Source organism: Pinus tabuliformis, chromosome 6, assembly GCF_031772625.1.
Source record: "Pinus tabuliformis cultivar Carrire ecotype Pingquan chromosome 6, CPIR1, whole genome shotgun sequence".
In the NCBI taxonomy this organism is placed as follows: Eukaryota; Viridiplantae; Streptophyta; class Pinopsida; order Pinales; family Pinaceae; genus Pinus; species Pinus tabuliformis.
The window spans coordinates 1080119560-1080191648 of NC_142292.1; the positions used below are offsets into that span (position 1 = coordinate 1080119560).

General features: G+C 38.4%; 1 pseudogene; it reads left to right on the plus strand.

The window, feature by feature from the left end:
* Positions 1–16242: 16242 nt before the first annotated feature.
* Positions 16243–50173, plus strand: LOC149262658 (uncharacterized; annotated as a pseudogene).
* The last annotated feature ends 21916 nt before the right edge of the window (positions 50174–72089 follow it).

Below are 72089 nucleotides of genomic sequence, written 5' to 3' on the forward strand. Positions count from 1 at the left end.
TTGTATCTTTTGATTCTTGGGAGACCTTGGTTGGCCACAATTAATGCTTTCATTAATTATAGATCAAGAGGCATAACTATTTCAAAAGGAAACTAAAGTAAGAAAGTTACAATCTATCCTCTTGATAATTATTTAAATGAATTGGAACAAATGGCATGGTTTGAAGAGATATATTTTGAAGAAAAAACTATTGAAGCTCTTCTAACTATTGATCAAACTATAATTTGTTAAGAATAAAAGGATGAAAATCTACTTAATCACTTTATTTCCAATCCAAATGATATAAAATAATTTAGATATTTTCGACAAATATCCATTAAATATATTATGGAGCAATGTTTTCAGGAAACTTGTACAATGAATTCTTTACCATCTCTATTTCAAAAAATATTTTTGGTAAACTCAGTGTCATATTCTCCTAGTAAATTCATTTAAATCTACCCTAAAAAATGTCTAAACATGAACTCTATCTTAGAAAAATCTCATGAACAATAATTAATTCAAGAATTGCAAAACTATTCTAATGCATCTTCCTAGGACTATACAAATATGTAAGGTACCCATCCAAATACTTACACACAATATTTATATAGAGGAGAATATTAAACGTGTTAAAAAACCACAAAGAAGGATGAACCGAATGTTGAAATAGATAGTAAGAACAAAACTTCAAACACTATTAAAATAGACTTTATCAATCTTATCTCTAATGGTCAGTGGGTTTCTCCCTTATTGGTGGTACCTAAAAAGAATGATAAATCGTGAATATTTATAGACTATCTAAAATTAAATAAAGAAACTTTAAAGTATAACTTTACTTGTCATCGACCAAGTCCTTGACACATTAGCAGGAAAGAAGTTGCTTTCTTTCCTCAGTGGATTCAATGGTTATAATTAGATTAAAATTGTTTTACAAGAATAGGGCAATATAACTTTCACATGTCTTTTGGGAATATATATTTATAAAGTACTACCCTTTGGATTATGTAATGCAACTATTATATTCAAAAGGGTGGCCCTGGATATTTTTGTTGATCGCATGAATGTGTAGAGGTATACATGGATGAATTTTTTGTATATTCAGATTTTTTAAATAAGGTTTATTTAATTTTGAAAAAAATCTAATAAGATGCATAGAAACAAATTTAGCCCTTAGTAATGAAAGACTATTTATGTTGCTAACTAAGGGAATTGTATTAAGGAATCATGATCCAGACTTATGCAGGAACACAAAAAAATACAGAAATAACTATATACACAAAGATGCAACAGAAATAAAACTTCATTTCATTAATATCAAAGAACTGAAATATGCTTACATACAGAAATAAAAACAAAATAGCTTGGATGATGGTAGCTTATCTTTGAGAAGAGATGTGGCGGCTACATGCCTTTGAACTGTGTTACAATGAGGCTCCAAGGCCTATTTATTATTAAAAAAGAAGCGCCAAAACTGTGTGCCCCGTTTGGGTAAATTAGTACATCAACTTCTCTGGGTCATAACTTTGGCATACGATCTTCGTTTGGCTACCATAATACCCCGTTTCGAAGATCTTGAAGAGGAAGCCAAAACTAAGTTAAAAAAATTGGTTTTAGTCTTTTCCAGTCTCTCCATTTTCCCTAAAAAATTCTTTTCATCTCTCAAAACGGCTCCAGAAGTTTAGGACCCGAAAAATTGCCAAAAATAGTAAGTTGTGCTACAATTAAGGAAACTAAAAAGAAACAACGGTGGGGGTCCAAGTTTAATAGGAGGGTGGGCATTAGTATCCACCTGGATCATTCCTCCCCCCTTAGGAAGCAATTGTCCCCATTGTGTTGAGTGCCTCCATGAGATGGGGAAACTTCTGTTGAACTTGGTCCTTGGTGAGCCACTTGCCTTGGTGCAGGAGTTGGTCAACTTTGACAACCCAATACAGTTGGATATTTTGCTGGTGATTGTTCTTGATTTACATGTCTGTGATCTGATTAGTTGTGGCCTATTCTATGCAGTTTGGGTTTAACTTTTTTGGTGTGAGTTATTTTGCAATGTCTGATGTGTCTAGTAATGGTGGAAAGTATGGTCGAAGGAGGTACACATTGAACACTAGGTGTAGGCCAAGGAATGGTGGAATGATAAGCTTGAAATCATTGTCCCCTACAGACTTAGAGATGATGTAAGGCCCATATCAGAATGACTGAAGCTTGCGATGGGGCCTAGCGAGGCACTCCTTCTGCAAATGTAACCAAACTTTGTCACCCACCTGGGACTTGTGTGGCACCCGATGTTGATCATGACGTTGTTTGTACTTAGCATTGGCTTTATGCAATATGTCATGGACCTGTTGGCGGATGGGTTGAATGTGCTCAACGAAGTTTTTATTCCTGTCATCTTTGGACTGGACATCAGCCGAATCTGCATGTATAGCTGCAAATGGTATGACCACATCAATGGGACATAGTGGTTGGAATCCCAACCCCACCTAAAAGGGGTTGTGGCCAGTTGAGCTATGGAGAGCTCTGTTGTAGCTATGATGGACATAGGGGAGCCTTTCATCCCATGTGTGTGGATGCTTTGATTTGTAAATACACAAAATGTGTACAATCATCCTTGTTGACGACCTTTGTTTGGCCATCAATTTGTGGTTGGAAAGTCGTGGACTTAGTGAGATTAGTATCCAGCATCGACCAGAGACTTGACCAAAATGTACTTAGGAACCTGTTGTCTCGATCTGAGATAATGGACTATGGGATCCAAAAATGTACCCACACATGTTTAAAGAAGATCTTATTTGTGGCTTATGTTGTGATACTCTTCTTGCGGGCCACCAGAATGACCATCTTAGAGAATTTGTCGACAACCACCAAAACACAGACGTTTCCATGTGTAGTAGAAGGAAGGCTCGACATGTAACCCATGGAGATGGATTCCCAAGGTTGACTAGGAGTAGTCGGAGGAGTATATAGGCCTTGCTTCTTAATGGTCGGTTTGGCAATGGCATAGGTAGTGTAGGATCTGATGTACTTCCCAACATCTTGTTGAAGGTTCGACCAATAAAAATACTTCTGCAGCACTGCCACTATTTTCTCTACCCTGAAATGTCCATCGACCTGACTATAGTGCATCTCCTAAATCATCTTGTAACGCTCGCTTGAAGGAACAAAAATATGTCCCAAGTGGCATAACAGTGCATCTTGAAGGTGAAAATTTGGAACTTTCTTACATTCCAAGAGTTTTTGGTATGTGCTGCCGAATTCTGGATCACTCTTGTAAAGATGCATCCACCCTGCAATCTTGTGCCCATGAGAGTCGAGCACAGTGGTCAGCTCCATAACCGATGGTCAGTTGAGGCAGTCTACAACATTGTTGGTGTTTCCCTTCTTGTACTTAATGTTCAAATGGAACTCTTGCAGGTATGTGGACCATTTTTTATGGCGATCGTTCTGCATCTTCCCTTGCGTCTGGATGAACTATAGGGGTCGATGGTCTGTGTGGATGATCATTTCCTTCCCCATAATGTAATGATTCCATTGTCGAGAGGCATGCATAATAGAATACCTCTCTTTGTCATAGGTGGGATACTTTCAGACTATGTCTTAAAGTGTCTCACTATGATATGACAGTGGATGCCCATGTTGAGTAAGAACTACACCAATAGCATATTTTGAGGCATCTATCCCAATCTCAAATAGTTGTTGCAGGTTTGGTAATGTGAGCACTAGTGTAGAGCAGAGGCAATGCTTCAACTAGACAAATTCCTTTTATTGGGATTTAGACCAAAATTACTTTGCTTTCACACTGCCCTTGGTGACTGACTTAAAGTCCAAGTGATATGAGAGAACCCCAACACGAACCTGTGATAGAAATTGGCAAGACCCAGAAAGTTGCAGAGCTCCGTTAGAGTGGTTGGGGCTGGCCAATCCCGAATGACTTGTATCTTGGCTGGGTCTACATGCACACCCTTCTCATCGATGATGTACCCCGACTATTGAACCTATGTCATGCCAAAAGTGCATTTCTCCAAATTGGCACACAACTTGTGTTATTGCAGGGTTTGAAGGACCTATCAAATATGGTGGAGGTGCTCTTCCCAACTCTCGTTGAAGATCAAGATGTCAACTAAATACACCACCATGAATGCATTGGTGAAAGGTTTCAAGATGTCTTCCATCAATCTCATGAATGTTGTAGGGGCATTCGTCAACCCAAAAGGCATGACCAACCATTCGAAAAGTCCCTCCTTGAATTTGAAGGCAGTCTTCCACACATCGGAGGGTTCAGTAGGCACCTGGTGATAACCAGACTTCAAGTCAATCTTGCTGAAATATTTGGCCCCCTTGGGCTAGTCCAAAAGATCATCAGTCCATTGGATTAGGTACCTATTCTGGATAGTGATCTTGTTCAACACCCGATAGTCAATTCATAGTTGTCAGGTCCCATCCTTCTTCTATACCAATATAATCAGGCTCCCACAGGGTGTTGAAGTTGGCCTAATGTTCCCTTTCTGAAATAGCACCTGAATCTACCTCTTGATCTCATCCTTCTCCACAATAAAGTGTTAATATATCAGTCCATTGGATAGTGGGGCGCTCAGGGTCAGATCGATGGAGTGCTTGACTTGACAGTGCATACCACTATAGGTGAGGCGAAAATGTCCCTGTAATCCTCCACAACCTTATCCATCTGTTGTTTTTGTGTGGAGGAGCCTTGTTTGGAAGTCGTGGCCACAACCTTATTCTTTCCCTGAGGTTGAATCATAAGGAAAATAAATTTCCTAGTCTGGGAAATGATCTTATTTCATTTCTTTACAGTGATCAAAGATATGGCGGTAGGTGGGGCTACCTCTGGTATCCTGTACAACTTATCAGCCAAAGTAATAATCACATAGCAAGGTCTAGACTCATATACAGTATGTTGCTTCCACAAGTATGGTTTTCCTAATAGTACATCACCAACTTCAAGAGGTGCAACATCACAAAGTACCTCATCTGTGAAGGGCTTGATGTTGTAGGGGAGGTGTCACTACTGGCTGACACGGAGATCTCGTCCTTGGTAAAGCCACCCGATGGTGTACGGTTGCGGATGTGTTGTAGTCAATAGGCCCAGCTCCTTCATGACCTCTACTGAAATGAGGTTCTTTTGGCTCCTCCTGTTGATAATGAACTGCAACAGAGAACCCTTCACCCACATTTGTGAGTGGAAGAGACATTCCCCCTCCTCTGGATCTTCAAGCTCATTCTTCTAGATCTTAGTGCTGGCCACAGTGGCACTGGGATCCGCATCAATGATCTGCTTCCCTTTGTCATTCCCCTTGTTAGGTTCTGACTCAGATTCAGAACATGCATCTAATTCAAAATCCTTCAGCTCGACCACTAGTGACTGCTTGGCCTGACACTCATTTGTGTTGTGAGTGGAGCTCCTATGGAACTCACACCATTTTCATGTGTCCTTATTTGTCATTGTGGTGTTGTTCTTTTCTTGTGGCTTTGAAGGTTGTCCTAGGTTTCCTCGCCTTGGCTTTGTCCTTTTCTCTATGTTTTGGGAGCGCCTTTTCCTTGCTTTAGATTCACAGATCCAAAGTCTCGCTTATTTTTTTAAAAATTATGCCCAATCTTGATAGTGTATGGGTACGTCATGCTGAAAGAGGAGATGTCCAAGAACTCCATCTTGTCCTAGATATACTTGTGTAGACAGTCACGGTAATTGAGTACCAAATTTCGCTCATAACCCTTGATACCCAACTTCGTACGAAGGGTATGGAAAACATTTGTAAACTTCAACACATCTTGGTACCTTCCTTGCCATAGTGTGGTCCACTTTATGTATTTATCTTCATAGCTCTTGACAAGGTAATATTGTTCCTTGATGGCATCTCGAAAAGAATTCCAAGTGGGTGTGGCTGAAAACAGTGAGGATTCCCTCTCATCCTTTTGTTCACAGTATGTTTCCCACCAGTCCTTGATGTGTGGGGTGGCTTTGAGAAGTGAAAAAGTAATCTTTTCTCGATTGGAAAAGTCATGAAATGAAAAATATCCTTCCAACAGATTTAACCATTTATCTTTGGCGTCTGCATCTATCTGGCCCTCAAACATGGGAATATCAATGTTAACTTGTACCTTAAAAGGAGTGGCGCCTCCAGTGTGGATGCTAGATGAAGATGTGTCACCTGTGGGTAGTCGTCGAAAGATCTGGGCAAAGTTATCCATCATCGTGTTCCTTTGTCACTCGAGGGCTTCCTCGAGCAGTATTTTGAAAGGATATCTTGCCCCCTCATCTTTCTTTTCCTCCCCCATGGGAGGTCGTCGAGTTTTGTGAGGTTGGTCTTGCAAAGTTTCAACCAGATCGAGCCCTAACTCCTTATACCCTGAACCCCTTGGGGACATGCAAAAAAAAATAGAGAAAGAGAAGACTCTAATACCACTGATCCAGACTTATACAGGAATGCAACAAAATAATAAATACGCATATCACAGAGATGTAGCAGAAATAAAACTTCATTTCATTAATATCAAAGAACTAAAATATGATTGCATACAGAAATAAAAATAAACTAGCTCGGGTGATGGTAGCTTATCTCTGAGAAGATATGTGGCAGCTACATGCATCTGAACTGTGTTACAATGAGGCTCCAAGGCCTATTTATTACTGAGAAACAATGGAAAACCCTAAACATCCAAAAACTTAACCCTAGGAGATGAAGCGCCAAATGTGTGGGCCCCGTTTGGGTAAATTGGTAAATCAACTTGCCGGGGTTGTAACTTTGGCATATGATCTCTGTTTGATTTTCATAATACCTCGTTTCAAACATCTCGAAGAGGAGGCTGAAAAAAAACTAATAGACTAGTTTGGGACTTTTCTAGTCTCTCCGTTTGCCCTAAAAACATCTTTTAGTCCCTCAAAATGGCTTCAGAAGTTTAGGACCCAAAAAACTGCCAAAAATAGTAAGTTGTGCTACAATTAAGGAAACTGAAAAGAAACAACGGTGGGGGTCAAAGTGGAATAGGCGGGTGGCCACCAATATCCTCCTAGATCACATCATGTGTCAATTGTAAGGATACAGGTAAATCCAACAAAAGTAGAGCTTATTATTAAATTACCAATTCCATCAACCTGACGAGATGTTAGAATTTTTCTAAGCAATGAAATTATCATCAATTTATTGAAAGTTTTAGTAAAAATGCCTTACCATTGTTCAAATTACTTGTTAAAGATGTTGACTTTTGTTGGGATGTTAATTGTCAAAATTATTTACAAATTCTTAAGGAAAAATCTCAACAAAACTAGTATTAGGAGGTCTGGAATGGACCTTACTATTGTTGGAAATATTTTTTTCATTGGTATCAAAGGTAGGGGGAGACTAATTTTGAACAAGATAAAAATTGGAAAATAAATATTGTTGGAAATATTTTTTTGGACTTTTGATACCCCATTTGGATATCTATCTTTGAAGGTATTTTTACTCCAATTACCTAGCTCAAATGGGATCATAGTCCATATGGTTGGAAAGCGTATTATGAGACCTTTCAAAGGGCATATGTAACTACCTATAATTCCATAGGAATGACAACATATGAGATATTTTGTCAATATGAGCCAACCAAAGTACATGTAGGTTAACCTAACCAATTTTACAAGCCAACCCCACAAGTGAATGAGAACACACTATAAATAAAGGGAATATGAGATAATTTGAACACCATCCAAGCAAGAAAATATCTGAGGTCACATGACGTGTCGAGGAATAATTTTTAGGGTGATTCTTGGAAATTAAAGAAGTCAGCAAAAATGTGATTTATGAGGTGAACTAGTCAGCTTAGAATTTTCTCTATAGATTTTATTCTAGGATGATTTAGACTTTGAAACTTGGATGAGCTATAAATAATATCTTCATGTAACGTTTGTTAAAAATTCAAATCTTGTCTTTGATTTTGGGGATATGCCCTTAGGAAGCTAGGTATGCTACTAAAATCTTCTTCAAATGAGTCAAATTGTTATTTTCGCTATAACTTTTCTTATGGGATGTTTCAAGCTGTGAAACTTGGAGGATATGGGTATAACATATTCATGCACTAATTTTTAAAATGTTGGACCTTGGCTTGCTATAATTTTTGATATATTCCTTAAGGAATTTAGGCTTCAAAAATAGTCCTAAAATCTGCTTCAAACAGGTTAGCTTGGAGTTTTCGTTATGGTTGCTTTTTGTCTAGGAGGTTTCATACCATCAATTAGAGAATATATATAGAAGACATCCATGTACCTATGGCTAAAATTTCAGACCTTGGTTCACTATAGTCTCAGAGATATGCTCTAAGTAAGTTAGGCCTCCTACATGCTCTTGAAATTTGCTTCAAATAGGTCAGCTTGTTATTCTTTCTATATCATTCTTTTTATAATATTTTTTTTTGTGATATTTGGAGGAGATATAGGAGAGATCCCAAGGTACTTGTGATATAAATTTTAGATATTGTCTTACTATAATTTTGGATATATGATCTAAGGAAGTTAGTGTTCCTGAATGCTCCTAAAATATGCTTCAAATATGTTAGCTTGGAATTTTTTCTATAACTTCCTTTATGAGATGTTTTAGATGATGAAATATAGAGAAGAAAGAGAATACATATCAAGGTTATTGTGGCATAAATTCCAAATATCATTTCATTTTAATTTTGAAGATATCTGAGGAATTTAGTGTTCCTAAATGATCCTAAGACATGCTTCAAATAGGTTAGCTTGGAATTTTTTTTATAACTTTCTTTATGAGATGTTTCGAACTATGAAATCTGAAGAAGATAGGAAATAGCTATCTAGGTATCTGTGATAGAAATTTTAGAACCAAATTTGCAAAATTAAATACATAGCATGTTTTGCAAGTTCATTCTTGGGAAGACACCAAAAGCAACAAGTTTTGGAAGAAGTAGACCTAATGAAAGAAGCATCAAGTAGACCTAGTGAAGGCATAAGAAACTAATGGACTTGGTGAAGGTAGAAGTAGCAAGAAAACTTGGTGAAAGTAGAAGAAACTAATAGAAATTATGAAGAAACAAGTATATTTAGTGAAGTAGTTTGGTTCCTATCAATGTTTACAACAACGATGATTCTTGTTTCTTGTAGGTTGGTGCCTACAAATCTTCTAGAGGGGATTGGTGTCTCTTGTAGGTTTGTGCCTACAAATATTGTAGTAGTGGGTATTGGTATCTCCTATAGGTTGATACCTATAAAGTAGTAGAGGGGATTGGTGTCTCTTACAAGTTGGTGCCTACAAGATGTTTCATATAAAGAAGTTTCGTGGTTTTCTCTCATAATGGTCTCCAAGTATATATTTTGCTACTTGTTTAATTTATGATATTGATGTTTTATGATGTTAAAAAGTTCAAATAAGTAAAAAATTTCATTATGTTGATTCCCCTAACCTTGAGTATAATTTTGAATCCAACAATTGTTATCAGAGAAATTTCCTTCATAAGGAGTCTAACTATTGGAAGGTAAATCTTAGAGGGACAAATGGCTAGTGAGGATAGTTCTTTCTCAAGCAGATCCCCACTTTTTGATGGAACAAATTATGATTTTTGGAAGATAAGGATGAAGGCATATATAATTTCCTTTGGTGTCGATGTATGGATTTCTATGGTATATGGATATAAAGTTTCAGCAATTCCTGCAACAAATGCATATGAGAAATGTTGAAAATAGCAACAAGAAATGCTAAAAATAGCACAGCTATAAATAGCAGTTCAGCCAGTGTTGATCTTAGCAACAATAGATGGAAAAATGGAAGTGATAAAAATAGCATTCTATAAATAGCATTTCAGGATACCTTCCTATTTTAGTCAGTCCCTAAACTAAAATAGTGCAGTAAAGTTCGAATTTGATCTTAGCAGCAGTTTGTAAAATAATTAATTAATTCATCTTGAGTTAACTAGTTAAAGAAAATCAAACTTGAAGTCTATGTAGGGACATGCAACAGTTTCTCCATTAATTGAGGAATTTATCCATCAATTAAAGAGATAAGAGTGAGTTGTAATTTGAGTTGTAATTAGTTGACTTAGTTAACTGAGTCAAGTCCAGTTAGATTAATTCAAACAATTTGTTGAATTAATGTAAGTTCAGTTAGTTAAGGCTTGCATGCATGTAACTACTGCACTTCAAATAACTGAGTATTCTCTCATAAATAACTCATGCATGCCAGTTCAGACAGAGACCCAGTTGATATCAGACGGAGGGGCAGTGTACTATCAGTTGATAGAATATTCCACTGTGAATATTCCTTACATGCAGAAGGAATTCTTTCCTTGAGGATTTCATAGTTACTTCTTCAGGTTTATTGAGTGTGATGAGGCCAATTCACACATGTGACATCATTGGACCCCAAGAAAAATTGTGCAAGGAAATAGGAGGCTTGGAGGGCTTGAGGAGGACATATACTATGTCTATTCAGTCAGTGAGTTGTATTGTTTTATTGCAGAGAGAGCAGGATAGATTGAGAGCTGATTCTTTTTGTAACTTGAACAAGATTTCCACTTATATAATAATACAAAGTTGAGGTTTTAGGCCGAGGCTTTCCCTGTGATATTTCTTCTGTGTTATGTGTGATTGATTTCTCATTCTCAGTTATATGTGTTCTCTTGATCTTGCTCAATTCGATTAAGCTTCCGCAAAGTGTTGTAGAAGTAGATCTTGTATTAAGTTTTCGTATATTGCATAATCTGTTAATCTACAGTGGGAATTTATACATGGTATCAGAGCAAAGGTGATCAAGGCGAAGAACAATATACAATAAGGAGAAGTTCAAATTTTGGTTCCTGAATATAGATATCGAGTTCTTAACACATCTCTATTTCACCTATGGCATTCAGTGGTTTAAGACTCGAGTATGCCCTTGATGGCAGCTCGAATTATATAGCCTGGAAGGATCACATGGAGGCAATGTTAGAGGATAACGGTCTAAAGGACTTCATTGATCAAGAAGTCCCCAAGCCAACTGATGCTACTCAACTGGCAGAATGGAAGAAATGTGTGGCTAGAGAAAGGAGAATCCTCCTGGAGGGAGTTCGAGACCACATTGTCTCGAGCCTCCATGGGAAGGAGACACTGTTTTCGATGTGGAAAACATTGAAAGATTTATATCAGAACAACAACGATCAGAGGAAGCTGGCGCTGAAAGACAAGCTTCGTAAGATCAAGTGTGAAAAGGCTGACATGATCTCTACATATTTGAACAAGCTCACCACCTGCAGGGATGAGCTTGGAAGTGTAGGGATCACTACCATTGATGATGACATAGTGAGTCTTGCACTCCTCGGTCTCCCTAAGAGTTGGCATAGCTACCAAGACTCGGTTAATGGGAGAGAAAAACTACTAGATTGGTAACGACTTTGGTCGGACCTGATGCAGGAGGAAATAAGAAGAAGCACCAGAGATGGATCCTCATCGAAGCAAGATGATGAGGAAAATCTAGACTTAGCAAGTAAGGCGAGGAAAGGGAAAGGGAAGGTGTCCCATTCCAAATCCGATTCTTCACATGGTGGGAAAAATATTGACAAATCGAAAGTGCGATGCTTTCATTGTCATGAAGTGGGCCATTATGCTAAAAATTATCCATAGAAGAAATCTAAGAAGGGTTCCTCAAAGGGATCTGATGGTGAGGCACTGGCCTCACAGTTTGAGCTATATTTCTCTCTTATCACATGCATGGTTTCATCCATGGTGGGATGTGTGGGGTACCTGGACAGTGGAGCTTCATTCCACATGTCAGGTGACAAGAATATTTTCAATACCTTGGAGGAGGATCTCCAGATGCGGATCGAGATGGGCGATGATGGAAAGTACCATGTTTTAGGTGAAGGTACAGTTGTGTTTCAAAGGGAGCATGGAGCTCCCCTCACCCTGACTGATGTAAAGTATGTACCAGGTCTAAAGAAGAATCTTGTGTCTATTGCTATGCTAGAAGATAAAGGCTATGATGTAGTCTTTAGTCAAGGAAAGGTATTCCTGAGGCATATCAGTACTGGACAGACAAAGTGAATAGGGATTCGAGTCAAGAATCTCTACAAGCTGGAGGTAGACAATTGTGCTACTTTGAGTTCCAAAGCTGAGATGGTGCAGAGCCAAGATGTTGGCGAGCTATGGCATAGAAGACTAGGCCACTTGCACCATGGAGCCCTAAATATCATGCTGTAGATTTCTACCGGATTACCCAAGGGAAAACTTGAGCAGACGACTACATGCAAAGGTTTTACCTTGGGTAAGTATGCGAAATATTCCTTTCCGGATCGAGATAGTAGAGCTAGAGCAATCTTGGAGTGAGTTCACTCAGATGTTTGTGGACCTTTCTCTATAGCCTCCACAGCTAAACAAAGGTGCTATGTTATTTTTATTGATGATTTTTCTTGTAGATGCTGGATCTACTTTATGAAAAAGAAGGATCAGACCTTCTTGAGGTTTTGTGAGTTTAAAGCCTTGGCATAGAATGAATCAAGAAAGAAAATAAAAGCCTTGCACAGTGACAATGGTGGAGAGTATGTCTCCCAGCAGTTTAAAGACTTCTGTGATGTAGAAGGTATTAAACGGGAACTGATGACACCCCATAACCCACAATAGAATGGGGTGTCCGAAAAGAAGAACGGATCAATTGTGGGAGCAGATCGAGCGATGTTGCATGACCAAATCCTACCACTATATTTGTGGGTTGAGGCATGTAATACAACAATATACTTGCAAAACATAAGCTTGCATCGTATACTGGGGATGAAGACACCTATGGAGGCCTATTACGGGAAGCGACCTGATGTAAGTCACTTCCAAATCTTTGGATCATTAGTTTACTGTCATGTGACCAAAGATGCCAGGAAGAATCTAGACCCAACAGCTGAGTTGGGAATACTTGTGGGATACACGGATACACCCCACAACTATCGGGTGTACCTTCCTTCCACTCAGAGGACTGTGGTATGCAGGGATCTGAAGTTCGACGAGCAGAAAGCCATGTGCTTATCACTTGAGAGGGAGCTCGAGTTGCATGCAAATGAGGAACTTTCAGTTCCTAAGGATGAGGAGCCTTAGATTGATGCAAAGCAGCTGCATGCAGAGGATCTGGGAGTGGAGACATCCACTCATGTTGATACTTCTAGTGATGGGCAGAAACGCTCGAGGGAAGCTGATAGGTTGATGCTGGATGCGCGGGAGAATGTGGGACAACCATCTTCTCAGCACAAATAGAGGAGGTCACCCGAGCGGTACACTAGGTACATGGCCCTGGTTGGGGAGTGTGTAGATACCGAACCTTCTTCATTCGAGGAGGTAGTGCAGCAACCATTCTGGGTTGATGCAATGGTAGAGGAGTACGATTCTATCATTCATAAAAGTGTGTGGGATGTTGTCCCAAGACCTTACGGCAAGTCAGTGGTGAGTTCTAGATGGCTTTACAAGGTAAAGTAGGCAGCTGATGGCAGTGTTGAGAAACATAAGGCAAGGTTTGTTGCCCGAGGTTTCTCACAGGCCGAGGGGATCGACTACGATGAGACTTTTTCTCCTGTAGCAAGGTACTCTTCAATTAGATCGATGTTGGCACTATTAGCTCATATGGGGTGGAAGATCCACTAGATGGATGTGAAGACATCATTTCTCAATGGGAAGATTGAGGAGGAGGTGTACATTGAGCAGCCAGAAGGTTTCAAAACCTTTGATCATGAGTCGCATGTGTGCAGACTCAAGGGGGCTATATATGGGCTGAAGCAAGCACCCCATGCTTGGTACACTAGGAACGACAGCTATTTCACCAGTTTGGGCTTCTCCAGGAGTGAAGCAGATGTGAACCTTTACCACATCATGGTAGAAGGTAAACCATTGATCATTGTTCTCTATGTCGATGATCTAATTTTGACAGGTGATGATCAGCTGATACAGTCTTGCAAGGAGGACCTTGCAAGAGAGTTCGAGATGAAGGACATGGGCCTTATGCACTAGTTTCTATGCATGGAGGTGTGGCAGAAAGATGGGGAAGTATTTGTGTCTCAAGGCAAGTATGCCAATGAGATACTCAGGCGCTTTCACATGGAGAAGTGCAAGTCCATGCAGACTCCTCTAGCTGGGAAATGGTGGAAGGAGGATGCTACCTCAGGTGTGGTAGTAGCTACTACTATGTATTGGCAGCTGGTGGGTTCACTTATGTATCTAGTGAACATATGACCCAACTTATGCTTTGCGGTGAACCAGCTGAGTCGGGCTATGGTTCAGCCTACCAAGTTGTTTTGGAAGGAAGCGAAGCATGTGCTGAGATACCTCAGAGGCACATCTTAGTTCGGATTGTGGTATGGATGGACAGAGGGAGTGAAGCTTTAGGGCGTCACAAATGCGGATTGGGCGGGGATTCCATCAAACCGGAAGAGCACTTCTGGAGGAATCTTCAACCTTGGTTCAGTTGCAGTTTCCTGGTGCAACAAGAAACAAAGATCAGTTGTACTTAGCTCAGTAGAGTCTGAATACATGGCTTCTAGTCAGGATGCATGTGAGGCCATTTGGAAGTAGAATATTCTAGTGGGATTGTTTGGTCAAATGATTGATCCTACAGTGATCTACTGCGATAACCAGAGTTGTATCAAACTCACAGAGAATTCAGTTTTTCATGACAGTTCCAAGCACATGAATATCCGGTATCACCATCTTCGAGACTGTGTGGTCAAGAGGATCATGTTGTTGCTGTATGTTTCGACCGAGGAACATGATGCAGATATCTTGACTAAGGCATTGTCAAGATGCAAGTTCGAGTTCCACAGAGACAAGATTAGGGTTACTAATAACCCCTTTCTTGTTGAGAGGGAGTGTTGAAAATAGCAACAAGAAATGCTAAAAATAGAATTTCTAAAAATAAAATTGTTATAAATAGTAGTTCAGTCAGTGTTGATCTTAGCAACAATGGATGGAAAAATGGAAGTGTTAAAAATAGCATTCTATAAATAGCATTTCGGGATACCTTCATATTTTAGTCATTCCCTAAACTAAAATAGTGAAGTAAAATTCGAATTTGATCTTAGCAGTAGTTTGTAAAATAATTAATTAATTCAGCTTGAGTTAATTAGTTAAGCAAAATCAAACTTGAAGTCTATGTGGAGACATGCAACAGTTTCTCCATTAATTGAGGAATTTATCCATCAGTTAAAGAGATAAGAGTGATTTGTAATTTGAGTTGTAATTAGTTGACTTAGTTAACTGAGTCAAGTCTAGTTAGATTAATTCAAACAATTTGTTGAATTAATGTAGGTTCAGTTAGTCAATGCTTGCATGCATGTAACTACTGCACTTCAGATAACTGAGTATTCTTTCATAAATAACTCATGCTTGTCAGTTCAGACAGAGACCCAGTTGAGATCAGATGGAGGGGCAGTGTACTATCAATTGCTAGAATATTCCATTGTGAATATTCCTTACATGCAGAAGGAATTCTTTCCTTGAAGATTGCGCAGTTACTTCTTCAGGTTTACTGAGTGTGATGAGGCCAATTCACACAGGTGACATCATTGGACCCCAAGAAAAATTGCACAAGGAAATATGAGGCTTGGAGGGCTTGAGGAGGACATATGCTATGTCCATTCAGTCTGTGAGTTGTATTGTTTGATTGCAGAGAGAGCAGGATAGCTTGAGAGATGATTCTTTTTGTAACTTGAACAAGATTTCCACATGTATGATAATACAGAGTTGGGGTTTTAGGCTGAGGCTTTCCCCATGATATTTCTTTTGTGTTATGTGTGATTGATTTCTCATTCTCAATTACATGTGTTCTCTTGATCTTGCTCAATTCGATTAAGCTTTCGCGAAGTGTTGTAGAAGTAGATCTTGTATTGTGTTTTAGTATATTTCATAATCTGTTGATCTACAGTGGAAATTTCTACAGAAAAAGGATTTTGTAGATAATTCCAAAGTAACGAATTTCATTCTAATTGGTCTTGTTGATTCAATATTTCTCAAGGTAATGTAGTCAGAACCTACTAAATAAATTTGGAACAAGCTTCAAAGAAACTATGAAGGAAATGAAAAGGTAAAGAAGGCTAAACTTCGAACTCATAAAATGCAATTTGAAATTTTAAAGATGAATGAAGAATAAGACATTGCAAGTTTTTTCCTTTGAGTAGATGAAGTTGTGAACATTGTTAGAGGATTGGGTGAAAATACTGAAGAACCTGTAATTGGTCAAAAAGTGTTGATATCTTCCATTGAGTTGTAATCCAAAGGTTTTAACTATTGAAGAAATCGAAGAATTGGAAAATACAAAGATGGATGAACTACATGGAATCCTCAACGCAAATGAGATGAGAATAGGAAAGAAGGACTTGGGATTAAAGGAAGCATCCTTCAAAGACATAAAGAAGACAAAAGGACATGGGGGCCATAATCATTCAAGCTTTGAGTTATATGAAGAAGAAGCTCAATTTGTGAGAAACCTGAAAAGAGGATCTGGAAAATATAAAGGTACGCTACCATTCAAATATTTTTAGTGTGGTAGAATATTTTATTATTATTCTAAATGTCCATATGAAAAATTTTAATGTGGTGATGATGAAAGAGAACATAGAAATAAAGGAAATTTGGATGAAAATAAGAAGGGAAGATCTCTCAACAATAGATGTTTCTATTCCAAGGAAGATGGCAGCTCATCAGAAGATAGTGATGAACATGCATTTGATGACGATCATGAAGAATTGCTATCATGGCCTTGGAGAATCAAGTATTAGATTCAAAAGAAGAAGATGTTGATGGGGAGGTAGAACTTTTGGGAGAACTTATTAGTATCTTGAAAGAAATAAAATGACTCGGAAGAAAGAATAAAAAGTTGAAGGATCTATTACTGAAATACGAAAAGAAAGGTTATGATTTTGATGAAGTTTCAATCATCCTCCTAAAAACGAAATTGGAAAAAGCCAAGAAAATAGAGGATACACTAATAATTCAATTGAAAGGAAAGGAAAGAAATTGTGAGAAGCAGGAAGCATAGGTTGTATCCTTAAGAAGGGATCTAGAGAAGGAAATTTCTTATTTGAATATAACCTAATGTTTGTAAAAAGGACTGAATTATTAGATAACATTCTCAGTTGTTAAATATCTCCTCTTATTAAAATAGGTCTTGTATATCATAAAATTTGTAAGAGAGAATCAAGCTCAAAGTCAACAAAAGAGAAATGAGAAAAGGAACCTGAAAACTATGTTAATTTTCTCAAAAGATCTATCAAAGAAAACAAAAACAGAAAAGAAGGAGAGAAAAAGTGGATATATAATCCTTAAATGAAAGAAAGCAACACCTCACAAGGAAGTGAGGACTAGATGACACCCATGAATGTATCCATCAGAACAATTTTCCCAACAATGCCTTTTACGTCTAGGTATTGAAATATATTTTATGGTTATTGCTTCTCATGCAATAATTTTGGTCATAAGGAAATAGATTACAAATCATATGTAAGAAATGACTATATGAGGAATAATATTAGGGGATCATATAAGAACTCAAGGAATGTTTGTTTGAGAAACAATCCTAGAAGTTTTAATGAGAATGGTATTAGAAATTACAATTCATTTGCTCCCTTATTTGATCATGTTGAATGTTTCGAGTGCAATAATTTTGGACACAAAACTCAATATTGTAGAGGCAATACATTGAGGCCTCTAAACCAAAGAAAATAAGAAGATGATGTCATAAACGAAAATCAAATAATAAAGTTATGGATAAGGAAGCAAGAGAAGAAGGAAGAATGTGTTCTAGCTCTGTGTTCAAAACAAAGATAGAAAATGTTATATAGATAGTGGATGTTCAAGGCATATGACAAGAGATAAAAATAAATTTATATCTCTAAAAGAAGTCAAAGAAGGCAACATCAGCATGGGAATAATGGTATAGGAAGGAAAATTGGAAAAGGCACAATCAACATTGATGATGGAAGGACAAAAACTCAAAATTTTCTGTTAGTTGAAGGTCTAAAGCATAATATACTAAGTGTAAATGAAATCATTTAATCAAGGGTGTGATCTCATATTTCGTTCTAAGGGATGTGAAATAAGAAAAGCAGGTTCAAGAAGGCTGGGATAAAATGTAATTAGGTCTCCAAACAATGTATATGTCCTCAAGGAAATTAAAATAAAGAATAATTTCTCTATGGGAATAATATCCCTAGTAGCTCATAAGTAAAAGACAAATTTAAGGTAAGTGAGAGACTACAACACCTCATACTGCATTAAGGAAATGGGAACATTTTTAGAGTGAGTTACAGGAGAAGGATAATGAAATGGAAAGATTGCATGATGTGAATTAGTAGCTGAATTTGAATTGAAAGGTGAAATTCAATTGGCAAGAAAAGAAAAATGAGGAGAGTTGCAAATAAGGAGAAGCATTAATTTAGGGTCAGTATCGATTTCATGTTAAAAGAGTTAAGTTGTAGAAAAAAAGGAAGCATAAGCCCAAGGGGTGTAGTCCTTAAAAGAAAAGGTAAAAGGAAGTTTAAGCATAGGGGGAGTAGTCTAAAGAGCAGAGCTGCAGAAGAGAAAATGGTGCATGTAATGACATATAGACATAACCTTGATAAGGGGAGCCTACTTGTAGATAAAGCAAAGGTAAGAAATCAGAGCAAGTAATCATTTTGTTGATAACATCTGAGGAGAAGAAATTATAGCCATAACTAAGAATAACCCTTTACCAATGTCAAAGGAGGGGAATATGTAAACATAAGGAGAGGTAGTAGACAAGGGGAGTAGTTGTAATCACTAAGAGAAGTTACAAATGGAGGAAGATTTGAAATTAGTAAGAGAAGTTGCAAATAGAGGAAGAATTATAGACGCTAAGAAAAGTTTCATACAAAAGAAGAGTTACAGATAAGGAGAAGCATAATTTTAGGTGGGGTATCCCTTTACCCTTGATGTTAAAAGGGGAGAAGTTGCGGACATAAGGAAAATTGTAGACAAGGAGAGTTCTTAATATCAATACAAAACTACTTGTTGGCATTGTTTTTATTAATGGCAAAGGAACAAGAGAAATAACAAGGTATGCAAGAGTAGGAGCAAGAGAAGCTTGGGTATAGAAAAAAAAGGAGCAGAAATAGGTGATATGGAAAATATTATTTGTACATTATGTGTACATGGTTGTAACACCCTCCTCCCATGTCTACCCAAGTAACTGGCCAACCAAGGTAAACATGTGATGAGAGGCTAATATGATATTATTCAACCTCATAGGTGACCTTAAGGAAGTGGAATCGATGGAAACACATCAAGCATACCTCCCACATCAACAACAAAACTCTCAAGAGCCATCCCAATCACATAGGTAGCATGCCCCAAGGTCCCACTAATTTTTTAAGATATTAAACGTCTAGATGCTCCCATGCTATGGGCATGCTAGTGTCTAGAGAGATTTGGACGCTCCCACAAGCCTACATGTTTGCATCCAAGGACTAGTTCCAGCAGACCTATGCTAGAGTCCGCGGAATTTAAGGAACTTTTCAAGCCCAGAATTTTGGCCATTTCCCAAAACTTGTTGTAACTTTTGGAATCCATTAAAAACATGATGACAAGACTAATAAACCAAAAACTAACTCCAATACAAGGCCTGACAATCCCCAACTGGGATTGACATTCTGTCAAACACTTGGCATCAATGCAAACTACAGGTGTAAACAATAGATTTAAGCATATGGGTCTCATGCTATCTGAGAATCACTAAGAAGCATTGTTCCCTTATATCATTTAATACATTATCATGTATTAGGTAATAAATGCATTGTTTATTCGTTTACAAATAGAAACATGAGGAGAGCCATACATCACATCATCAATGTCAGAATACATGCTCATAACCAACAACATAATAATAGAAATACCATGAATACATCAGCCATATAATCCACATATAGACCAGTACATTTACACAAGAAAAACCAAGGGAATGAATTTCTCATTAATGAATGTAGAAACCAACGGGGGATGGGGCTACCACATTCCACCCGACCATAGATTGGCTGAGCCAAATCTCTCTTCATCCAATCACCCCCATGCCATATTCCAAGCTTGAATTTGAGACTCATAACCAACCAAAAAAAACCAAACAAGCATGGATTCTATTGGAACTCTCCACCTACACTATGAGGAATTTTAATGCCTCCTAGTCTCTCAGGCTTTACCATAATCCATAGTCTGATCCAGGGATTACTAGGCCCTACACCGAGACCCACTCTCCAGGACTTACTGGACATACCATCCCAGGACTACTAGGCCCAACGGAGAGAAATCCACATCTTGGCTTTACCGTATATCCCGCCATTCATCGCAAGGATTCCTAGGCCCACCAAGGCACACAATATTGGCTTTACCGTAAACCACAGTCTGGCTCAGGGTTTACTAGGCCAGTCGCTTTACTGTGATCCACAGTCTAGTTAATGGACTAGTAGGGCATGTATTTTTCATTTGGAGATCTACCTCACTCAGCTTCAAAGCCATTTGGCAATCTAGCTCAGCTGAAGTATGAGAACCCATCTCATCAAGGTTATCCGAAAATGGCAAGGCTAGGCTGAAAACACTGTCACACCTGGAAAAACCCATGCCATAAAAGAAAAAAAACCACACGCAGTACCATGCATTCCAAATCTAGCAAGGAAAACACACATGAAAATCGATACTTGCAAATAATAGTGTTGTAGCTGCTTGATCCTGCTCTTCCTTGCTTGCTTCTTCCTTCCTCTTTCCTTATTTTCCTTTCTTGATCCAATGAAAAACCTAAGAAAAAACTTGCCAACTAATCCTCAGAAGCCTTGTCATTAAACACATGATGACAAGACTAATAAACCAAAAACTAACTCCAAGACTAGGTCTGACCTTTCACCTTCCTTTTCTTCTAATTTCCATTATTTTCATAAATAAATGTGCCAAAATTTCCATTTTGTCTTTCCAAATCCTTTTCCATTACCTTTGCCAATTTTCTTAGCCATAATAAACCAAATTAACACCCACACTAGGATTTCTTGCACACCATTCAACTTGGAATACGTGTCCCATCAACCGTGGTCTTATATTTTTTTACATGAATTTTTAACCAGGGTTGTTACATAACCCTCCCCCTTGGGGGAACACCATCCTCGGTGTTCAATGCCACTTATAACTAACAAGACTGCTAAAAATGAAACATACTACCCATGGAGATTTATAACATAGCTCGTTGTAATATTTACAATGAGCATCTGCTAATACATGACAAACATATTGTTTACTGGAGCTTTATAACACAACTCCTTATGGTATTTACAATAATAACCACGTATACACACATACACATTTTCTTCACCCAAAAAAAATCATACTGTCTATGGAGGTTTATAAATCCAGCTCGATACAATATTTACAATAATACACATATACGCACATATTCGCATTTTCTCAACCAGCAAATAAAATGATATTATGCCTACATCCGCAAAAAGTGAATCCAGAGGATCACACCACCCTCAAAGTAATACTAGGATTCACCTCCTTCCCAATAAGTCCAGAATCCACTGCGAGGTCAAATATGCATCCAATGTCTAGCGCTATAATCCTGTGCCACTTCTCCTCTCATTGAACATTTATTGGCTCATTGTTCCAAGGCACACTTCCATTGTGCATCTAGTTGCATCTGGAAATGCTGATGACCCAAACAAATATATCCCCGCCCTTCCATTCTCTGCTACATAGTCCCTCATGCAATCCATCCACCCCCTTCCATTCTCTACTACATAGTCCCTCATGCAATCCATCCACCCCCTTCCATGCAGTCACTCACCTTCTAAGTTCCCCAACATCCCCTATCCTGGGCGATCCATCCCTTGGCAACACTTCGTCGCATCGGAAGGTCAAACAACCAAGTCATATACCTGCCTCAAAACCATCATACCGATCATAGCATTATCATGGAAATCAATGGACACTATTGGGTACCAGTGTCCCAGAATGGCCCTACTCCTGAATGACTTACCAACACATTGTTGCCTATTCCAATTCCTTTTACTGACGTTGCTAATTCTTGTAGTCAATTTCAACCACCCAATCGAGCATTTCATGCTTTCTTATACCAAGCACATAATTTCCATTAGATTCAAAACAAATTGAAATAACTTCAAATCATATCTCATTGGTGGTCCATCAATAAGGTACACTTGCAATTTTGTTCACTTCCTGTCACAACAAGTCAAACTAGCATCTTTTACCAAATTATCATGTATAAACATATCACATCAGGTTAGCTCAAAACACAACCATCATAGGAAAAAATCATAAATCACATATAACCATCATAAACCAGAATCATACATCAAATGTAATCATCATAAACCAGAATCATAAATCACATGCATAGTGAAACTTAAATAAAACACTAATACGTATCCTTTAATCAATCCTTAGCTTCTACCTGTGTCCTTATTTCGTATGCACACTTGATAGATTTCCACACCCGACAAACACCTAGTGTGTTCTCCTCAACCATGTGCACATACACATAATGTGCATCACACACATATAACCATACACGACATACAACACCATGTAATACATGCACCTACACGTGACATACAACTCATACACCTACACCAAGTGTACAACACAACACATACATACACCTACACCAAATGTACAATACAATACATATACATGCAGATAGTACAATACAACAAATCCACATGTCACGATACCACGACTACACAATGCACATACATAGTAATGCATGCCCACAACACATTATGTACGAAATTAACATAATACCATAGTACACTAGCACCATTTGTGTAACATGTACATATTACCACTTGTACAAAGCACCACCTGCACAATGTGTGCACAACATGACATGTACATGAAACCACATGCACAACGTGTACACAATCCCACATGTACATCGTACCACTTGTACAACGTGTACACAATGTCAGACGTACACAACACCACATGCACTTGTACACAACACCACATGTACACAGCACCATATGCACGATATATACACAGCACCACCTGCACATAGCACCATATGTACAACATGTACACAGCACCACATGCTCGTAACACCACTTGTATAATCATGCACAAAACACCATATGTACATAGCACCATATGTACAACATGCACACAAAACCATATGTACATAGCACTGCATATACAACATGTACATAGCACCCTGTGTACAGAACACTACATATTCAACATGTGCACAACACTATATGCACACAACACTGCATATCCAACATGTACATAGCACCATCTATGCCCAACACTACATAGGTGATATTCACACAACACTATTTGTACCACCCTGTACATAACATTGCATAACAACATGTACACACACTATATATACACAACACCACATATGCACAAAATCACAAATGAAACATGTACAACGTACACAATATATGCACAACAATAGTACCACACATCCAAAACCACATTGTCTCTACCAAGCAACCTTGCTTTCAGTGTCTCTCTACCATCCATGCTTATCTTAGCATGTCGTGGATCTCACTGCTTTCATTTCACTGATGTATCCTTCGGTATAGCCTATCCATAACATAGACATCATATAATAAGATAATATCAACTCATAACCACATGATACTAATATTTGTCATGACTACTCTTCCACTTAATTCCCATAAGACCAGGAACTTTGTCATGCCATTCACCTGCATAAGTGATCATTCCTCCACAAGAATGATCCCTGAAAACCTTGTCGGACAATGACATAGATACATAGATACATAGATACATAAACATAAACATTAGCATAAAACAATCATGATCATGTCAGAAAATGACATACATACACACATATATACATATAAACATTAGCATCAACAATCATGATCCTGTCAGACAACGATATGCATACATACACATATATAAATATAAACATTAGCATAAAATAAATCATGATCCATGACGACCCTGTCAGACATGACATACATACATATTGTTGTAGCGACTACAACCACCCTCCAAAATTTTTCCCTAGCTTCGTTTTGGAGCCTCCCTACTGACCATCCTCAGCAGCATGTCTTGCATTTTCATGCACATAGGTTTCAGCTATTTCATAGAGTCTTTCCAGCTTGTGCATGCAAGTTTGTTCCATCTCCTTCACAGGCTTCTTTCCAGACTTAGTGTCAGTTGCTGGCTGAGAATCTCCCTCTAGGAATTGTGCAATTCTGGAGGGGAACCAACCTTCCCTCCAGAAATTTTGCAAACACAGTTGGACACGCCAGCTGGGCTCCAAAATTTCGCAATTCTTCCTGACAGTCTTCCTCTCAAAAAGTGCGCAATTCATCCCAAGATAGCTGCTCAATGAAGAAATTACAGAATTTTGGGTAGTTTTCACCCGTTGCTCCCAGAAATTGTGTAATCCCTTTGGGACATCCAGTCCAGCAGCTAGTAGAGATTGCGTAAATTAGTCAGGTAGCCTGTTGGGCTCAGAAATTGCGCAATGCAATCAGATAGGCTTCCTTGAGAAAATTGTGCAATCTAACCCAAGAGAGCTACTCAGCCTCGAAATTGCACAATCTTGGGAGATAGTCACCTGTTCCTCCCAGAAATTGTGCAATCCCTTTGGGACATCCATCTTTGCTCAGCCCAGGAACATTGTACATTTTCATCCTAGGCTCGCGGACCGATGCATGTGCCTTTAGGTTGACTAATTCCCTTCGGGACTGATCAAAACTGATTTGCATGCATGGACTGCTTTTCCCAAGGCAGCATGCAAAGGCATCCCTAGATCTAGGGATCTACTTTTAGCAATTGGAGGTTACATGCAAGGATCATTTCAGAGACCTCCTGCCAAGTGTCTCTTTTCCTAGATTTGTGGCATGTGCATCATAACCTCGATCTTATCAAAACTCATAAACCGGACACTGCAGAGCTCATTGCTCACATCAAACTTGCAGCTCTGACATCCCACATTGCATCTAGGAGTCGTCAGCACATTCACCTCAGTTGTTTCAGGGTAATCCCTCTTTTCATGTCTTACACTATGTTTCTATCGCTTTTTTGTTTCACTTTGTGTGAGTGTTGATTTCAATGAGCACTTTCTGTCATTTTGATGTATGTTAGCTTGTAGAAGCACCATTTCAGTTTTCATTCGCATCTCACTGATGTCGCACGCATGACACTATGTTTTCACCTACGGTGGTCATTGCGATGACTCGCTTCACACACATGCATGTTTTCCCATTTCTGAATCTTGCATTCACTGTTTGCATGCATGATCATTCACTCTTCTTTACACTCAGTTTCACCATGCATTCAAACTTCTTAAGTTTCTAGTCACCCATCAGCAGATCTGGGGTGCCTTGGCTCGGACCGTGCCTTGCCTGGCTAGCACTATGCATTTTCGAAAGTGGAGGCTCTGCCTTCCCTCTAGAAATTGCATAATTCTGGCCTAGCACTGACCTCCAGGCTTGCATTGCATAATTCTTGGAGGCAGTGTCCCGCTGGCTGCAAAAGCTGCACAGTGTAGTTTGCTAGTTGCATGTCATTGTTGACTGAAATTGTGTATTGCGCAGTTTCAGACCTCAACAGGTTAGGCTGGACTGTCCATTGTGTAGTTCCAGTAGTCATTCAATTTCCCAACAACCTGAACTATGTCATCTGCAGTCTTCGCAGTCAGTCTCCCAGCCTCCCAGTGAAAATTACACAATCTTCACAAACAGTCACACAGGTATGTTGCATGTCACTCCTCCAGTTTAATTTGGTTTTCAACTAACACATTTCTTTCCATGAGTGTTACTATCTCTCCAGGCATCACCGGTGTCATCTACCTCCCAGCAGCACAGGTACAATGGCTTCTAGGAGAGCAGATTCAAACACACCGTTAAGAGCGCAACTGGGGATGCAGTCGATCAAGTATCTATGAACTTGCCTATCCACGAAGACATCAAGTTGTTCATGGAAAAGGATATCAAGGTGAATGGAAACAACATCACAGTGAGCAGCACCATCAGCAGCAACAGAAGGCAGCACACCTGCACGCAATGAAGGCAAGAGGAACGTTGTTTACAACACAAAGTCGGAGCAAAGCTGCGAATTCAAAGAAAATCCACTCGTGACGAAAGCAGATTTGGAGATTGAAGCTATGAGGTGACGGCACGACACGAAGATCACACGAAGTTAGAGAGAGAAATAGAGAAGGAGTTGCATGTGCTGAAGTGGCAACTCGAGGAAGAACGAGAGTTGCACAAACAAGAGAATGGGTTGCAACAGGAATAGGTACAGTAGGGGGTGCAACATGCACAGACAGATGAAACTGCACCTGTACAAGTTATTGATCCATCCTAGCAGCGGACACAAAGCAGACAAGGTGAGCAGTGTCATTGATCACATGCAAGGAATTCAGCAGCATGCATGTCATTGTGTGCATGCATGCAATCCCACCCATTTAGCAGACTCACCGAGGTGAAGACAAGAAGCAAGTTTGACTGGAGCTTAACATGTACTTCGACAAGTTGATGTGCATGGTCACCAGCACACACTTGGAGATCAACACAGACACTATGCATCAGTATGTTTCTAGTCCAGCCACACTCAAGACGATGATGCACATGCTATCAAATGAGTTGGATAGAGGGGCCATATCAGTGTACCTAGATGCAACGAAGGCAAGAGTTCACTTTTAGTAGGATGTCACAATTGAGCACATAGAGACCATCATGGACGACCAAGCTTGGAATCAATTTGCCACTGTTGATCATTGCAAGGATGTCAAAGAGTTGGTCTTACCACAACGATCTGAGTGTTAGTGATGTCTTGCATGGCTTGCTCAAGCCTATTTTGTCTCACATGGCTACATGTGCAAATTGTATGTAACATCTTGTCCAGTGGAAGTTCAAGTGTCGATAGTTGAATGTAACAATCATAGAGTAGTTGAAGATTCATGAGGGTAGGTGAATAGTCACAAAGGGGAATGTCAAGGGTCACCCCATCCTTTTCTATATATAATCCCTCATAAATTATTGTATAGGCTTTTTGTCAATGAAGCTTCAAATAGGAGTATCTTAGAGAAAGTTTGGACAATATTGTAACGAGACTTGGCTTCTCCACAATGCAGAGCTAGTATATCTCTTTGGAGGAGCAGGCGGCAGTGACTATAACGTTCGCTATCGGAACTAGTGGTTGGTCATGGTTGTATTGTATTAATGGAACTTTCACTTCTTAAGATAATAGAGCCAACATGTTTCATGCATATTTCGTATTTTATTTCATCTATCTTGTTTACTCTAAAAGATATATGTATATGTTTTCTTATGCATGCATGTATGGCTATTTTCTGTATAAGTATGTATGAATCTTACAGAAATGTGTTGTTGGTTTAACCATCACTTTGGATTGCTAGCTCACTTTCTTTCTAGTTTGTGATGCATCTTTGCTTATGTGTTCTCTTCTTAACTATGTTCTTTCACAGGTTTCCAAGGGGCTCACTCACCTCACCCCCCGTGTGTTATAACTGCTCATGAACCTTCCTTGACTTATTGCATATGTCACACCCTTGCTACTCACAGGGACATGTTACTTGCCTCCACGCATCATCGCAGTCAAGGCGATACCGTACAACCCACTGCTGGGACTCCTACACCAAACAGTCTGAGGTCTAGTTGGGACTTCTTACTGGGGAGATCCCCTGACATGTTGGCGGGTCCAGCACCATCAATATTTTGGCGCTGGAAGGATGGCGAGATGACAAGCTGAGTCCTCACAACTATTTTGAATCTCTGCATATCTATCATGACTAACTACAAATTTTCTCTTCCGGAGTGTATGTCTTATGGAAACGACTTTGAAATCTTGGAAGAGCTCTTGGATAACTTGTCACATAAAAAATATGATGGTGGAGGCCATGTAGCCTTGGTTAGGCATGCGGTCGGTGTTGTAGGCTCATGCGAAAGACATGGAATCTTTGAATAATACATTACTTGCGCGTTGTTCATCTACACGCTTCAAGGGCACCCATTTCACTCGTGTGCCATGCTACCTGAAAAATCTATTCATTCTCTTGCTCATATGGTTGCAGAGATAGACCATGCTTTCAATCACTTTAACTGTAAAGCACTCGATAAAGAAATTCTGAAATTACAAAAAGCACGCGATGAATATGTTGAACAGTTTCGCACATGCTTTTGTAATCTTGCATATTGATTTCTCGAAGATGAAATTGATTGGGAATTTCTTAAGGGAATATTTGGGTATCTTCTTCACATATCTGAAAATCTGAAATTCCTGAAGTCACTCAAATCCCGCTCATACTCCGGTGATGGAACTGCGCAATCACAAGCAGCCATAGTTGCTGTCACAAGTGACTATCTGCCTTCGCCTCATCAAACAGCTCTACCACCGCAGAGTGATGTGGGAGAACATGCACACATATCTATTTAACTATCACATCCTCCCACCCCACCTACTCCTGATATCTGCACAGATTTGGCTTGCAATCTTGCTGGTTGTCATGTGGATTCATTCTCTCAACCTTCGTCCCTACATTCTGTTGATCCTCCAGATTTTACTGTCTCGTGTTCTTCCATTCCGAACTCCTCACCTACTGTGAACGAGGATAAAGTTGTCAACGGAGTTGGTACTATGCAGCCAACTTTCACCATCATTCACGATGAGTGTGTGTGGGAATTTAAAGAAGAACCCGCAGTGAAGGATGACTCCCTCCCAACTGCGCCTCATCCACTACTGATTTCCCCTGTGAAAACTCATTTCTAGATGTTTCTACTTCCAATCATTCACAGGACACGTCGGATGTTAGTTTGTCATTACATTGTGGAGAAGACACATCTTCCTCTGAAAATCGGTCCAATCTGTCATCTGTCATTTCTGAAAACACCGAGGGTGAACATCCTTGCTTCTCATATACCCCTCTACCTGATTCATCAAATCATGAGGATGTCGACGAACATCCTAGATTTTCTGATCTTGGTTGTCATGATCTCTCTACTTCTTCATCTGATCAAGATGTTCATTCACTTGTTCTTAGTCTATCTAAGCCACTAGTCTACGTTTATCTATCCATCGACGAAGTCGAAACCTAGTAGATTGTCGAGGCACTTCAGCCCGGGCTGATGGTTATGTCAGGACCTCATTGTCCTGAGGTTGGTTTCGCTTCTGATCAGGAAATTGTTAAAACATGCAAGGCTCCTCATCACTCTCTGATTTGTATTCAAGATCAATCTAACACTCAGATTTCACTTCCTCCACTTGAACTACACAATCCCATTGCTCATGCATTGGAGGAATCTTACACAGCAAGCACACTTGCACAATGTAAGTGGTCTACCTTTCTCACGTTTTCTTGCATATCACAGTCAAGAGAATACATACACTCAATATTTGCACACTTCTAGCACAACACCATGGCAAGTCCATAGAGTGCATGTCATGCGCTTTCACTCATTTTTGTTTTGTGGGTGCTTGTAAGCTCGGAGTGTGTACGTCTTCATTGTTATATCTTTCATGCTTGATGCTTTGCGCAACTGTGATGTTCGTGAACCATGCCTTCACCAACATGGATCGACCAATGCATCGGTGGCTGCATTGGAAGTATCTCTTCACGTGAGATGACCCATGCACTATTAGCTTATGAGCAGGAGTAGTATTTGCTTTGAGTTGTTTGCCTGCATGCATGTTTGCTTCTTTCTTTGTGTGTTTGCTTGCTTTCTTGTGTGTTTTCTTACTCGCTTTTCATACACATTTTCTTTTTCTTCTTGCTTTGCATTTTGTTTTGTTTGCTTGTTTTTGTTCATAGGTTAGTTTCACATGGACTGTGTGCGACTCTTGAAACAAGCCTGGGTAAAGTACAAGAGGACTTGTACAACTATTAACATTTGGTTATCTATTGTCCACTCTCTCATGAAGAACTTGTTACTTTCAGTCCATGATACATCAATGGAAAATACGTATTGTTCGAAGTGAACCTTGGTGAAAACACAACACTTGTGTGCTAACTAGTGTCACCTAGTCTAGTCGGTTGTTTTTGGGTTAATCCTTGTAAGCTCAGTCAAGTAGAGTAAAGTGAGGGGGAAAACCTTAACAAGCACGTCATAGGTATATATAAACTACTTCTCTGAAGGAACAACCTCTTCTTCTCTCAATAATTGGAGATCCCTCTTCCGCCTCTGAAATGAATAAGTGTTATGCACAGTTATGAAAAAATGAAAAAAATGAAAATGTGAAAAAAGTTTGAAAAAAAATGAAAATGTGAAAAATGTTTGAAAAAAAATGAAAAATGAATAAGGCGAAAGAAGAGAAAGGCTTCCTGCACAGAGGGTTGATACAAGTAACTCCGTCGAGATACTGACCAGGCTCGCTGGCAAGCAGAGCGATGCTTGTCTTCGCGCATGATTCCGCCGAGGTACTGTCTAGGCCCGCTGGCAGTGAAGCAACACCAGAGATGAAACTAAAACTCACTCATATGACTTGTGCACCAATATACTCCTCATCTCCAACTGAAATCATTGTGTTGGATTGGCTTGGAATGTGTGTTGACCGACCAAGAGCCTGGTAGATGCTACATCTTACAATCAAGCAAGTGTGGAAACCAAGACGAACAGAGAACTTAACAATACTTCCGGAGGTGTTAGACTTGTTTTTCATGAACAAGGTCCATTCATAGAGTTGGAGTTCTACCAGTGTGTTGCCAAGTGTTGTAGCAGCTACAACCACCCTCCAAAATTTTTCCCTAGCTTCATTTTGGAGCCCCCCTACTGACCATCCTCAACAACATGTCTTGCACTGTCAAGCACATAGGCTTCAACTATTTCATAGAGTCTTGCCAGCCTGTGCATGCATGTTTGTTCCATCTCCTTCACAAGCTTCTTTCCAGACTTACTGTGAGTTGCTGGCGGAGAAACTCCTTCTGGGAATTGCGCAATTCTGGAGTGGAACCAACCTTCCCTCCAGAAATTTCACAAACCCAGCTGGACATGCCAGCTGGGCTCCAGAATTTCCCAATTATTCCTGACAATATTCCTCTAAAAAATTGCGCAATTCATCCCATGACAGCTACTCAGCCCAGAAATTGTGCAACTCTGGGCAGTAGTCACCCGCTGGTCCTAGAAATTGCGCAATCCCTTTGGTACATCCAACCCAATAGCTAGCATAAATTGCACAAATCAGTTAGGCATCCTATTGGGATTAGAAATTGTGCAATGCATTCAGACAAGATTCCTTGAGAAAATTGCGTAATCTGACCCAGGACAGCTGCTCAGCCCAGAAATTACGCAATCCTAGGAGACAGTCACCTGTTCCTCCCAGAAATTACGCAATCCCTCTAGGACAGCCAGCTCTACTCATCCTAGGAACAACACAGATTTTCATCCCACACTCGTAGACTGATGCATGTGCCTTTAGGTTGACCGGTTCCCTCCAGGACCGAGAAAAACGGATTTTCATGCATGGACTGCTTTTCCCAAGGCAACATGCAAAGGCATCCATATATTTAGGGATCTATTTTTAGCAGCTGGAGGTTACATGCAAGGATCATTTCAAAGACCTCCCATGAAGTGTTGCTTTTCCCAGCTTTATGACATGTGCATCATAACCTCGATCTTATCAAAACTCATCAACCAGACAGTGCAGAGCTCATTCCTCACATTGACCTTATAGCTCTGACATCCCACATTTCATCTAGGAGTCGTTGGCACATTCAACTCAGTTGTTTCAGGGTAAGCCCTCTTTTCATGTCTTGCGCTTCGTTTCTATCGCTTTTTGTGTTTCTCTTTGTGTGAGTGTTGTCTGCTTGATTTCAGTGAGCGCTTGCTATCGTTTTGATGTATCTTAGCATGTAGAAGCATTATTTCTGTTTTCGTTCGCATCTCACTATTGTTGCATGCATGACACTGTTTTTGCAACGACTCGCTTCACACACATGCATGTTTTCTCGTTTTCTAAATCCTACACTCATTGTTTGCATGCATGATCGTTCACTCTTGTTTACACTCAGTTTCACCATGCATTCATACTTCTCATGTTTTCAGTCGCCCGTCGGTGAGTCTAGGCTACCTTGGCTTGAATTGTGCCTTGCCAGGCTAGCACCGTACATTTCTGGAAGCGCAGGCTCTACCTTCCCTCCAGAAATTGTGTAATTCTGGCCTAGCACCAACCTCCAGGCTTGCATTGTGCAATTCTTGGAGGCAGTGTCCTGTTGGCCCTAGAAACTATGCAATGTAGTTTGTTGGTTGCAAGTCACTGCTGACTGACATTGCGTTTTGTGCAGTTTCATTCCTCAGCAGGTCATGCTGGACTGTCCATTATGCATTTCCAGCAATCATTTAGTCTCCTGATGACCCAAACTGTGTCATTTGCAGTCTTGGCAGTTAGTCTCCCAACCTCCCGGTGAAAATTGCGCAATATTCATAGACAGTCACACAAGTATGTTGCATGTCAGTCCTCTAGTTTTTTTTGGTTTTCAACTGACAGATTGCTTGCCATGAGTGTTTCTATGTCTCCAGGTATCACAGGTGTCGTCTGCCTCCCAACAACACAAGTACAATGGCTTCCAGGAGACCAGAGTAAAATACACCACTAAGAGCACAATTGGGATGCACTCAATAAAGTGTCTATGAACTTTCCTATCCACGAAGACATCAAGTTGTTCATGAACAAGGATATCAAGGTGAATGGAAACGACATCATAGGAAGAAGTACCATCAGTAGTAGCTGAAGGAAGCACACCTACACGCAACAAATGCAAGAGGAAGGTTGTTGACAACACAAAGTCAAAGAAAAGCTGCAAATTCAAAGAAAATCCACTCGTAGCGAAAGAAATTTTGGAGATTGAAGCTATGAGGCGACGGAACAACATGAAGATCGCGTGAAGGCAAAGCGAGGAATAGAGAAGGAATTGCATGTGCTGAAGCGGAAACTCAAGGAAGAACGAGAAATGCAAAAACAAGAGAATGAGTTGCAATAGGAACAGGTACAACAGGGGGCGCAACATGCACAGACAGATGAAACTGCACCCATACAAGTTATAGATCCATCCCAATAGCTGGCACGAAGTAGATAAGGTGAGCAGTGTTGTTGATCGCATGCAAGGAAATTCAGCAGCATGCATTTCATTGTGCGCACGCATGCAATCTCATCCATTTGGCACACTCACTGAGGTGAAGACAAGAAGCAAGGCCGACTGGAGCTAAACATGTACTTTGACAAGTTGATGTGCATGGTCACCAACACACACTTAGAGATCAGCATAGACATTATGCATCAGTATGTTGCTGGTCCAGCCACACTCAAGACGATGGTGTGCATGTTATCAAATGAGTTGGACAGAGGGGCCATATTAGTGTGCCCGGATGAAACGGAGGCAAGAGTTCTCTTTCAATAGGATGTCACCATTGATCACATGGACACCATCACAAACAACCAAGATTGGCATTAATTTGCCACCGTCCATCATCGCAAGGATGTCGAAGAGTTGGTCTTACCACAACAGTGTGAGTGTTAGTGATGTTTTGCATGGCTTGATAAAGCGTATTTTGTCTCACATGGGTACATGTGCAAATTGTATGTAACATCTTGTCAAGTGGAAGTTCAAGTGTTGATAGTTGAATGTAACAGTCATAGAGTAGTTGAAGAGTCATGAGGGTAGGTGAACAATCACAAAGGGGAATGTCAAGGGCCACCCCACCCTTTTCTATATATAGTCCCTCATAACTCATTGTATAGGCTTTTGTTCAGCCAAGCTTCGAATAGGAGTGTCTTAAAGAAATCTTGGATAGTATTGTAATGAGCCTTGGTTTCTCCACTGTGCATAGCTAATATATCTCTTTGGAGGAGCAGGTGGTAGTGACTATAACATTCTATTGTTAGAACTACTGGTTGGTCATGGTTGTATTATATGACTAGAACTTTCACTCTTAATATAACAGAGCCATCACGTTTCATGCATATCTCATATTGTATTTTAGCTATCTTGTTTAATCTAAACGATATATGTATATGTTTCCTTACACATGCATGTATGGATATTTTATGTATATGTATGTATGAATCTTACGGAAATGTGCTATTGGTGTAACCATCACTTTTGATTTCTAGCTCACTTGCTTTCCAGTTTGTGATGCATCTTTGCTCATGTGTTCCCTTCTTAACACCATGCTTTCACAGGTTTCCAAGGGGCACACTCACCTCACCCCTTGTGTGTTAGAACCGCTCATGCACCTTCCTTGACTTACTACATATGTCACACCCTTAATACCAACAGGGACATCTTACTTGCCTCCGCACACCATCGCAGTCAAGGTGATACCGTACGACCCACTATTGGGACTCCTACACCAAACGGTCTGAGGTCTAGTTGGTACTTCTTACTGGGGAGATCCCTTGACATGTTTGTGGGTCCAGGACCATCAACACATACATACATGTATACATATATTAACATCAACATAATCATGGTCATAACATAATTACTAGACAACATAAGGTCAAGGTTAAGAGAACTCCCTTTATGCGTGAAACAAATGCACACCATCGAGAACAATGATTCCCAACATAGCCAAGGCATATGATGCTTCAAATCCATTCACCTTACCTTTCTCGATTACGTTTCCCATGATTGTCCTGCCATCATCCATTTACACCAATGGACCCAACCAATCCAACTAGTTGTCATACTCTGACCTTCAACTTCACTTACTCTTGCACTTAGCTTCATTCGGGTCTTACATTACCTGCTAGGCTTCATTTAGCTCTCCTTGAGCTCCATTAACTTTCATCTTTCCCAACCAATTCCCAAGATTCTCAAACATAAAAGGCAAGAACAAACACAAACAAGAAGAAAACCATGAAAACCAATAATAATATGACACCACAAACAAAGTGGAAATGCCTTGAACCAGACATAACAAAAATGCAATAAAGCGCAACCAAATCACAAATACTGAAAGCACAAAACTAGCAATAGACACCATGACTCCATCCCCATGGTTTCCAAGGAAAGCTCAACCCAATCCATCTTTAGAATTTCATGGTAGTCTCTTTTCCATGCAATCCCCTACATCATATTGCCATAAACTCATAATTGTAAATGCATAAATAGACATTGCAATATACCAGTTATCTTAACTTGTTGTGTCAAACACGTTTCTTGCCACTGAACACATCCATGCCATCTATCAAGGGACTCCAATCCTTTGACGAATTTAGCCATAACTAGAACCAACTGTTATACCTATCAAATAAATATTTATGAATATAACACATATCCTTATAATGCCATACAAATTCAAGGTTAAGAAGACTTCATGTATGCAAAGAACTCATTTGTTTGGAACTAGGGTTTCCCAAACATAGAAAAAGGAATTCTTGCCCAAATCCTTTCTTTTACCTTTTTACTTTGTTGCAATAGAGTCTTACTATGAACTGTCACATCACCTAGTTGTTAGTTATATAACACATCAACTATTACCTTGTCAAGCTAATACCAAGCATGTTTCCCTACAACTGCTCACACATGTCAACCACATGTTCCAAATATCAAGACAATCATATCTATCAATTGGAAATCAACCTTTACCAAGACTAACAATCATGTCATAATCCATAGTCAACTCATAGTCATTAGACATAATGCTACAACTATCACCTACTTACACTCAAGTACACATCAACTATCTCAAGACATATGTGTTAGTACAATCATCTTAAAACAATATCATTTGAACACATACCCATATCATGAGATTAATCAAACATTCATCAACAAATAGACAACATAATAGGAACCAAATCTCGAACACCAAATAAATGACATAATCAAACATTAAAGCACAAAGTAGATGGCATAAGCAAGCTTATACCTTAATGTATCTCAGGGGAGGCTATCTTGTTTGCAAAATCAATCTAGTTAGAATGATATAACTTTACAACACATCAGCTCAAACACAAATAAGATCATGATATCCATAACAGTCACTAACTAAAATGTTCACATCATAAACAATTATCATTCATACATAATAATATCATATGCACTATCAGTCTATATTAGTATGACATAATGTCACAATGTATTAACTCATACCTGAATACCATAACCCTAACCATATGCATAGGCCAATCCAATTTAGCAGGATACATATAACATCAAGATATTAGTTGTAATAACCCTAATCATCAAGTTAACTATCATATAAGAACAAGAAGTTATATATCATTCTCATCAAAAACATATAACCTAATCATCAAGCTAACTAACATAAAACAACAACAACAACAATGCATATAATAACAAGTTATTATCATTCATGACTATTCTACACATGTGCATATGGCTACACTAATCAACTAGCATCTATCATGTATGTAACAATAACATCAATACAATGAAAGGCATACACATAACCATAATGCATATGACAACCCTTAACCTACATACTTGCATGCCCAACATACAAACATGTATGACGATATGATCTTGCCTTGAGGTCCAACGTTGTAACTTCACTTTGATGATCTACATCTCCTGATTTGCATCATTCAACACATTAGCATTATAACATACCAATATCATCATGATGACTTAATTTCATATAATGACCTTATGCATAACAACCTTCACCATGAAAATTCATGCATAACAACATATAGACACGGACATGCATAACAAATGCAAATACAACCATACACTTATGACGACACATCCCATAACAACACCATCAACCTTCACAGTGACATCAGTACCACCATGATCAACACCATGCAAGTGAAACAATCACATGGACTACAAGCATAAGGAACACATATACAACTGACATGAATGCATGACCAACACATTGCTCATCTAGTTCGAGGGGTAAACCATGCTCTGATACCACTCTGTAACACCCTCCTCCCACATCTACCTAAGTAACTATCCAACTGGGGTAAACATGTGACAAGAGGCTACTATGATATGATTCAAACTCCTAGGTGACCTTAAGGAAGTGGAATCGATGGAAACACATCAAACATACCTCCCACATCAACAACAACACTCCCAGGAGCCATCCCAACCACACAGGTATCATGCCCCTGGGTCCCACTAAGTTTTTAATCTATTAAACCTCTGCTCCCATGCTATGGGAATGCCAACGTCCAGAGAGCTTTGGACGCTCCCATAATCCTACATGCCTACGTCGAGGAACTATTTACAGGATACCTGTGCCAGAGTCTGTGGAATTTAAGCCACTTTTGAAGCCCAGAATTTTGGCCACTACCTAGAATTTGTTGTAACTTTCAGAATCCATTAAACACACGATGACAAGACTAATAAACGAAAAATTAACTCTGGGACTAGGCCTGACCACCCCCAACTAAGAATGACATTTGTCAAACACTTGGTATCAATGCAATCTACAGGTGTAAACAACATAGTTAAGCATAGGGGTCTCATGCTTATCTGAGAATCGCTAAGAAGCATTTTTCCCTTATATCATTTGCTACACCATCATCTATTAGATCATAGATACATTGTTTATTCATTTACAAATAGAAACATGAGGAGAGTCATACATCATCATTTTCAGAATACATGCTCATAACGAGTAACATAATAAAACAAATACCATGAATACATCAGCCATAGAATCCACATATAAACTAGTACATTTACACATGAAAAACCAAGGGAATAAATTTATCATTAATGAAGGTAGAAACCAACTGGGGATGGAACTACCACGTTCCACCCAACCATAGATTGGTTGAACCAAGTCTCTCTTCAGCCAATCACCCCCATGTCATATTCCAAGCATGAATGTGGGACTCATAACCAGCCAAAAAGAACTAAACAAGCATGGATGCTACCAGAGTTCTCCACCTACACCATGAGGAATTTTAGTGCGTCCTAGTCTCTTAGGCTTGACCATAATCCATAGTCTAATCTAATGATTACTAGGCCCTAGATTAAGACCCACTCTCCAGGATTTACTGTACATCCCATCCCAGGACTACTAGGCCCAACGAATAGCAATCCACCTCTTGCCTTCACTGTATATCACTCCATTCACTTGCAAGGATTCCTAGGCTCACCAAAGCACACAATCTTGTATTTACGGCAACCCACAGTATGGCTCAGGGGTTACTAGGCCAGTGGCTTTATCGTGATCCAAAATTCAGATCAGGGACCAGTAGGCCATGTGTTTTTCATTTTGGAGATCTACCTCCCTCAGCTTTGAATCCATCTGGAAATCCATCTCAAATGAAGTATGAGAACCCATCTCATCAAGGCTATCCGGAAATGGAAAGGATAGGTTGAAAACACTATCACACCTGGAAAAACCCATTCCATAACAACAAAAGAACCACATGCAATACCATGCATGCAAAATATATCAAGGAAACACACACATGCAAATCAATACCTGCAAAGAATATTTTTATCTTGATCTTGCTCTTCCTTTCTTGCTCCTTCCTTCCTCTTGCCTTCTTTGTCTTTCTTAATCCAATGCAAAAGCTGAGAAAAAGCTTTCTAGCTGATCTTCATAAGCCTTTTTATTAATGAGGCCTCTATTTTCTTCATTTTCCATTATTTTCCTTCAATTTCCTCCTCACATGCAACATGTGACCTTTCACCTTCCTTTTCTCCTAATTTCCATTATTTTCATAAATAAATGTGCCAAAATTTCCATTTTTCCTTTCCAAATCCTTTTCCATTGCCTTTGCCAATTTCCTTAGCCATAATAAATTGAATGAATACCCACACTAGGATGTCTTGCCCACCATTTAGCTTGGAATACATGTCCCATCAACCATGGTGTTATAATTTTTTACATGAATTTTTAACTAGGGTTGTTACAATGGCATTGTGTTGATCAACAAAGGTATGTAAAGGATCATACGTAATATTTTTTAGTTGGATAAGCTCATGATGAGAAATGTTAATGCATTACACTTGCAATAAATTGGTGTGATGTAAGGCAAAATAACAATAATAAGGTATGTTTGATGCTTGTAGTTTTTTGAGATGCATTATGCATCAAAGCTCTATGTGAAGAGGTACAATGCAAGGAATCCATGCTTGTCGTAATGCTTACTTAACATAAATTTGGTCTACTCTTGCGAGCAGCAAGACATTGGAGAGTGGATTTTTTAGGATTGCATATGTTCTATGTGTCTTTTATATGGCATTGGAGATATGTTTCGCAAGATGATTTGAAGGATAATGTGTCTTTTCATATGGAATTAGAGATTTGTTTTGTAGGCTTATTTGAAGGTTGATGTAATTACATATGCACAGTTGAATAGGTATTGTTGATGGCATCCTTGCTTTGATGCAGGGATTGTTATGCCTCAGAGAAAAGACTATTAAAGTTTTATTTCATATGGTTTTTATGTTGCAAAGGGTTTTGGTGAAAGGTTATTTATGCTCACATATGTTTATTGGTGTTGATTAGTGAGGTTGATTGTGTGCATATGGAATAGTGGCTAATGGCAAGCATGTATGCATATGATGATTGAGATGTTGTGATGCAAGAATATTGTTTTGATGGAAGACAAAGGCAGAGACATGAAGAATATTGTGGTGCAAGGTTATTTGAATATGAATGCAAGGCTATATTAATGCATGCTAATTGAATATGTTTAAATTTATCTTATTGACATGAAATTTGGATATGATGAAATTTCGTTTATGTATTTTAATATTCAAGAGTTCAAAAAATTTTGGAATTGAAGAGTTACCTTTGGAATACAAAGAGATGAGTTTTTTAATTTCAAATTCGTGTGTGTGGAATACTAACAACCATCAAAGTTCACTTCTAAATGTGTGTGAGTTTGGAGAGGTGAATGGTTACAGATTTAGAGAATGTGAGAGTTGATTGAGGTGCTCTTCATTAATTACCCGACACACATATAGAGCAAAGGTGAAGTATATTTGAGGAGAATAATAATTAGGAAAAAAGATGAAGGTATGTATATTTATAGACCAGGTAACCAACACATTGTTTTTATTTATGTATCAAGGGATTGTAGTCTCCCTTCAAGTTGTAGCTTGATAAATAAAAGGTTGGAGATTGTTGAGGTAAGATCCTCTTGTGGGTTGTAGCCTGTGGAAAATATATGGGATTTGGAGCTTCCTTGCATGTTGTAGCTTGCAAAAAAATTGAGGTAGAAGCCTCCTATAGGTTGGAGCCTACAACAAATCAGATGTAATAAGGGAGTAGGAGCTTACCTTTACATCACAATAATAACAAAGTTGTGGTTTTCTCCCATTATGGGTTTCCACTTATATATGGTGTCCATATGTGTTGCTATTATGTGTTGATGTGATGTTTGGGTTTACTTATTATTTATTGTTCGCATATTAAATATGTTGGTCATTATGTGTTGAACTTCTCACTTAATGTTTCAATTAATCAGTTAAAATAAAATAATATTAATTTCCTTGAATGTACTAAACTGAATCCCCCCCACCCAAGTTTAATCAATTTTTGATCAATTGGTATCAGAGAAGGTTCCTTTTATGCAAGCCTAACATCTTGAATATAGATCTGGTTTAGTCATGGAATATCAAAGTGCACTCATGCTTAGTATAACAAGCTTTCATGAATGGAGAGATGACGTAAAATCAGAATTGATAGCTTATGGACCTAGTGTATGGAAGCTAATATGAAAAGGTTATTGTAAGGACTACTCCTCTAAGAAAGAAAAACAATGGAATTCTCAGGAAAAATGTGTAATGTATAATAACCTTCACAATAAGGATATTGAGACAATGATAAATTTAAATTCTGCAAAAGAAATTGGGAAAGATCAAATCCCATGTATGAAGGAGATACTGGTGGTAGCAATATGGAAAAAGAGAAGAGAAAGAGGAAGAAGAAAAATTCATTTCAAAAGGAAAATGTTCAATTAAATGAGACCTATTATGCAAAAGTAACTGATTCTAATAAAGAAAAGACATATGAAAAGTTAGCTAAGGAAGGAATCGAATGTGATTCAGCTCTAACCGAAATAGATAGACCGAGGAATGAAAACAAAGACGTGAAGAAACTTGTGCAGATATGTGATGAAAGAGAACATGAGTAGAAGGAAGAAATCGTCAGCCTGAAGACACAACTTGAAGAGGCAAGGAGCTTAGAAGAAGTACATGATAAAAGATTAGAAGCTTAATTTGTCTCAACAAATAATGAATTAGATGAAAAGAGAAGATTGCTTGAAGAGTTAGAAGAAAAAAATTCCTCCAAGAATAACTTAGAAGAGAAGACCAATAGCTCAAAGACAACCAATAAAGAAGATAAAAAAACTCCCAGAATACATGTACAAAAAGCCATTAGTAACATGATTGAAAACAAAGGTAACCAGCAGAATCAAGAGAAGCTCAACAAATTTGGAAGATCTCAAAGGAGGTTCTTTGCTCTCTTGAAATATATCGAGTCTTTTTCTTGCCATGAATGGAGACATATAACACTAGAATGTAAGAGCAACCAAATCAATACTATGCAGCAAAATATGCAACAACTAAGAAGATATTATCCAACAACCAAACAAAGGAGACCATGAGCAACTAGAAACACAAACTCTTTCTATGTTTATTGTTATCAATGAAATGGATTTGGACATAAAGTTATTGAATGCAAAGTGTATGTAAAAAAAAGTAGAAATGACTCAAGAAAATACACATCATTTCCTTTGTTTCTTGGTCATATAAGGTGTTATATATGTAAAAATCTTTTCCACAAAACCAAAGTATGCAAGTTGTTAAGTACCCTAAATAACTCTACACATATGATGGAAACCAATCAAATCATATCAAGCAATAAGTCAAAAAGAAATGTGGACAAAAGAAATCAACCCACTAAAGTGTGGAAGAGGAAGAAAAATGAGCATCTAGTGACTTCAGTGACTAAATGAACCCACCATGGCCTTAGGGGGAGCTGATCAAGAAAGAAAAATATGAATTCAATGAATTTTACGGGAGAAACATCTAAGGGGGAGAGTAGTCCCATTAATGAAATGAGTTAGTTTATCCTCCTTGACCATGCCACTACTCCATTTAATAAGTGCTTGGCCCATATTGAAGAAGAAGAAGAAAATGAAATATCTCTACACACAAGCATTTGTACATAAAATAATATATTATCTTTGCACTCAAGCATTTGTTAGTTGAGAAGTTGGGAAAATAAATAAGTAACAATTTCATTGGGGAATATAGAGCATCCTTGAGACAAAATTTAGTAAAATAACTTCACCTTGAACGTGGACTTGATGATCAATGTGTACTTGAAAGAAAGAATCTTGTTTAATCTTATTTATTATGCTTCAAGAAAAAGTTAGCTTTTGAATGCTTAGATTTATGGGATTTATTGGAATGATCAATTTGATATCTAGGCCAGGTCCTCCAGTGACATGTAGGATCTATTATGACATGTAGCATCTATTATGTTTCTTTGTAGGTGACACAAAGACTAATATTCTGATGCCATGTGGGTATAAAGACACTATCTGTGGCAAGGTATTGGAGTGGGCTTCAAGTGGATCACAATTGTGTTAGCTTGTAGGATTTTCTATGATAGAACATATGGACAAGTTCACTAGCGTGATTAAGATGCTAGATGTGTTCAGCATAAATTCTCAATCTAATTCTTAAAAAGAATGGGGGGTGGGGGGGGGTGTTAAACTCTAATCTATTGCAGGAATTCTACCAATGGGCAAGGCAGATGAACAACAGTGAAAAAATATCCTGGGAAATTAGGAGAAGGATATCCTAGGAAATTAGGAGAATGGTTCTTATAGAAAGAATTATTTTCATAAGCAAACGAAGAATCCAAAGTTATTACCAAAACAAGAAGCATTTCAATGAACTAAAAATATGTTGGAAGAAAAAATAATGATTATCTCAATCTAAATTCCTTACACAGAGATCAATTATACTAGTTGAAGACAACCTTTGATGATAGAAGCTTTTCTTTGGCACCTTACATGTGAATTAATTAAACTAGTCTCATATGGGGCCTAAGCTCCCATCCACTCATATTCACATAAACAACTTCTGAGTTATTTTGTAAAGATATAACACATTAAAATTTATATCTCTTTCACAAGAGAGATCATTATATATCTCCATAAGAGGCATTGACTTCATGAAAAAATAATCCAATGAAAATAAAATATAAATGAAATGCAACATCCAAACATGATATGCAAAAAAGAACTGGCTAAAAACACCATAACGTATGCAGAAGAGAATTTGCAGAAAAAGATTTTGATCCGGATTTAGATAGGAACGCAATAGATTACAGAGATAACCATAAATACATAGATGCAATAACCATAAATACAGAGATGCAGCGGAAAGAATACTTCATTTCATTAATGGAGAAACTGAAATATGCTTACAACCAGAAATGGAGATAAACCAGCTAGGGCGATGGTAGCTTATCTCTAAGAAGAGATGTGGCGGCTACATGCCTCTGAACTGTTCCGAACTATGTTACAATGAGTCTCGAAGGCCTATTTATTGTTGAGAAACAATGGAAAACCCTTAACATTCCAAAACCTAACCCTAGAAGATGAAACGCCAAATTGTGGGCCCCGTTTGGGTAAATTGTTACATCAATTTCCCGGGGTCGTAACTTTGGCATACGATCTCCGTTTGAAGTGTTCGATAGCTCGTTATAAAGATCTATCCGAGCACTACAACTTTGGGTAGGGCAACATCGGTCCATGCACCCATGTTGCCCCGAGATTTCCCAAAAAACATCGTTTAGGGTCTCAAAACAGCTCCGAAAGTTTAGGACCCGAAAAACTGCTAAAAATAGTAAACTGTGCTACAATTTAGGAAATTGAAAAGACTAAAAGAGACAATTGTGGGGGTCCAAATGGGATAGGTGGGTGGCCACCAACATCCACCTGGATCATTCCTCCCCCCTTAGGAAGCAATGGTCCCCATTGCGTTGAGTTCCTCCATCTGCTGAACTTGTCCTGCAATCTTTGATGTGTCCAGAAATGGTGGGAAGCATGGTCGACGATGGTCCACATTGAACACTCGGTGCAAGCGAAGGAATGGAGGAATGATGTGCTCAAAATCATTATTTCCCACAGCCTTGGTACTGTTGTAAGGACCATGTCGGATTGGTCTGAGCTTCTGATGGGTTCTGGTAAGGCGTTCTCTCTGCAGATGTAACCAAACTTTGTCGCCCACTTGAAGCTTGTGTGGTACCCCTGTGGGTGAGGAGAAGTTGTTCCTATGTTCTGTCATGACTGTATTCCTTTGCTGCTGCTGCGTAGAGGGACCCTTTGCAGGGGTCATGGATGTAGCAATGATCTTCCCCTTACTTTGGGAGTGAACCATACAGATGAATTTCCTAGTCTGGGAGATGAGCTTGTTGCCTTTCTTAGTAGTGATCAAAGAGGTGTCAATAGGTGGGGCTACCTCTGGTATCCTGTATAATGAATTATTCAAAGAAATAATGGCAGCACGAGGCCTTGACTCATACACAGCATGTCGCTTCCACAAGTATGGCTGGCCTAATAATACATCACAAACATCCAGAGGTGTAACATCACACAATACCTCGTCTGTGAATGGTTTGATGCTGTAGGGAAGGTGACACTGCTGGCGAAATTTGAGATCTCTTCCTTCATGAAGCCACCCGATACTGTATGGCTGCGGGTGTGGTGTAGTTGGTAGGCCCAATCGCTTCACGACCTCTGCTGAAACAAGGTTCTTTTGGTTGCCACTATCGACAACGAATTGTAGCGGCGAACCCTTTACCCACATCTGTGAGTGGAAAAGACGCTCCCCTTCCTCTGGATTTTTGAGCTCATCTTTCTGGATCTTGGCGGTGGCAATAGTGGTGCTAGGATTTGCATCAATGATCTGTTTCCCTTTTCCATTCCCCTTGTCGGGTTCTGGCTCAGGGTCGGAACATGCATCTGATTCGGAAGCCTTCAGCTCCGCCACCAGTGACTGCTTGGTCCGACACTCACTTGTGTTATGAGTGGGACTCTTATGGAACTCACACCACTTCCCTGTGTCCTTCTTCAACTTCATGGTGTTGTTCTTTTCTTGCGGCTTCGACAGGTTGTCTTGGATTACCCCGCCTTGGCTTTGTCCTTTGGGCTTCGGATTTGCAGGTCCAAAGTCTCGTTTCTTCTGTTTGAACTTTTGCTCGATTTTGACAGTGTATCAGTACGCCGTGTCGAGCGAGGAGATGTTCAAGAACACCATCTCTTCTTGGATGTATGTGTGCAGGCAGCCCCGGTATTTGAGTATCAAATGTTGCTCCGTATCCTTGATACCCAACTTTGTGCGAAGGGTATGGAAAAGAATGGTGAACTACGGCATGTCTTGGTCCCTTCCCTGCCGCAGCGTGGTCCATTTTATGTATTCATCCTCATAGCTTCTGACAGGGTAGTACTGCTCCTTGATGGCATCCCAGAATGAATTCTAGGTGGGTGCGGCTGAAAATAGTGAGCCGGTATTTTCATCCTTCTGCTCACAGTAGGTTTCCCACCAGTCCTTGACGTGGGGGGCTGCTTTGAGAAGAGCGAAAACAATCTTTTCCCGACTTGAAAATTCATGAACAGAAAAATAACCCTCCAGCATATTTAACCATTTATCTATGGCATCTGCGTCTATCTGACCCTCAAATATGGGGATTTCAAAATTAAGTTGTACCTTAAAGGGCGTGACATTTCCAGAGTAGTTGCTGGAAGCCGATCCGTCGCTTCTGGGTAGTCGCTGAAGGATCTGTGCAAAGCTATCCATCATTGCGTTCCTTTGCCGCTCGAGGGCTTCTTCAAGCATGATTTTGATAGGATCTCCTGCTCCCTCGTCTTTCTTCTCATCCGCCATGGGAGGCCATCGGGATTTTCAAGGCTGGTCTTGCAAGGGTTTGACCAGTTCAAGCCCTAACTCCTTATATCCTGACCTCGTTGGGGACATACAAAGAAAAACAGAGAAAAAGTAGATGGCTCTGATACCACTGATCCGGATTTAGATAGGAACGCAATAGATTACAGAGATAACCATAAATACATAGATGCGATAACCATAAATACAAAGATGCAGTGGAAATAATACTTCATTTCATTAATGGAGAAACTGAAATATGCTTACAACCAGAAATGGAGATAAACCAGCTAGGGCGATGGTAGCTTATCTCTGAGAAGAGATGTGGTGGCTACATGCCTCTGAACTGTTCCGAACTGTGTTACAATGAGGCTCGAAGGCCTATTTATTGTTGAGAAACAATGGAAAACCCTTAACATTCCACAACCTAACCCTAGAAGATGAAACGCCAAATTGTGGGCCCCGTTTGGGTAAATTGTTACATCAATTTCCCGGGGTCGTAACTTTGGCATACGATCTCCGTTTGACGCGTTCTATAGCTCATTAGAAAGACCTATCCCGAGATTTCCCAAAAAACGTCGTTTAGGGCCTCAAAACAGCTCCGGAAGTTTAGGACCCGAAAAACTGCTAAAAATAGTAAACTGTGCTACAATTTAGGAAATTGAAAAGACTAAAAGAGACAGTTGTGGGGGTCCAAATGGGATAGGTGGGTGGCCACCAACATCCACCTGGATCAGATTTGCAGAGGAGAATGAAGCAAGCAAAATTTAGATAGTTCGAAGAGACTTAAGGAAATAAGACAATGAATATTTGTAACCCTATGAGAAGATTCATTAATGCAGAAGATGACAGGTAACGGATAATAAAAATGGAAAAGGTGACAAGAATGACAGGGATAACAAATGACAAAGAGGCCAGATGGATAGGTGACAGAATGCTCAGGTTGAACGGAGATAATAGGACGACTTGAAGGAGAATGTTATCCTTGTCATTCTCCATGGATGGCTTGAAGGAGAATGTTTCTCCTTCAAGTTACTACACTAAAAAGCGTAGTCGTGGGTAGGTTTTAGTAGATTCCTCATGTGAACAAAGAAAGGGCATTGACATAGTTCAATTATCCAATTGAGGACATAGTGTCATGCATCATTATTTTTTCTTCTAGTATTTGATGGTAGTATTTCCTTATGAAAATCATGCAAATCGGGATGACATGGAAGTTCTTCAATTTCAATCCAGTTTGAGAGCACTTTGATAAAGGTGTTGTGGCTTGTACTATGAAATCCTTGGTCATTGAAGAAAGAGTTGTAGCTATTTTTGTGAAAAGACTTAGATCACATCCAAGATGGCATATGGATTGTAGTGCACCTCTTTAAAAGTTTCATTTTGAAGAAAGAATAGCTCAGAATGAAACTTTGATTTAGAATTCAATGTTAGAGGCAACCAAATGGGAACAAGGAGCTACATGCAAGTAAAAAAAAACTCTTGACAAAATCCTACAAGTCTTAGAGCCTATGTTCTTTGATGTCTAGATCGAACGGTTTGTGAAGGGTCTTTCCTGTTGAAGTTTAAGCGGAGGGGATTTGTTGCAACGATGGAATTACAATTTGTTGATAAAAAATCAACGATTGGGATTGATTGCGACAACCCCTACATTTTCCAAAACTGCCACAGGGGTTGTCACAAAGTAATTTCCAATTTTGACAAATTTCCAAGTGCATGATTGAAGCTAGCCCACAAGACCCATCACTTCATATTAAATTTTATTTAATACATGTTTTGTTTGTAAGGTCAAAATCACATTTAAAAGTCATGGCACATGTTGTAATGATTTTAAAAATGGCTGAAATATAAATTTTATAGGATATATGTTTTTAAAGGGGTGGGATCCATTTTATAAAAGCGTTTATTAAAACTTTATTATATGAGTTGTTTTAAATAACTCATTATATTTTAAATGTTTTTTTAATAGTTAAAAAGGGAATAGTTTTATAACTGTTTCAAAAATCATTTATGTAACTCATTAAAAATAGTGAATTCTGGAAGGAAATAAAATTTGAAATCAACATTTTGTAAGGGTTTAGACGTCAGGAATTTGACGACCTTATAATGATGAAACCTCTTAGAAACCCATGAATAAATTATCAGTTTGATTCTAGATTCCGAGTGAATTGCAGTTCATGTTGTATTTTGTTTTCTTTACACTCTTAGAATTCCATCTTGTGTTTTTCTTTTAATGGTATGTATGTAATTTAGGAGCATATTAACGTAAGAGAAATTGTAGATTCACAATGGTACCTACAATATTAACTTAAACACCTTAATGAGCGCTCCACCCATTTCTGAAATTCATCCACATTCACTATTTCTTTCACATTTCATTATTCTTTCTACATGGCTAAAACTTATATTGTTGATTGCCTAAGTTATTAAACCTTATTTCTTTTCATCCTTCCTCTTTCCATAATTTATCCCTCAAAATGTTGGTCATACTAGTTAAATATCACGAGTTTCTGAACTAGAGTAATCATTGCATGCATTATGAGCTTGCTTCGAACAATTATTAATTATTTTCTCAAGATCTTTGTGAATGTCTTGAGCACTGACCTCCTACATCCAGAGATTGTCTCCAGGGAACAACATAAGGCATAGCAGGTTAAGGGTCCAGAGAAGCGTCAGAGGAAGATATTTTTTTAGGGGGAGTAACCCTTTGTCATTAATGTCAAAGAGAGAGAGAGAAAACAGGAAAGGAAGATCAGAACTTGGAGTCAGGGGGAGTATGTGTGTTTCCATCTATGACAAAAGGGAAGATTTTTGAATGGTTTTTTCATTGATTCCAACGTCATCTTTGAAAACTATTAATATTTTCCTTTAAATTGCATAAATTGGAAGATCAATTGGTCAATAAGTCTTGGTACAATAATATGTTCATGATGTCTCGCCTTCAGTGGATAATTTGGATGGGAAAATCAATGTTTTTATTGTCAATACCATCTTTGTTTGATTCTTCTTGTCATTATTATTCCAACAATATGTGGCATGACTCATAACTCCTCATGGTTGAGGAGATATGGTTGTTAAATGTTGAAGCTTTGAAGTTTTGGTCAAGAAGCCCCACAACAAGATGATAAGGACAACTTGTTGGTTGGTTATTAATATTTTTTCTTCATTCAAGAAAATTAACTTAAAATTTTGATGGGCCTATCCTAGTCAAAGTCAAATTACAAAAGAGATTTTATGAAGGGTAAATTAACCAAAAAAATTTGAATTAAATTCAGCCTTAATGACTATTGGGTTTATGGCTCCAAAATTTCATTTTGAAATTCAAAATTCAAATTCGTTTGTAGGTTAGCTATTTGGAAATTAGGTCATGTCGGCCCCTCCTAGAAGCCTCTATAATGAATATAATAGCACAACCCACCTACCCTCAAATGATATATAATCAACGCATATTTTATTCATGATTCCTCTGCATCTTAGAGTAGTCACACACAGCTAAAGGGAAGGTCAAATTTTTTGAGAAGTTTTGGGCTTGTATTTTTGTATTTTCTTGTTGGCTTTTCGTTGGGTTCATGACAGATCTTTGCGACTATCTACAACACATATTTTGTGCATTTGTTTGAGATTACTTTGTGGGTATATTCAAAAATTTCTAAGGATGTAATCTAATAACAATGTACAGGCCCTGAGGCACATCTCCTGAGGCCTATTTGAATGGTATTTTTGAGCTTACATCATTGATACTGTGGGAAAATTCTTAAATGCAAATTGTGTATTTGGACTCCTTTTGTGGCTAGAGTGTTGACATAACTCAACCTTTGTGGTGGGGTAGTTTCTGAGGAGAAAAGTAGTGTATTTGAGACTAATTTCACCTATTTGTGGTATGATTATTTAGGATATGGAGCTTCAACCAATGAGCCTACTGAGCATCACACGTACACAGACATATAAGTGGTTCATGAATGTCTAGAGAGGCAGTATGGATTTGGACACAAGCATTTGATTTTATATGGGCAGTCTATTGGGAGTAGACCCACATTACACTTGACAACCCACTTACCATGGTTGAGGGGTGTTATTATTTACAGTGATATACTATCTAGATGATGTTTGCTCATTGGAGTTAAACTTACATTTTAGTTTGATATATAAAAAAATGTTAACAAGATTCAACATGTGAAATGACCAATACTTGTTATACATGGAACAGACAATGATATAGTCAATATGTCACATGGAAAGGCTCTATACAAGTTATATCCAGAATGGTATGAACCTTTGTGGATCAATGGAGGTGGTCATTGCAACCTTGAATTGTACCCTAAGTACTCCAACATTTGAAGAAATTTATCCAAGAACTAGAAAAATCGCCAACAAATTAAATTAAATTAGATTCAGAATAGTCTTCAAAACCCACCGTGTAACAAATTCTTTGTGTCTTGTGTATGGTTGATATATTCCAACACTAAAGATGGATTGGATTCTTTTGTACAAGGAATAACCAAATGCGGTTTGGATTCGACTTTTGTGTCGATCATTAGGGGAATTTTGAGGTCTAAAATGGGCCTCCAAAGAAAAGTGTACAAACAAATTAAACTTTATAAGAACCAATAGGATTGAAGATGATGGTGTCAACCATGGGGGATGATTCACCATTTTTGGAGTAAAAAAGTAAAAATATTAAAAAATAAGAAAACTACTTTTTCAACTCATATTTTCAACTTATCTCCCTAAGCTTTTAATCCAATTTCGAGCAAGATTACTCGTTGGATGAAAAAATTAATTCCTCTTTCAAGTACCCATGTTGCATACTTTCGATGGACCTTGCTACACAAAAAATGATAAATACATGAAAAAACATGATTGCATTCACGCTTTTCTTATATTTTTCATTTTCGTGTAGCAGGGTCTATTGAAAGTATGCAACATGGGTACTCCTTGGATGAGGAATCAAATTCTGCATCCGATGAGTGTTGGCGCTCAAAATTTGAGTAAAACCATAGGGAGATAAGTTGAAAATACGAGTTGAAAAAATAGTTTTTTCTTATTTCCCTCTAAAATTTGATGATGTAATCTAATATTATTTTATTATTTCCACTATTATTTTATAACTTCCTTAGGAGGCCCATTTTAGACCTCAAAATTCCCCTAATGTGAGTTCCAACAATTGGTATATGCTTGCATCCATCTTATCAGTTATTCTTTGCATCGGATCAAAATTAAATACTCTTTGCATCGAATCAGAATAAGAGGATGGGATTCAATGAGTGAATGAAAGAGTCATTCAAATTCAGGTTCTTATTCTAGATCCATTCACTCTTTTGCTTTATGAACCAGATAGGTAGGAAAAATTGCATGATCATATTCATCTTTCAAAATTAAAATTGTTCAATTCACAAAGGTTGGAATTTCTGTATTTGGTAACTGAAAAATTTTGGTCTAAGATTATTGTTGGTAATAACATATTTATCCTCCTATATATAATCTTCCATAGAATATCCATGATCTCTAATTAATGCATGGACCAGACTCTTTGTACTAATGAGCTTGATTTCTTTGGAGTATGATGTCAATCTCAAAAACACCTGGCATGATGAAACATGGGCCTCTATCCATATGATTAGGTTGATTTACCCTATAGTTTCATTTGTTAAAAAATGTGGTTGTATATATGTTGTAGAGTATCCATATGTATGGCAAGGATTTATGTTGCATGGCTAAGGCCGAGTATACATTGGGTTAATAATACTAAGATAAGAGTTGGTTGATGAACCAGTGGTTGTATTGTAGAGAGCCTTTAAATGATGTTTATCTTGATCTAAGTTGCATGGTTTGTCCTTGATCATTTCCGATTGATGCACTAGTAAGAAACAAGAGTATTTGTGATCATATGACAAATTGTTAGGGTTGTGACAACATTTGTATGATGGAGTTTGTATGATGATATAGATATTGAGCCTTGTTCAGATAGAATTTGTAAGAGAATACCATGTAAGTGAGTATGGGTTGTTAAGAAAGGGAACTGTGTATTTTTATAATGTAAACTTATGTTATTGTTGATAGTTATGATAGAGACATGCATTCCTGAGCAGAAGAATAAAATCAAATTGGTTGTTTTATTAATCAATGTTGCAATTACATAAACAGATTTGTAATATGTTGTTTCTAGGGTTTCTTCCTGAGTTGTAGTAGTTAGGGTTTGTTGCTAATTATGAACAAAATATTAAAGGTTGCTTTAAAGGTTACTGATATGTGTTTATAAATAATTCCCACATATTAAAGAATGGATTTTTGAGAACATATTGATGCTACCAAGGTATGATAGTGAAAGTGTACCATTGAGCTAAGAATGTTGTTGAGTGTTGAGCTAGGGCTTTAGTTCCAGAATTTATATTATTGTAGAGGTGGATCCAATTTGAAAATTGTGAACCATGGTCCATTTTGATTAATTAAAGTTCGGATTGCCGAGCAGGGTGGCAAGGTGGTGCAAGGCGGAGAGTGGAGTCTCCTTCAAGTTGCACCCCGAGAATGCTTTAGGGAGGTAGGGTCATGCTAGGGTAGGTTGAAGCCTATGCAGGGTGTTGGAGCATCCTTTTAGCTAGAGCTAATAAAGCTAGGGCATTGGAACATATTTTTAGTTGGAGTTGGTAAACCAGGGTGTTAGAGAATCCTTCTAGTTGGAGATGGTAAATTAGGGTGTTGGAGCATCCTTTCAGTTGGAAATGATAAATCATGGGTTTGGAGCCTCCTTCCTATTATAGTTGGAGAATATTGGAAGTTTGAGCTTCCTATCAATGTAATATTTAAAGACTTGTATTAAGAAGTGTTTGGTGGTTTTTCTCCCGAAAAGGTTTCCACCTAAAATCTTGTATGTACTATCTTTGATATTATGCATTGTAGTAGAATGGTGTTGTAATGTTGATTTATGTTTGATCTAAAGCTAATTTTAATTAATTATCTAAAAAATAAAAATTAACTAATTGAAGTGAAATATTGTTTCACCCCCCTCTAAGTATTTCAAACAAACTAAAATTGCTTTGTTACATATTCACCATTTTCATTCAATTTGTTCATGGAGACCCACTTTGTGCCAATAACATTATTATCTACTACTCTTGGAACAAGCTCCCGTGTATGTTTTTTCTCAATTTGATCAAGCTCTTCATTCATGGCTTTTAAACAATTGTCATCTTGGCTACCTTAAGAAAAATCATTTGATTCCATCATTGAAAACAAAGCTACATACGCTTCAGTAAGGGAGTTAATTACCCTTCATTAGAGAAATTTTGAGGTAAAAATGGGCCTCAAAACAAAAATGTACAACAACTTTATAAGAACCAATAGGATTCAATATGATGATGTCAACCATGGGGTATGATTCACCATTTTTGGAGTAAACTTGGTAAAACGATAAAATAAAATAAAAATAAAAAAACTACTTTTTCAACACATATTTTCAACTTATCTCCCTACACTTTTACTCAAATTTCAAGTAGGAGCACTCATTGGATGTGAAATTTATTTTTTCATGCAATGAGTACCCATGTTGCATACTTTCGATGGACCCTACTACACGAAAAAAGTGAAATACATGAAAAAAGTGATTGCAATCATGTTTTTTCTTGTATTTCACATTTTTTGTAGTAGAATTGATCGAAAATATTCAACATAGGTACTCCTTGGATGCAATATTAAATTATGCATCCAATGAGTGCTCCTGCTCGAAATTTGAGTAAAACCATAGGGAGTTAAGTTGAAAATATGAGTTGAAAAAGTAGTTTTTCATTTTTCCCTCCAAACTTTGATGAGGTAATCTAATCTTATTTTATTATTTCCACTATTATTTTATAATATTCCTTAGGGGGCCCATTTTACACCTCAAAATTTCTCTAATTCTTCTTTTCTAAACACCTGTATTCAAGTCACCAACAATTTGGTTTGCTGGGTGGTTTTTTTGCACATACATTGTGAGATCTTTAGATTGTGGACTGAAGGGTTCTTCAATATCTTCATCTATAAATGGTTCATCAACCTCCTTTGCATTGTTGACTGGATCATTAGTACTAACATTTGTTGGTTTTTTGTCTTCACATTCAATGTGCTTGTCAACTTTAACATCTATGCAATCAATTAGTTTTCTTCTATTCTTATTATAGCATCTATAGCCCTTACTATTCTGAGAGTATTCAAGAAAAATTTCTTCATCACTATTGCATCAAACTTACCAATTTTTTTATCATTTTTCTTGATATAACACTTGCTTCCAAACACTTTGAAATGCTTGATTGTAGCAGGTCTACCATACTAGAGCTCATATGGGGTTTTTCCACTATTTGGTCTGAAGTGTACCTTGTTTAAAATCACCATTGTTGTGTGAAAGGCTTCAACCCAAAATATCTATTGTATACCTCTTTCTCCTATAATGGATCTAGCCAACTGCTGGATTGATTTGTTGGCTCTCTCTGCTACTCCGTTATGTTGTGTAGTCTCTACTATGGTAAATTGTCTTTTTCATGCACTATTATTTGCATAAATCATCAAAATCTTTGGAGGTAAACTCACCACCATTATCAAACCTTACACACTTTACTTTATAATTTGTCTCATTCTCAACCATGGCCTTAAAGTTCTTGAACTTTTCAAAGACCTATGATTTCTCTCTTAAGAAGACCATTCATGTCATTCTACTAAAATCATCAATGATAAGCATGAAATACAATTTACCTAAGGGTGTCTGAGTTCTTGAAGGACCACACAAGTCCATGTGTATTAATTGTAATGGTCTGGTTGATAAGTTCTCCTTGGATTTGAATGGAACTTGCACTTGTTTTCCAATCTGATAGGACTTGGAAATAGTGTTATATGGCTTTGAAAGCTTTGGCAGATCTCTAGCAACATTCTTTTTGCCCAATTTGATAATATGATCAAAGTTGAGATGTCCTACCTTCGATGCCACAACCATCTCTCATCAATATTTGTCAAACATCACCTCTTTTTTCTTCTCTTTTAGAACATAGACATTATTGTTTGTTCTTGTAGCTTTAGCTACTATCTCTCCCGTGCCTACAGACTTGATCTAGAAATTTGATAGAAATTGCAACTACTCAATATTTCAAACTGAAAATGAGAGACACAATTCTACTCTATTGATCTATGAAATGGAAATTAAAATTTAGAACAATATGCATAAACATGCAACAAGATAAACCACAAGTACACAGTGATTTCTAGGGGAAACCAACTGGGAAAAACCCCTCAAGCCTCTTTGCTTTAATCAGTTGAATAGATAAACTATTACAATTTATTGCTCCAACTCTGAGCACAACCTGCAAAATAATAATTGTTCTCTCTGTTGAATGAGAAAATTTGGAGAACATGTAGCCAATTATCTGCTCCCAACCTCCAATTTCCTTGTGCAATTCTTGAGGAAATTAGCTCCTAAAAGATAGGAATTTCCTCCTATTTTCTTTCGCAATTCCCAAGGATTGATCTCCTGACTGCATGCAACAATTATACACTCAAAGTGGTATACAACTCATGTTACACTACCTCATCATCTCCACTTCAGCTGAGGAATTTGAATTCCATGTATGCACTAGCTATTTTGGGTTGATTTATTAGTCAACTAACAAATATTTGAGTTATATTGTTTTCCCACTATACAACTGACCTTCAATTGTCTCTATTGATAGTTAGAGGTCATTTAACTAAATATAACTGAAAATAATTGAACTGGATTGCTAAAATTTAACAATCACACATGCATAACTAAACTCCAAACGCTCTAACTCAAATTTATTTAGCTAACTAACTGACAAGAGCCATGTCACACCACTTAAGTACCTCCAAGTTGTCTTGCTGATGTGGAAATTCGATTTACTCAATTTGACTAAGGATAAAGCCAAATTGAGCCTTTCTTGCTACATTTTTTAACACTTCCTCCTAGCAAGAAAGTGATTTTTCACCACCCCTATCCGCACCTGTGGAATTCAAATTTACCTCTTGACAATTCCTTTGTCAAGATGTCAGCATCTTGCTCCTCAGTTAGAATGTGCTTGGAGCTATCATGAAATACCCGATTCTCAAAGAGCGTAATGCAACTCTAATTATCACAATATATCATTGTCAGATCCATTTCCTGACTAAAAATACCCACAAGTATTTTCCTCATCCATATGGCCTCACATGTTTCTTAACTTGTAGCCATGCATTCAACCTCTGCTAAGTTGAGTGCCACATACCTCTACTTCCTTCGGTAGCAGGAAATGGTTGCGGACCCAACACTGAAGATAGCACCTGAATTAATTTTCTCGTTCGATGGACTCCTTGCCCAATCTACATCAGTGAAGCCTTGGAGCTTTACTCCTTCTGTCCTCATGTACCATAATCCATATTCGGTAGTGCTTCTGAGGTACTATAACAAATTCTTTGTTTCCTTCCGATATAGCCTAGTACCCCTCACCATATCTTGACTAAGCTAGTTTACTACATAGCACATGTCGAGTCTTATGTTCAGAAGATATATCAAAGACCGCACAAGCTTCGTGTAAATGGTAGCATCAACCTCTTCACCTGAAATGGCATTCTTTTTCCTCCAATTTGTAGCTAGAGGTGTGTCCATAGGCTTATAATTCTCCATGTGAAATATTTGGAGTATTTCAGAGGCATACTTCCCCTGAGACACAAACAATTCACCATCACCTTTCGATACTTCCAACCAAAGAAGTAATGCATTAAGCCCATGTCTTTCATCTCAAATTCCCTTGCAAGATCCTCTTTGCATGATGGATCATTTGATCATCACCTGTCAATAATCATCAACATATAAAATAAGAATAAGCAACTTATGTTTACCACAATGTGATAGAGGTTCACTTTCGGTTCACTTTTCGTGAAGCTCAATCCACTGAAATAAATATCACTCTAAGTGTACTATGCTCAGGGCGCCTGTTTGAGACCATATAATCCTCTCCTGAGTCTACACACATGTGACTTCCGATCATATGTCTCAAATCCTTTTGGTTTCTTTATGTAAATTTCCTCCTCAATGGCATCATTGAGAAAGGCGGTCTTCAAATCTAGCTAGTGGACTTCCACCCCATCTATGTAGCCAATTCTAGAATGGATCTAATTGAGGAATATCTTGCAACTAGTCCACTCCCTCTACCTGAGAGAATCCTTTGGCCACAAATCTATTCTTGTACTTCTTGATGCTCCCATCAGCTACATGCTTCACTTTGTAGATCCATATGGAACCAACCATTAATTTCCCTTATGGTCTCGACACCACCTCCCATACACTTTTCTTCATGATGGATTCGTATTCTTCCACCATCACATCAACCCAAACAAGTTGAGAAATTTGTTCCTCAAATGAAGAAGGCTTTGTCTCGGTGAGCTTTGTCATTAGATCCATGTAACCAATGTACCTATTAGGTGACCTCCTATGCCTGGGTTGTGATGTAGGGGCTCCCACATTCTCCCTAGCATCTTGCAACAATCTATCAACTTCTCTGGTTGCCTTTCTCCCCTCTCTAGAATATTTTGGTTGAGTGGGTACCTCCACTTTACCTCTTGTTTGCTTCGCTGCATGTGGATTCTCAACAACCTCCTGAAGCTCATCCTAAGGCTCCTCCTTTGGATCTAGAAGCTCATGCTCTAGTGGGATACTCATCTCTCATTCTAGAGATCATCTCATAGCCTTCTCCTCATCAAAATTGACATCTCTCCTCACAATTGTCATCCTTAGTGAAGGTAAATACACCCGGTAATTGTTTGGAGTTTCAATGTATCCTACAAAAACTCCCAACTCTGCTGTAGGATCAATTTTATTCCTTGAATACTTGGAGACATGATAATAAACCGAAGCTCCAAAAATTCTGAAATGAGACACATCAGGATTTCTCCCATAGAAAGATTCCTCTGGTGTGATCATGTCAAGTATTCTATGAGAACTCTAGTTCAGTAAGTATATTGTTGTGTTTCACGCTTTTGCCCATATATGCAATGGAAACCCCTGATCATGCAAAATGGACCTTGTTGTTCCCACTATGCTCTTGTTCTTCCTCTCAGCTACCCCATTTTGATGTGGGATATGGGGTGCTCTCAGTTCTCTTTGAATACCTTCTTTGGCACAGAAAACATTGAAGGCATGCTAAACAAATTCATCTTTATTGTCGATCGTGAGTTCCTTCACCTTCTTCCAAGTCTCCTTCTCAACCAATGCCTTGAATGCAACAAATTTTGAGAAAACTTTATCCTTCTTCCACATGAAGAGGACCTGACATTTTCTAGAGAAATCATCAATAAAAATAATATAGTACTTATGCTTTGTTGTTGAGGCTGTAGAAAAGGGTCTAAAAACATTAGAGTGGACTCACTCCAAGATTGCATCTTCTCTACTATCTCGGTCACGAAAGGTGGATTTGACATATTTCCCCAATGTGCAACCCTTGCAGACATCTTGTTGGTCAAGAGAGCCTTTAGGGAGACCAGTAGTAATTTGTTGCATGATTTTTAAGGCACTATGGTGTATATGACCCAATCTCTAGTGTTAAAGTTATCCAACATCTCGACTCTACACCTTTTTTTCCTTGTTGCTCAATGCAGCGCAATCTCCCACCTAAAGTTTGTATAAGTTTTTCACTCGAACCCCGATCTCCTTCACTTTCTTGGTAGCTATGTGTCTCAAAAATTCTTTCCCTTTACTGAAAATAAAACCATAGCCTCTATCCTCCAATAGTGCTACAGAGATCAGGTTCTTCTTCAACCCAAGTACAAACATAACATCTTTAAGGGGAAGAGGAGAGGCTTTTTCCCTCTCAAAGGTGACAGTACCAATTCTTAGAACTTCTTTCAAGCACTGACTTAAAAGAGCTTCTAGGCACTAACTGTATCCAGCCTGGGAGTGTTGATAGTCCATTTGAATAACGTAGTAGCCACGGTAGATTAGCCAAGTCGAGTAGTGCAGCGGCCACAGTGAAATATCCTAGCCAGGCAGCTCATCGCCGCCATCAAGAGGAGAGGAGGCGGAGGTTTTGATGCGTAATGACATATATAATGAATGAATGCATAATGACATATCTCGAATGACGTAATTAAGTATATAATGAATGACTGGAATCACTGGTCGAAATGAACCAATTAGGTTTATATATGTCATTTAGTTCGAGATCTCGATTGCATAATGACATATGCCCATAGATGCATGATATGCTAAAGCGTAATTACGTATATAACGAATGAATGCATCGATATGTGTCATACCAGATTCGATGTGAGATATTGAATGATGCTTTCTCATATATGTCATTCCTGATAGATTGAATGATGATTTCGAGGGCGGCCTGTAGCACTATAACTCCGATCATCCCCCATTTCGATATGCATATGGAGATATTTCTCCTCTAGGATACTGAAAAGAAAAAAAAAAAAACCTACACCTTGTCATATGGAACAAGGCACTGGAATCAAGGTACCACACACTCCCCATAATAGTGTTGGACATGCATGCTATTAGGGTGAAGTCTAATTCGAATTTTGAAGTCAATTCTTCACCTCCTTCTCGTCCTGAAAGCTTCTTGGTAGAAATAAATAAATAAAAAAAAAAACCTTACACCTTGTCATATGGAACAAGGCACTAGAATCAAGGTACCACACACTCCCCATAATAGTGTTGGACATGCATGCTATTAGGGTGAAGTCTAATTTGAATTTTGAAGTCAATGCTTCACCTCCTTCTCCTCCTAAAAGCTTCTTGGTAGACTTCTTTTGCAGACATTTTGTTGCATAGTGCCCGTATTCGTGGAAGTCAAAACATTTTATCTTTCTCAATCCTTTCTTCTTGCCATTAGTTTAGTTGGATTTAGGTTTTCTTTGGCTCTTATTTCCTTTTCCCTTCTTCCCTTTTCCAACCAAGGAAAAATTCTCTTCATTGTCATCTTTGGATGATGTTCTATCTCTGTTATTTCTCTTGAACTCCTCTTGAACCAAATCAGACCATAACCTTTCCCAATTTGGTAATTGTTCCCTTCCATTCACTGATTCCTGGTAGTTGTGCCAGGATTTTGAAAGGCCTAGAAGAGCTAGGATCACTAGGTCATCTTCTGTAACATTCACCCCAACCCCTCCAAGATCATCTTGAACTTGTGTAAACCTGGAGAGATACTATGGAACAGTACCATTCTTTTGCATTCTTATGTTTCAAAGTTTGTCTTTCAAGGCCAATTTTCTATGGTCACTAATATTTTCGAATAGCTCAATTAGTGTCTTCCACATAGAAAATAGTTTCTCTTTGCCATGAAGATTTGAGACCACATGGTATCTCACACCTTCCAAAATAATTCTCCTGCCCTTTGCAACATCTTCTTCCATTGGGCTAATTTTTGTGTATAAGACTGTTAGGGTTTTGCAATGTCAGTTTTAACATATTGTAACACACCATTATCATCGATCACTACTTCCACTTGATCCTTCCAGGATATGAAATTTGAGCTACCCTTCAGGGCATATTCCAATCTCAGTCCGTTGAAATACGGTCTCTTGATCCTGAAGAAAAACTACTACATTGAAGCTGCAAAAATGAAACTCCTGAGAGACAAGTTCGAAATACTAGTTCTAATGAGATTTCAGGGCTCTGATACAATGTAAAAATTTGATATAAATTGCAATTTCTCAATATTTCAAACTGAAAAACAAGAGACACAATTGTACTCTACTAATCTGCGAAATGGAAATCACAATTTAGAGCAAAATGAATAGACATGCAACAAGAAAACCCACAAGTACACAATGATTTCTACGTGAACCCAATTGGGAAAGAACCCTCAAGCATCTTTGCATTAATCAGTTGAATAGATAAACAGTTACAATTGCTTGCTCCAGCTTTGAGCACAACCTGCAAAATAATAATTTTTCTCTCTACTAAATGACAAACTCTGGCTAACACTTAGCCAATTATCTACTCGTCCAACCTCCTATTTCCTTGCACAATTCCTAAGGAGATTAGCTCCTAAAAGATAGGAATTTCCTTCTATTTTCTTGTGTAATTACCAAGGATTGATCTCCTAAGTACATGCAACAACTGTACACTCAAACTAGTATGCAACTCATGTTACCCTGCCTTTTCATCTCCACTTCAACTGAGGAATTCGAACTCCATGCATGTATTAGCTATTTTGGGTTGATTGATTAGTTAACTGACGTATATCTGAGCTACATTGTTGTCCCACTGCACAACTGACCTTCAACTGATTCTATCAATAGTTAGAGGTCAGTTGATTGAATACAACTGAAAATAACTTAACTGTATTGCTAAAATTAAGCAATCACATATGCATAACTAAACTCCAAGCCCTCTAAATTGAATTTACTAAGCTAACAAACTAACAAGATCCATGTCACACTAGTTAACTGCCTCTAAGTTGTATTGCTAATGTGGAAATTCGATTTACTCAATTTTACTAAGGCTAAAGTCAAATTGAGCCTTTCTTGCTACATTTTTTAACACTTGATTTGAAAAATTTTAGGTTTGAACAACACATCATAGCTCTGGTCAAACATCTGATAAAACACTAATTAAATTGTGCTTTGGGCCATCAACAAACAACACATCCTTAGCCTTACCTCTTCCATTATCTAGGCTACCAATTCCTTTACCCACAATCTTACTAGGTGCATTATTTCAAAAGGTTAGATTACCTTTACTAACATCTTTCCATTATACAAACTTACTATTATCTCCTGATATATGCCTAGAATAGCCACTATCAACATACCATTGGCTCCCTTCATTATGAGCATATAAAATCACATTGTTGTTTTCTTCATTTTCCTCTTTCTTCCATACTCTGGGTTGTTGGATTTTTTCTTTATTTATGGATCAAACCTTTGTCTTTAATTCTACAATCAGGTGCTCTATGACCATCGTTTTGACATATGTAGCATTGAAACAAGTTATTTTGTGGTGAAAATTAATTATTGTACCTAGGCCTTCTCATCCTTTTCCTAAAAAAGTGGTTATTAGGATGACAATTTCTTCTTCATGGCTTAAGCTATCTAAATGATAGATTCACCCTACAATTTGTTGCCTTGTGCCCATAATTAGTACAGGTAAACCATTAACATGGAAATACATCCTTGCACCTAGGAGTAAAATGATTTTTGAATATTGGTTGAGTTGTTGTTTGAGATATTGAAGCTTGTTTGAGACTTGAACCTTTATGTTGCAGAAGAAAATTTATGTCTCCTACATTATTAGACTTTTTCTTGGTCAAATTACTCATTTTATTTTGTGACTACTAATTTTCCTATGGATACAAATTGGATTACTTGTTCCATTTTTCTCTTTGTTGTTGTGTTGGGTTAGCTTTGTTCCCAACTTGAACAAAAGTAATGGATTTCTTTCCTTTCACATCAACTATTGAGCTTGACTTAGCCTCAAATCCAAGACTTGTTCTGTCATTAGAGACCCTCTTTGCTTCAATAATTTCATTTAAACTTTAGGTCCCTTTTCCAATTTTTTCATTAAAACTTGGCTAGGTTTAGCTTTTTCAAGCTCTTTCCCGAGAGAAACAATTTCTCCTTCAAGCCTTTCACATGCTTGATTCTTCTCATTGAGTTGTTGATTCATAGTTTCTTGGATCTTCTTTCCTTCTTCAATTTGCAGGAGCAGGGGTTCTATTGCTTTAGCTTTATATTTGGTCAACAATTCCTTTAGTATTTTATTTTTCCATCTTAGCCTTTAAATTTCCTCAAGAGCACTCATCAACTCACCTTATAAGTCAACTTCAACCTCTTCTCCATCAGAGTCAACAGCTTCTACTTCCATATTTTCCATGGCCATGAGCATAAATTATTTTGAGCTTTTATATGCTTTATCCTCATCTAAATATTGACTATATTCACTTTCAGAGCTAGAGTCTTGGGTGTACAAGCTTTTCTTCTTAGATTTATTTTTATCCTTTTTCTTTTTTCTAAACTTCTCTCTCATGTCATATTCATTCTTCTTCTTTTCTAGACACTTAGAAGCATAGTGACCTACTTTACCACAGTTAAAGCACTTAAAAGGTAGCTTACATTTGTACTTTCCTGAACCTCTCTTAAGCTTTATCATAAACTTAGCTTCCTCTTCATCTAATTCACAACATGATTCATTATGTTATTCCTTGGGCTTCTTGTCTGCTTTGAAGGTTGATTCCTTTGTTGTAGACTTTCCATTAGAAATCCTCAATTGAAAGGTAGTAAGACGACCAAGTAGTTGATCCAAAGTGAGGGGTTTGAGACTTGTCATCTCCTCAATGGTTGAAACTTTAGCATTAAATATCTTAGGGAGATATCCCAACACCTTTTGAACTACTACTGGCTCTATTAGCTCTTCATCGAGACCAGGGAAAATTTTAATTATGGCAGTTTATTTTAAAGTTTAGAAATTTTGGCGAATAATACTAGTCCCTAATATGAAAATTGTAAACATCTAATATATATATATATTTTCAAATATTTAGATTTTTAATTACTTTATATTAGTATATATAAAGTTTTGGCGATTTTCAAGGTAAAACACTTTTATACTTGTTGGCTTGTTGAATTGTTTATTGATTAAACAGTCAAGTACCACATTAATTTGTCAACCTGGGAAAGTCTTTTATTTCAAAGGCTACCGCGTACTGTATGTACTTAATTCTAAAAGCATTAAAAAGCTGTAGTATACACAATTTTGTTTCTGTCAAAACTCCTCACTCTATGTTATAACAATGCATTGCAAAGATAAAATGAAAGCAATTAACTAAGAATACAAATCTGAAAAGAGAAGTGATGGATGCTCTTGTTAGCAGAGGATCAGGACCCTATCCTCCAGGTAAGGACGTTCAACACCTGCCCCTGTAACCAGATTGCTAATACACACTGCAATTCTAATTCACCGGTGAAGTATTCTTTTACAGCTTCAAACGATTAACAAAACAGAGTACCAACAAAAAGGAAATTATCAGAGGTAATGCTAAAGAATCCAAACAGAGTACCAACAGAAAGAAATTACCAAACAAACTTACACACTTGACAGAAAATAAATGGGTGAATCTTGTGAGGAAGGTGGGCCCTGTCCCTCTCACAAGATTCCCCAGAACACAAATGCTGGATTAGGTGCTCAGAACAATTTTATATTCATCTGCCAAAAGATCCAGTTACAATAAAAGTTCAGACTTTGCTGTTGTCTTTCAAAATTTCCCTTACAAACTGTTTTTCTCTCTCCTCCTTCTCTAATGTAGATGTCTCCTCTTTATAGAGGAGACATCTATTACAATAGACTGTCATAGTTCATTCAGTTAAACCTTTCTGTCAAAAATAAGAAATCCATCCTTGTTACAGGATGCTGTTACAACAGTGTGACAGTGTATTCTTTCTTGGGTCTCTTACTGTTACACAGCTGGTAACCGAACTTCAACCGTCTTCTTGGAATCCTCGCACTATCCTTTGCCTCTTCCCCATTGTTGCTTGTTTAGTAAACTCATGCTGTTTCTGATGTTTTTAGCAACTGTAACCATGTTTTGCCTTTTTTGGACAGTTGCTGATCGTGTTGTGTTAGCATGGAACTCTGGCGATCTTCTGATAGTTGTCATTTGTTATTTCTGGTATTCCAGTTGTTGCAAAATAACATTTCCCTGCTTTAGATAGTTGTTGTTGCTGGTGCTATAGCAACTGCGTAGTTGCTGTTTCTGGTGTTGCAGCAACTGCGTAGTTGCTGTTTCTGGTGTTACAGCAACTATGAATTATAATTTCTGCAGACTTTAGACAGTTCAACGGTTACTTAGCAACTTGGTTAACTTTTCCAAAGATAAATATAAAGATAACATGAATATGTAATGAATAATTAAACACATAGTCATGCGGAGAGTTACTTCATACCTTGGGATGATTAGGTCATTATGTAATCAAAGCTTTCAACTTATGAACTGAAAAAGGGTAATATTATAACAAAAATACAAGGTCAAAAATGGTCAATTTGGAGTCCTAACATCCCCCCAACTGAAGGGATTGCATGTCCTCATGCAATGCTTACTCTGAATCTGAGTCGGAGTACTGGGATGAACAATGTAAATTACTGAGACAGTAGCTATAGAAAGTGGAATCAAACTTGTCTCTGAACCCACAGACAGTCTGTATTTGCCTCCATGCTGCCGCCTCTTCTTTCTTTGATAATCCAAATTGACCCTTGTATTGCTGACCAGATAACCATAGAAGTGGAAATTTAAATCTGTAGCCAATCCAATTCTTAGCACATTGTTCCATACATTTAACATAGTAAGGTACCCTTGAAATTGTTGCTTGTAAATTGGGTGGATTATAAGGATGATACTCTTGCCTTTCCTTGGGACAGTTTTCCCAAAATAGGTTGTTAGCCTTAATAGCCAAGGGTGCCTTGGTTCTCACATAGTGTTGGCAATCTCGCAGGACCACTGCTTGTAGTTGGTTGATGTGATCCTTCATTGCAGGCTCACTTAACATTCTTTGGTGCTGTGCAATGAAAGTGGCTGCATTTTGAGGTTCAGCCCTGATCCAAAGAAGGCAGTTCTGTTCATTATGTTGTGCTGAGATAAAGGCGTTTTGCCACGTGAGTTGGTTGGCTAAAAAGGAAATGAAAGCTCTGAGCTGTATGTCGCCAACAAGAGGGAGTATATTCATGTTTCTCTCTTCGGACATGGCTTCATTGTGGAGATAAAGCTCGCACAACAAATTCTGATCATTTTTGGGTGCCTCTGCAAAGGTTTGAATAAATTGTTCTGATGTAACCACCTGATGAGGTCTACCTTCTCTAACTGCCTTTATCTGTAAGAATGTCAGTCGTTCCCTCAAAAATGTTGCATAGTTGAAAGAGGGTTTCCTTGTGGCAAGTATTCTTTGGAACAACTCAAACATCTGGGACAGTCTAGCTTTTAGTTCCTTAATTTCTTTGTACTGAGCTCTAGACTGCTCAAGTGCTTCCCAGTTCTTATATGCATAATTGAACCAGATCCCCTTTTGCTGTTGGAATGCTTTGCCTTGTGACAGCTCATATTCTCTCCACCATTTTCCTTTTAATTCTTGAAAACTAGCGGTCTCTGTGCATGCATCACTAACAGAGGGAGGTTCTGTTTGTGTAAAGGCATCAACAAGGATTTTTTGCTCTGTGATAATTGCAGTGGGCCGGGATGATCCGATGTCTTCCTTTCCATTTCCAGCTACTGTTTCTTCTTCTTGTTCTATAATAGTTTGGGTAGGCCGGGGTGATTTTACGTTTTCTTCATTCTGTACTGATTCCTGCGTAACTGCTTCTTCTTCTTGTTCCATTTGGGTAGGCCGGGGTGAGTTTATGTCTTCTTCTCCATTCCCAGTCAATGTTTCTTCTTCTTATTCAGCTTGGGTAAACCGGGGTAACTTTATGTCTTCTTTGCCATTTCCTCCTGATTCTTGTGTTACAACCAATCCTTCTAGTTCTTTCTTCACACCTTTTAGAGATCCTGTTGGTTCTTGTGTTACAACAGGTTATTCTGTTTTCACCTGTATAGTTTTTGGAGAACTTGCTGGTTCTTGTGTTTCAGCAAGTTCTTCTGTTTGCTCCTATGTAGTTTCTCGAGAACCTACTGGTTCTTGTGTTACAATAGGTTTTTTTGTCTACTCCTGCACCTTTTCTGGAGAGCCTGCTAGTTCTTGTGTGACAGCAGGTTCTTCTGTTTGCTCCTGCACCTTTTCTGGAGAGCCTGCTGGTTCTTGTGTGACAGCAGGTTCTTCTGTCTGCTCCTGCACCTTTTTTGGAGAGCCTACTGGTTCTTGTGTGACAGCAGGTTGCTCTGTTTCAGCAGAGGGTTGTGGTGTTTCTGTTTTTTCTTCTGCAGTTTGTGTAACAACAGGTTCTTTTGTTTCAACCACAACAGCAGAGACTTCAGTCATTGGTTCTGAAACTATCTTGTATCCTGCTTGAGTGTATATCTCACCACAATTGGCGCACATGTATTCGCTCTCTTTACTCTTCTCTGCTGCAGATGCTACTCGTGCTAAAATGTGCAGGCTAAATTCATTTTGATAGGCTTTCTTGACCCTTATTATTTCCTCCTGGTAATCCTGAATTTGGGACTTCAGAAATTCAATTTCTTCCTGCAGGGCAGATATGGTAGGCTGAGCTTGTGGAGCGGCAAGTTCCAATGGAGGCAGAGGTTGTGCTTCAACATTGATTTGATCACTTATACCCCCAACAGGTGGTTCTTGTGTGTCACCTAGGGTAGTGGCTGTTTCTTGTGTTGCAACTGCTTGGCCAATATTACCTTGGGTGTCGGCAGCTGGTTCTTGTGTGACAGCTGCCTTAAAAGATGATGTCGCGACACTGTGAACACTCTGCATCTCAGCCTCCGAGGGTGAGGGAGAGGAGTTTCCAGGGCTGGTGGGAATGCAGGTTTTTAACGTGATGGGTGGTGAGCTGGGGAGGGTGTGGCTAGGAGATTCAGCTATTACAGACGACCGAGTCCTTTGCTTGGGTAGAGAAGCAGGGAATTCAGAAATTTTTCTTTTCAGGCTGGCTTTCTTTAAAATAGGGACAGTGGCAGAAATAGCAGCTGCTTTAGCCGAAGCCCTAGTTCTTCTTCTTTTTGGTGGGGTTTCATTTTTCTGCTGCATTTTTCGTTTGAGAAGGGTAATAGGGATGTTATCATCAGAGTCATCGGTAGAAATACCAAGTATGGGAATGGATGGATTGGTTCTATTGGGGGATGGAGTTGTTTCCGTGGGTATTTCTACTGCTGATTGTACATTTTCAGCAACTTGTGGGGGTGTTTGCTGGAGGACTTCTTCAGGCATTTGTTCTGGAATATTGTCTGTTTGTTGAGGGATTTCTTCGGGTATTTGCTCTGGAATGTCCTCTGTTTGCTGAGGGATTTCTTCATCCTGCTGAGGTATGTCCTCAGCTTGGTGAAGAATTTCCTCTTCCTGATGAGGAATTTCCTGTTCTGGCTGAGGGATTTCTGCCTCTTGATGGGGATTAATGGGGGGTGGGGGGTTATTTAAGGCGAGGCCTCTATTTATCAACAATTGAGCTAGACGGTGGTGTTTCAAGGAAAGAAGCGGACGCTTTGCGTTGACAGTGTAACGTGACATATTTTTAAGACATCCCAATAGATAATATGGCATATTTATCAACTGACCATTCCTCAAATGATTCAACAAGACGAAATCGTGCTGGTAAATTACCTGGTACCGGCCTTCGCACGTCAGGTATTGCTTCAAGAATTCAGCAACTTTCGGCCACGGTTGAGGTAATGACTGAAGTGCTACGCCTCTGCCCTTGGGTTCCACCTGCTCACCTGGTTGAAGAAAATCCTGCTGCGCATTAAGGATCAAGTGCTTCCTACTGAACCACCGTGTGCCATTAGCTGGTAGCCCGGTAACTTGGGCTATGACTTCCTCCGTGACTGGGATTTGAACTCCCTGAACGACAGAAAATCCCTCTGTTAAATTGCATGCAAACTCGAGGACTTGCTGTGCGTCAAAGTCTGGAAGTCTCCTAAAATAATCTAGCCATCCCGCTTGGAGAAAGATTTGATAAACCTCGGGATAGAGCTCAAGAAGTGTTGTTGTGCCAGGTTCGTATGTGATGAGATTTCCTCCCATAACTGCTGTTTCAATGAAAATTCTCAGTTCAGAGCCGAGATTCCAAGTTCAGTTCAGAGTAAACCGTTGCAAATTGTAACATGTTGTGATGGGATGACTTTTACATATTACCGGGAGAGTTAAGGGCGGTGGCAGTTGGCGTACTATGCAATTATGAGAACGCTTTGGTAATCCCCCCCAAAAGCTATGCGTAAGTGATATGATTGGAAGTACAATTATTCGGTAGTCCTATCAGCATCTCCACATTAACTATTATTTAATGTCCATATATAATCATGCGTACCTTTATGTTTTACCTTTTTGGTTGCTGCGTCGAAAAGTCTTGTCTTTTCTTTTGTTGGATCCATAATGATTAAAGCGGGTGTAAGAGTATGAGAATACCGGCGATTTTTAATAATAATGACGGGAAGTAATAGTGGAGTATTGTAATCATCATAGGAAATGGTTTATTTTATAAAAATTCATTTCTTTGGGGGCTGAAGTGGAGATACTGGTGCTTTTATAAATGAGAGAAATGTTGAAAAAGGTATTACGGGATCGGGAAGTGGTGTTGCAGCAATGGGGATTGGTGTTGCAGCAATGGGGATTGGTGTTGCAGCCAATGGAAGTGATGTTACATCAACGGGAAAAGATGTTACAGTAACAGGAAGTGGTGTTGCAGCAACGGGAAAGTGGTGTTGCAGCAACAGGAATTGGTGTTGCAGCAACATGAATTGGTGTTGCAGCAATGGGAAATGGTGTTGTAGCAACAGGGCTCCCAAGTCCGCAAAGTGATTCCTTTGAAGCTTTTGTTCTCAGCTATTTTCCAAAGCTAAAATCTGCAAAATACGGAAATGTAATATGGCAACCCTTGGCAGGGATTATTAGTTGAAAAGAATATCTAATCTAAAAATGCATAAATGAATAGAAATTTAAGTGCCTTGAGGGACAGCAAGTTCCCCTAGGAAAGCATAATGTTTAATTGCCATGAAAGTGGCTTTAAAATCTTCTTTAGAAACAGGCCGGTGATATAAACGGAGTCGATACCCATTCACTAGTAGTGGTGTTCTGCTGTCATAAATTGTTAAAAGTCTGACTGTCCCATTTGGAAAAACAGCATCCACTTCATAAGGCCCTAACCACCTTGTTCTTAACTTACCTTGGAAATTCTCGAAACGGGAATCATAGAGTAGAGCCCAATTACCTTTCTGGAACTGCTTTTGCTTGATGGTTCTGTCATGCCACCTGCTTCTTTGTTGCTGTATCATGGTTGTTTGATGGATGGCATGCAGTCTTTTCTCGTCCAATTCTTGAAGTTGCTGCAACCTGGCTGTCTGTGCATCAGTCAAGTCAAGGTTAACAGCTAAAGCAGTTCTTAAAGTTTTGATTTCAAACTCTATAGGGAAGATAGTGTTCTTTCCAAAAACTAATTCATAAGGTGAAAAGCCCGTAGTATTCCTCCAAGTAGTTCTATAGGCCCATAATGCCTCGAGCAACCTTTGAAACCAGTCCCTTCTATTCTCCTTTATTGTTTTTGTTAGGATGGCTTCTATGACTTTATTGGTGCTTTCTACCTGCCCATTTGCTTGGGGGTGATAAGGTGTAGTCATTTTGTGCTTAATATGATATTTCTGAAGCGTATTTTTGAAGCCATGAGAGTTGAAAGGAGGTCCTCCATCCATGACTAATTCTCTGGGCAATCCAAATCTAACAAAGATTTCTTCAAATAAAAATGTTAGTACTGCTTCTTCATTAGCTTTAAGGAGTGGCTTAGCTTCTACCCATATAATATGTGCATACTAATATGTACACTCTTTGATTGGATGGGGGATTAATGGGACCTATAAAATCTAATGCCCATTTCTCAAAAGGTTCAAGAATTACCTGGGGATTGAGTGGCATTTCATCCCTGTGATTAGGCTAGCCCATTCTTTGACAGCTATCACAGGCCTTCACATATTTCCTTGCATCTTTGAAGAGTGAGGGCCAATAATAACCCATTCTGAGTACCTTGTGTGTTGTTCTTTTATCTGCAAAATGCCCTCCACAAGGGCCATCGTGACAAGCTTTTAGTACATCATAAATTTCATCTTCACCAATGCACCTCCGGATTTCCTGATCGATTCCTATATGGAAAAGACACCCGCTTATCCAGCTGTACCTAACACTTTGCTGGATGATCTTTCTTCTTTCCCTGTGTGATAGGTGCGACGGTAATTTTTCTGCAACTAAATAATTGTCAATGTCTACATACCAAGGTGAGTGAGCAGATACTGCAAATAAATATTCATCAGGAAAAGAATCATCTACTGGAATATTTTCATCAGTTTTTAATCGAGAAAGGAAATCAACAACTACATTTTCTTTTCCTGGCCTATCTACAATTGTGATGTCAAATTCTTGTAATAATAATAACCATCTGGTGACTCGGGCATTTGTAACTGATTTATTCATCAAATATTTAATGGCCGAGTGATCAGTATGCACAAAAGTAGTGTAGCCAGTAATATAATGTCGAAATTTATTGATAGCATAAATGACTGCTAGAAATTCCTTCTCAGTGACTGTATAATTCAATTCAGCTGGTGTCATATTCTTACTGATAAAATAAATGGCATAGGGAAGACTATTTTCTTCCTGGCCCAAGACAGCTCCAATTGCAGTATCTGAGGCATCAAAGGATATATGAAAGGGTAGTGCCCAATCAGGTCCTCTCAAAATGGGAGTTGTAGACAACCGATGTTTAAGTTCATTAAATGCTTTTTCACAATCATCAGTCCACTTAAATTCAGCATTTTTTGTTAATAACACAAATAGAGGAGAAGCTATTTTGGAAAAATTATTAATAAATCTTCTATAGTATCCAGCATGTCCTAAAAAGCTTCTTACATCAGTTTGTGTTTTGGGGATAGGGAGGGTCTGAATTACCTGTATTTTGGCTGGATCGACTTGAATTCCTAGGAATGAGATGAAGTGACCCAATACAATACCTTGATTCATCATCATATGACATTTTTCAATGCTTAAGGCAAGGTGTGCTTCTATACATCGCTTAAGTACTTTTTCAAGATTCTGCAGTGCATCTTCAAAAGTCACTCCATAAGGAGTAAAGTCATCCATAAATATTTCTAATGAATCATTTAGCATATCAGAAAAAATCCCTATCACTGCTCTTTGAAATGTTGCTGGAGCATTACATAGCCCAAATGGAAGTACCCTGTAAGCAAAGGTCCCCCATGGGCTAGTAAACGTGGTCTTGTCCTGGTCTTGGGGTGCAATCCTAATCTGATTATATCCACTAAAACCGTCCAAAAATGAAAAGAATTTCTTACCTACCAAATTATCTAATACCTGATCAATGAATGGTAAAGGGAAATGGTCTTTCTGGGTGGCTTTATTCAGAGCTCTGTAATCCACACATACTCTCCATTTGCCATTTTTCTTGGGCACAATTACAAGTGGGGAAACCCACTCACTATCAGATATAGGGTATATAAATCCTGCATTCAAGAGTTTTTGAAGTTCCTCCTTCACAATTTCCCTTAGATTTGGATTCATCCGCCGCTGGGGTTGACAGACTGGGCGGGATCCTTCTTTAATATAAATACGGTGAGTGCATAGCTCAGGAGAGATCCCCTTCATGTCTGTATAGTCCCATGCAAATGCTTCTTTATTTTCCCAGAG